We start from the raw sequence: 69,771 nt of genomic DNA, 5'->3' as shown, positions 1-69,771 counted from the left end.
CCAGACAACAGGATTACCTCACAGGTTACAAACCCACTAGAAGCAGGAGCTTCTACCTACTTCCGAAAATCCATAAGGACCCCTTCTCTTGGCCTCTCCCCTTCGAAGTCCCACCAGGGAGACGGATCATCTCGGATTGTGCTATCGAAACATATGGAATATCACAATGGATCGATATACACCTACGCCCATTGGCATCAAAACATAATAGTTATATCAAAGACACCTCCGACATTCTCGGCAAAGTTGCCAACACACCTGTAACCACGGAAGACTTCCTCTTTACCATGGACATCCAGAGCCTCTACAACAACATTGAAGTGGAACAAGGCCTCGCAGCAGTAAGAACCTATCTACTACGATACCCACAACCAGGAAGACCAGATCATCACCTCCTACGTCTTCTTGAAATAGCACAACAACTTTGAATTCAACGGCAGCACCTATCTACAGGTAAAAGGAGTGGCAATGGATAAAAGATTTGCACCGGCCTACGCAGACATCTACCTAGCAGAATGGGAAAACACTGTCTACCCCCTATGCCAACTCAAACCATTCCGCTTCTACCGATACCTGGATGACATATGGGGCATATGGAAACAGAGCGTAGAAGAATTCTTATAATTCACTGCCATCCTAAATAACCACCATCCCTCCATCCACCTGACGCACAAAATAAATCGCTCTGAAGTACACTTCCTGGATACCATAACCTACAAAGGACCCAACCTTCTCAAGAAAGGCAGATTGGATACAAAAATGTACTTCAAGAAAACAGACACACATGCCCTCCTGCATGCTACCAGCTTCCACCCTCCACACACCAGTGGAGGCATACTGAAATCTCAATTCCTGAGATACAAAAGGATATGCACTCAACCAAAAGACCTTAAAACTGCAACTCACACCCTCTCCAAGGCTTTAAGAAGAAAAAGAGGATATACCCGCACAGCCCTTAACAAAGCAAAACATAACCTCAGGACACACTCATGGAGAGGCAAACCCAAAGAAAACAACAAAATCATACCAATCATCATTACCTACAACTCACCAAGCTGTCAGGTGGCGACTAAACTTAAGAAGAGGCTACTCTCAAAGCAACTACTCCCTCTCCACACACCCATTCTGGCATTCAAAAGAAATACCAACCTGAGGGATATCTTGGTACGCAGCCGTCTCTAAAGCTCCCGCAAAGAACCAAAGAATCTCACCGGGACCTACAGCCTTAGGATGGATCTCGAACCTCCCTTTGGATATTAATACCACTACCACAAGCTGGATCATCACCCAAACTTTAACAACAAGGCACTCCCGGACATATACTACACATACACAACCCAAACCCCACATCCCACAAAAAAAGGGGGTCATTAGGACCATAAAAATAGATCTTTAATAACATTTCAGAGTTACCGTGACCACGGACCCACCAAAAATATCCTCTCACCAACCTACCATCTTCCTTTTGTGTATATATATATATTTTTTTTTATATATATACCCACCTACACCCCCAATGGACGAGAAATATTTTTTCTCCAACTACTCTGGGGACCCTGACCCAGGGGACTCCCCCGCAGCGATTGCTTCCTAAGCAACATAGGCCCTTCCACGCCCTGAATGAGACTGCCGGTTAAGGTGGAAAGACCGGTCTCCTTCGGGACCTCTCCAGGTCCTGTTGTGCAGACCAATAGGCCAACATCTCCGCCCCGTCCAATGAAGACTCACGTACCGCGCTGGACGACTACCTACCCCAATTTAGAATTGGATTGGTAGTATGTCCAGTAGCGCGTGTTTTCTCTGAGTGTGGTGGGAGTTTTTTTTAAATAAAGTAAAAAGGTGCTTTGGGAGGTGGGCGGTGCCGCTGGAATTATCCCCGGGCCGGGAGATCCCTGGGGTGCTCAGATGATGTCTGGCGGAGCATTGGATCCCACAAAGCAACTTTTCACTGGGGGACCCCTCCTTCTGCCGTACTCAGCCTGGACAGCCAAACCACTTTTTGACCTTTTGACTATGAAATAAATTCACTGTCTAGGGATGACATACAACTGGAACGCTACGATCCTGGAAGGGAGTAGCCCCATGGGTCACTGCCACCCGAACCACTGGATTGACCAAGGACTACACTTGGGGCGGATGCATGACAGCCGTATAGGCGGTTTCCTCCTTGGGGTTTTTGTCTGCCAAAACTCGCAAGCGTGACAGACTGACATGGCTGGTATGGACACATGGCAACCAACCGAGAAACCGGACCCTCATACGGTACGCAACTCGAGGAGTTTGCCTGATCCTGAACCCACCATGTATCTACAAGGATGCGGGACGGAACTCCAAGGGCGGATGCATGACAACCGTAGAGAGGGTTGTGAGTTCGATTCCCACGGGGGGCCAGTACAACAACAAAAAAATGCATGAAATGAAATGTATGCGTTCACTACTGTAAATCGCTCTGGATAAAGGCGTCTGCTAAATGACTAAAATGTAAAAATGTAATAAAATGATCCTACGTCGAGTTTACCCAAAACAGACCAGCTGGATTTGACTAGACATGGGATAATTCCTGGATCCTGGACGGGAATAACTCTCAAATTTTACTTATGAATGAAAACATCCAGGACTAGAGACAGATGGACATGGAGTAAATACATAGACAACGTGGAGATAAAAAGAAGGATCCGATGGGGAGTAACTCCTAGATTGAACTATGCTTTCCACTTCCGTTGACAAACAGACCCTTGAAAAGACTCACCTAAACCTAACTCTAACCCCAACCTTAACCCTAACCTTAACCTCTCTAACCCTAACCCTAACCTATGCTTTCCACTTCCGTTGACAAACAGACCTTGAAAGACCTACCTAAACCTAACTCTAACCCTAACCCCAACCTTAACCCTAACCTTAACCACTCCAACCCTAACCTTAACCATCTCTAACCCTAACCCTAACCTTAACCATTCTAACCCTAACCCCAACCCTAACCTTAACCATCCCTTAACCATACGGACGGACGGTTTTAAGCCCAACCAACAAACCCTAGGGCATTTCTACAAGTGGGCAACAATGGGGTCTACAACTTTGGCCGGGTGCTCCCGGACCCCCCCTGGCCCGCGCGTCAATGCTATGTTGTGCACCCATTCCCCTTCCCCCTTCGGCTTCCATGTGTCAGAGATGGAAGTGGATCAACCGACTCAAAACTAGAAACCTAACCCTACCCTAACCCTGACCCTAACCCTAACCCTCTAACCCTACCCTTGACCCTAACCCCTGACCCTAACCCCTGACCCTAACCCCTAACCCTAACCCCTAACTGGACTTAAAATGGATGAAAGCCCAAGGATGAAGACACCTAAAACCAACGCACCCCAAAACCAGCTCTACTAAAGTCGGAAACTATAGGGTTCTACAACCTGGGCGGATCTGTGCCCGGACCCCTCGACTCCTCGGCAAGCAGAGTGCAACCCTCCCCCTGGTCTCTGCTTGAAGGAATCAGATCGACCTTGTGGATTCCTTACAAACACAACCCTAACCCCTAACCCTAACCCCAACCCCTAACCCCTAACCCCAACCCTCCCCCTGGTCTCGAAATTAGCTTGAAGGAATCAGATCGACCTTGTGGATTCCTTAACAAACCTAACCCTAAAACCCTAACCCCCTAACCCTAAACACTAACCCTACCACCTAACCCCTAAACCCTAAACCTAACCCTAAACCCTAGTAGGATTAACCCTAACCCTACCCTAACCCTGACCCTAACCCTACCACCTAACCCCTAAACCCTAAACCTAACCCTAAACCCTAGTAGGATTGAGGTTAAGGTTAGGAGAGGTGGATGATTGTATGTGGTCTGTGAGTGTTGGGTGAATGGGAGGGAGGGCAACCAATGTGTTTTTAACCTGTTAGGGCTAGGGGGCAGTATTTGCACGGCTGGATAAAAAAAATGTACCCGATTTAATCTGGTTACTAATCCTACCCAGTAACTAGAATATGCATATACTTATTACATATGGATAGAAAACACTCTAAATTTTCTAAAACTGTTTGAATGGTGTCTGTGAGTATAACAGAACTCATTTGGCAGGCAAAACCCTGAGACATTTGACAGGAAGTGGATACCTGATGTGTTGTATTACCTTTAAACCTATCCCATTGAAAAACACAGGGGCTGAGGAATATTTTGGCACTTCCTATTGCTTCCACTAGATGTCACCAGCCTTTACAAAGTGTTTTGAGTCTTCTGGAGGGAGATCTGACCGAACAAGAGCCATGGAACGATGATGGCCCATTAGACACCTGGCGCGCGAGTTCATGTTGGGTACCCTCGTTCCAATACGTTATAAAAGAGTATGCATTCGTCCACCTTGAATATTATTCATGTTCTGGTTAAAAAAGGCCCTAATGATTTATGCTACACAACGTTTGACATGTTTGAACGAACGTAAATATATTTTTTCCCCTCGTTCATGACGAGAAGTCCGGCTGGCTTAGATCATGTGCTAACAAGACGGAGATTTTTGGACATAAATGATGAGCTTTTTTGAACAAAACTACATTCGTTATGGACCTGTGATACCTGGAAGTGACATCTGATGAAGAGAATCAAAGGTAATGGATTATTTACATAGTATTTTCGATTTTAGATCTCCCCAACATGACGTCTAGTCTGTATCGCAACGCGTATTTTTCTGGGCGCAGTGCTCAGATTATTGCAAAGTGTGATTTCCCAGTAAGGTTATTTTTAAATCTGGCAAGTTGATTGCGTTCAAGAGATGTAAATATATAATTCTTTAAATGACAATATAATATTTTACCAATGTTTTCTAATTTTAATTATTTAATTTGTGGTGTTGACTTGACTGCCGGTTATTGGAGGGAAACGATTTCCTCAACATCAATGCCATAGTAAAACGCTGTTTTTGGATATAAATATGAACTTGATAGAACTAAAAATGCATGCATTGTCTAACATAATGTCCTAGGAGTGTCATCTGATGGAGATTGTAAAAGGTTAGTGCATCATTTTAGCTGGTTTTATGGTTTTGGTGACCCTGTCTTTGAATTGACAAAACATTACACACAACTCTTGTAAATGTACTGTCCTAACATACTCTAAATTTATGCTTTCGCCGTAAAACCTTTTTGAAATCGTAAAACGTGGTTAGATTAAGGAGATGTTTATCTTTCAAAGGGTGTAAAATAGTTGTATGTTTGAAAAATTTGAATTTTGACATTTATTTGGATTCAAATTTGCCGCTCTTGAAATGCACCTGCTGTTGATGGAGTGCACCACGGGTGGGACGCTAGCGTCCCACCTAGCCCATAGAGGTTAACCTCTTGGGGCTAGGTGGGACGCTAGCGTGCCACCTGTGGTGCACTCCATCAACAGCAGGTGCATTTCAAGAGCGGCAAATTTGAATCCAAATAAATGTCAAAATTCAAATTTTTCAAAAATACAACTATGTTACACCATTTGAAAGATAAACATCTCCTTAATCTAACCACGTTTTACGATTTCAAAAAGGTTTTACGGCGAAAGCATAAATTTAGAGTATGTTAGGACAGTACATTTACAAGAGTTGTGTGTAATGTTTTGTCAAGTCAAAGACAGGGTCACCAAAACCATAAAACCAGCTAAAATGATACACTAACCTTTTACAATCTCCATCAGATGACACTCCTAGGACATTATGTTAGACAATGCATGCATTTTTAGTTCTATCAAGTTCATATTTATATACAAAAACAGCGTTTTACTATGGCATTGATGTTGAGGAAATCGTTTCCCTCCAATAACCGGCAGTCAAGTCAGCGTCACAAATTAAATAATTAAAATTAGAAAACATTGGTAAAATATTATATTGTCATTTAAAGAATTATAGATTTACATCTTTTGAACGCAATCAACTTGCCAGATTTAAAAATAACCTTACTGGGAAATCACACTTTGCAATAATCTGAGCACTGTGCCCAGAAAAATACGCGTTGCGATACAGACTAGACGTCATGTTGGGGAGATCTAAAATCGAAAATACTATGTAAATAATCCATTACCTTTGATTCTCTTCATCAGATGTCACTTCCAGGTATCACAGGTGCATAACGAATGTAGTTTTGTTCAAAAAAGCTCATCATTTATGTCCAAAAATCTCCGTCTCGTTAGCACATGATGTAAGCCAGCCGGACTTCTCGTCATGAACGAGGGGAAAAAATATATTTCCGTTCGTTCAAACATGTCAAACGTTGTATAGCATAAATCATTAGGGCCTTTTTTAACCAGAACATGAATAATATTCAAGGTGGACGAATGCATAGCCTTTTATAACGTATTGGAACGAGGGTACCCAACATGAAGTAGCGCGCCAGGTGTCTAATGGGACATCACCGTTCCATGGCTCTTGTTCGGTCAGATCTCCCTCCAGAAGACTCAAAACACTTTGTAAAGGCTGGTGACATCTAGTGGAAGCAATAGGAAGTGCCAAAATATTCCTAAACCCCTGTGTTTTTCAATGGGAGAGGTTTAAAGTCAATACAACACATCAGGTATCCACTTCCTGTCAGAAAATGTCTCAGGGTTTTGCCTGCCAAATGAGTTCTGTTATACTCACAGACACCATTCAAACAGTTTTGGAAACTTTAGAGTGTTTTCTATCCATATATAATAAGTATATGCATATTCTAGTTACTGGGTAGGATTAGTAACCAGATTAAATCGGGTACATTTTTTTTATCCAGACGTGCAAATGCTGCCCCCTAGACCCAACAGGTTAAGAGAAGTGGTTCTTTGCTGCCCTTCTTGACACCAGGCCATCCTCCAAAAGTCTTCACCTCACTGTGCATGCAGATGCACTCACACCTGCCTGCTGCCATTCCTGAGCAAGCTCTGTATTGGTGGTGCCCTGATCCCGCAGCTGAATCAACTTTAGGTGATGGTCCTGGCACTTGCTGGACTTTCTTGGGCACCTTGAAGCCTTCTTCACAACAATTGAACCGCTCTCCTTGAAAGTCTTGATGATCCAATAAATGGTTGATTTAGGTGCAATCTTACTGGCAGCAATATCCTTGCCTGTGAAGCCCTTTTTGTGCAAAGCAATGATGACGGCACATGTTTCCTTGCAGTTAACCATAGTTGACAGAGGAAGAACAATGATTCCAAGCACCACCCTCCTTTTGAAGCTTCCAGTCTGTTATTCGAACTCAATCAGCATGAGAGAGTGATCTCCAGCCTTGTCCTCGTCAACACTCACACCTGTGTTAACGAGAGAATCACTGACATGATGTCAGCTGGTCCTTTTGTGGCAGGGCTGAAATGCAGTGGAATTTTGGGGGGGGAATTCAGTTCATTTGCATGGCAAAGAGGGACTTTGCAATTAATTGCAATTCATCTGATCACTCTTCATAACATTCTGGAGTATATGCAAATTGCCATCATACAAACTGAGGCAGCAGACTTTATGAAAATTAATATTTGTGTCATTCTCAAAAGTTTTGGCCACAACTTTATATAGACCAACGAGTGGCCATTGCTGTGGTGAGAGAACTAGGAGATTCAGTTTCTATAATCTCCCTCACTCTCTGTGTTCTGACACAAACGAGCCTGCAACTCTTCTCTCCAGCAGTTGCACTTAATCATTTATTTCCTTATAGAATCATAGCCCCGCAGGAAGGGTTAGGGTTAGGGGTTAGGGGTTATGGTTAGGGGCTAGGGTTAGGGGTTAGGGGTTATGGTTAGGGGTTATGGTTAGGGGTTGGGGTTAGGGTTATGGTCTAACCCTAATCATTTATTTCCTTATAGAATCATAGCCCCGCAGGAAGGGTTAGGGTTATGGTTAGGGTTATGGTTAGGGTTATGGTCTAACCCTAACCCTAATCATTTATTTCCTTATAGAATCATCGGCCCGCAGGAAGGGTGCTTGAGTTGGTGCAGCACCCGATACATTAAAATACATTTGCCAAAGTGATAGAATTACTTCTGTCTGTTCAGAAAGAAATGAAATCATTCAGATTACTACACCAGGAGTAGGCCTGTAATTTAGCCACAGAGGAGCAATAGCTTATTTAAAAAAATAGCTGTGGATTGTGTGTAGCCCAATCACAAGGCATGCCTACAAGTTGGGAACATGCGGCAAATCTGTCAGTGATGCAGCTACAACAGGGCTTTCGCAATATTTCAAATACAATCGCAGGTTGTTAAGCAAATGGATCCTGCTGAAAAGAGAAGATTATTCTGTCTGTAGGCTACCAAGTTATGAACTTCCAAATAGGCCTATTGAGCGAGCAGCATTGTTAAGGTAAGGGTTAAGGTTTAGGGTAGGAATGTGACTTCCGGGTTTGGAGCGAGTAGTCGTGCTGCACTTCGCTCCGCAGGTAATATTACATTTCATTACATTACATTGATCTGAGCAATTGTTTTTTAGCTAGCTACATAGGCGTCTTTGTATCAAAGATAATTGTGTAGTTTAGAGTAATTATCGAGGTTAGCTAGCCAGCTATTTTCGTAAGGTAAGGGTTAAGGTTAGGGGTTAAGGTTAGGGGTTAAGGTTAGGGGTTAAGGTTTAGGGTAGGGATGTCCCAAGGAACCCAGACAGCACTGACCCTCTCACAACGGGATGGAATGCATAGTATAACCTAAGATGAACGACTCAAGCAATTTACCATAGACCATGGGTTAACCGAGATTTGTTTTGTTTTCACCCCTATAATTAAATTGAGGATTCAGGATGCTAGAGCTGTCTTCTACACAAAGTTCTAAGGAAACAGAACTCAGATAGCTAGGCAGAGAAGAGGGTCGTATTTCGCAGATGATGTGGCCGGTTACATTCTGTATTACAAAACCCTTCAAATGGTGAGACTCTCCACCCCATTAGTCTTTCATTCAAAATTATATTATTTATTTAAAACAAAGTGCATAACTTAAATCAACAAACATATCTGATCAACAGCTGTGGGCTCATCGAGGCAGACTTTAGGGTAAACATTGTGTTCATGTTGTTTAAATGAAGATAACATAACGAGACTCCCAAATGATACCAAACACTAGACAGATAGCTGCTTGCCTCAGTAGGGTACATGGATGAAGATAATATGATAACTTAACATTGTTTGTCAGTTAAAGTGGTGGCTTTTCTGAAGATAATTAAGCTACATTGTACCCTGATCTTTGATCTGTATGTGCTTAGCCAACTCCTACTTTAGCCTACATACTGTAGATATGCATGACCAGGCTAACTATGGTAGCTGGGTATATAACAACTAAAACAGCGTAGAAACCATGCATAAAAGAAAGACAATGCCCTGAAACACAAACAACGGTTACCTGTTTGTTTGCATGTTGATCAAATATAACACTAAGGATAAGTTCACATTCAGCTTTGGGAGTATTACGAGGTAAAGCATGATTGTCCAAAGAGTAACTTCCACCAGGATGGATAAATATGTAAAAGTCGTTGCTTGGCTATCTGAAAGAGCCATGTGTGAGAGTGGCACGTCAACATGCATAGCCTGGGAGAACAGGTATGTATACTCACATACTCCTACACTTATCTTATCATGAAATAGCATAACGTTAAGATAACCAAACCTAAAATGTACGCTTGAAATAAAACATCAAAAGTAAATAAAAGAAAGACTACATGATCTAATCCCTGGAAAACTGAATCAGAGTGAACAGAACCCTGAGTAAAGTGACTTCTTTCGAAAGCCTGACTCACATTTTCTTGAGGTGGTGGTCACCAACCCCTGGTCCTAGGGAGCAACAGGGTGTGCAGGCTTTTGTTCCAACCCATCGTGAACACACCTGATTCAGCTAGTCAGTTCATCTTAATGACCTAGATTAGCTGAACCAAGTGTGTTAGTGCTGGGTTGGAACAAAACCTTGCATACCCTGTGGCCCTCAAAGACCATGATTGGTAACCACTGCCGTAAACAGAAGGATTCTCTGTTGTTTCTCATCTTCCTCTTAAAAGAGTCTGGTCATCATTGATTGCAGCCCAGCCTCTTCCTCCCCTCATTATCCTCAGTGGCCCAGCCTCTTCCTCCCCTCATTATCCTCAGTGGCCCAGCCTCTTCCTCCCCTCATTATCCTCAGTGGCCCAGCCTCTTCCTCCCCTCATTATCCTCAGTGTCATTGTTGTGTGCCCAGCTTGCCTTAAGAGGGGTGAGCTCTGGTGCAATCACATCTCCATCCTAAACAAATGTGAACACAAACACACAGGGATACCAGTGTAAATTTTAAACATTGGGAAAATACTCTGTGTGGTGCAGGTAAGATGGTGATAGCTAGCTGGCTTGGCCTTGCACTGTCATCTTCCCCACACAATGTAAAAACGCTAAAAGCTTGAGGTAAAATGATATATAAAGGAAAGAGCGAGGCCTCCTGACCTGAGGTTTGGAGAAGTTCATATCCATACACCACTGGACAAAGTTCTTCTTAGCTGCCTCCATGGTCCTCTCATCAGTCTTCTTACAGTAGACCCTGATAAGCTGCTCAGCAAACCTTTCTGGCAGCAGCTTGGACACCTACAGGAACAACAATTGCCTTATATCATGTTTCCAAGCTCCAAAAATGATTGGATAATTCTAAAATAGGTATACGTAAGTGCATTGAAGTAGTGACCTGGTCCTTGCTGATCTGGTAAGCTTTGGTTGGGTCGTTCTTACAGTAGAAACGCATGTTGTTGATGGGGTTCTTCTCCTTCATACCCCAGTCCATGTTGATGATCTGATGGAGAGAAAGATAGGGAGGAGAGATGGACATGCAAAGAGATACCCATTTTCAACAGAGCAACTGGTAACAAAGGGTTACCTATAGAGAAGGCGGGGGGGGGATGGTATGGTAAAATGTATTCAATCAGTTCCCTGATTGAGGTGAAAAGACTGGACACTCACATGGACAACAAAGTCCTCTGGCTGCAGAGTAACATGTTTAAGGTCATTCCGAGGCCTGGACCTCGCCACACAGCCTGCCCACTCCAGGAGCTTTTTCTGGGGGAAGAGAAGACGAGGATGAGAGGCACATAATATGAATCTCGTAGAAAGCTCTGCTAGTAAGCCCTGGAAGGATATCCTCTCTCCAAACACACGCACACACACGCACACGCACACACACACCTGTGAAACCTCCACGCGCACCTCAGTCTGGGTCTGTCCCACACACTTGTAGAGGCGTCTGCAGGTGATGTTTTGAAGGATCTCTCTGGCCTCAGCCAGCTTAGAGGACGACGAGTACAGAATCTGCTCAAACATATTGTCTACAGGGGAAGGGAGGAGAAAGGGAGAGAGACAGGTGAGAGGGAGAGACAAGGTGATAAGGAGCGTGGGAAGATGAGAGGTAATCATGCAAACCAAACCCAGCAGTAATTGTATGGACAGGAATGTACCACACAAAAAAAACAGGTATGGCAAACCCAGCCTGTTTGGACAGCCTTGACACCTGGCATAAAACTCTCAAAGCTCTGGTTGTCTGGGTAAGTAGAACAGACCAGAGCCATTGTACACTTTATATTTCTATGGGGTTGAACGGACCAGTGAGTTTAGTGTAGGCCTCCATGTCGTCTATTGCTGCGGAGATGGTGAACATCTTTCCCCCTGAACCTTGAATCTGGATGTGGGGGTTCGCCTTGATAAAGGCCTCTGTGATCCTGAAAAAAGACAATATAACATCTCATTTTCAACATATAACATACAGCAGAAAAAAAACTCAATTTCTGAGAACCTGTATGAATGAATAAAAGATAGGAAATAAAACAGATACACAGTACCAGTCAAAAGTTTGGACAAACCTACTCATTCCAGGGTTTTTCCCTTTGTTTTCTACTTTGTAGAATGATAATGAAGACATCAAAATTAAGAAATGTTAAACAAATCAAAATATATTTTATATTTGAGATTCTTCAAAGTAGCCGCCCTTTGCCTTGATGACAGCTTTGCACACTCTTGGATCCTGGGGTAAACGTTGAACATTGTTATACTCAGAGTATAGGAACATTAGTTACAAAGGAGACATGAGGGATGCCATAATGAAGCTTGGGAGGGACTGAGTGCAGGGAAACCAACCGTGACAGTACTGACAAGGGAAGAAACCGCTGAAGGTTCATATGACTTAGTTCCCTGCTTAGCGAGAATGACGCAATGTTTAGAGATGAGGAGGAGACTCCACCCAAAGTGGGGTCTGAATACCACCACGGGGGAAGCCATGTCTGTGTCTGAATTACAGCTGTAACGACCCTTTGGGGAGAATTCAACTTGGTTAAGCTTCTCTAGTGTCCGTGAGTTACTTACTCTGAAAAATTAGAACCTAACAGTAGTCACCTGGACTGCATTTCAAATAAAAAAGGTGTGCCTTGTTAAAAGTTCATTTGTGGAATTTCTTTCCTTAATGCGTTTGAGCCAATCAGTTGTGTTGTGACAAGGTAGGGGTGGTATACAGAAGATAGCCCTTTTTGGTAAAATACCAAGTCCATATTATGGCAAGAACAGCTCAAATAAGCAAAGAGAAACGACAGTCCATCATTACTTTAAGACATGAAGGTCAGTCCATCATTACTTTAAGACATGAAGGTCAGTCCATCATTACTTTAAGACATGAAGGTCAGTCCATCATTACTTTAAGACATGAAGGTCAGTTCATCATTACTTTAAGACATGAAAGTCAGTCAATATGGAAAATGTCAACAACTTCAAAAGTTTAACCGTCAAGCGCTATGATGAAACTGGCTCTCATGAGGACCGCCACAGGAAAGGAAGACCCAGAGTTACCTCTTCTGCAGAGGATAAGTTCATTAGAGTTAACTGCACCTCAGATTGCAGCCCAAATAAATGCTTCACAGAGTTCAACATCAACAGTTCAGAGGAGACAGCGTGAATCAGGTCTTCATGGTCTAAGCGCTGCAAAGAAACCCCTACTAAAGGACACCAATAAGAAGAAGAGACTTGCTTGGGCCAAGAAACACGAGCAATGGACATTAGACCGGTGGAAATCTGTCCTTTGGTCTGATGAGTCCAAATTTAAGATTTTTGGTTCCAACTGCCATGTCTTTGTGAGACGCAGAGTAGGTGAATGGATGATCTCCTCATGTGTATTTCCCACCATGAAGCATGGAGGAGGAGGTGTGATGGTGCTTTGCTGGTGACACTGTCTGTGATTTATTTAGAATTCAAGGCACACTTAACCAGCATGGCTACCACAGCGATATGCCATCCCATCTGGTTTACGCTTAGTGGGATTATCATTTGATCTTCAGCAGGACAATGATCCAACACACCTCCAGGCTGTGTATGGGCTATTTGACCAAGAAGGAGAGTGATGGAGTGCTGTATCAGATGACCTGGCCTCCACAATCACCCGACCTCAACCCAATTGAGATGGTTTGGGATGAGTTGGACCACAGAGTGATGGAAAAGCAGCTAACAAGTGCTCAGCATATGTGGGAACTTCTTCAAGATAGTTGGAAATGCATTCCAGGTGAAGCTGGTTGAGAGAATGCCAAACGTGTGCAACGCTATTATCAAGGCAAATGGTGACTACTTTGAAGAATCTAAAATATATTTTGATTTGTTTTACCATTGTTTGGTTACTACATGATTCCATATGTGTTATTTCATAGTTTTGATGTCTTCACTATTATTCTACAATGTAGAAATAGTAAAAAACCCTTGAATGAGTTGGTGTGTCCAAACTTTTGACTGGTACTGTAGGGCTCCCGAGTGGCGCAGCAGTCTAATGCACTACATCTCAGTGCTAGAGGCGTCACTACAGACCCTGGTTCGATTCCAGGCTGTATCACAACCGGACGTGATTGGGAGTCCCATAGGGCGTCGGGCAATTGGCCCAGAGTCGTCTGGGTTTGGCCGGGGGTAGGCAGTCATTGTAAATAAGAATTTGTTCTTAACTTAAAAAAACGTACAAAGTTATGGAAACTCGAGTAAAGTGTATTTAACCTGTTGGGTCTAGGGGGCAGCATTTGCACGTCTGGATAAAAAAAATGTACCCGATTTAATCTGGTTACTAATCCTACCCAGTAACTAGAATATGCATATACTTATTATATATGGATAGAAAACACTCTAAAGTTTCCAAAACTGTTTGAATGGTGTCTGTGAGTATAACAGAACTCATTTGGCAGGCAAAACCCTGAGACATTTTCTGACAGGAAGTGGATACCTGATGTGTTGTATTGATTTTAAACCTATCCCATTGAAAAACACAGGGGTTTAGGAATATTTTGGCACTTCCTATTGCTTCCACTAGATGTCACCAGCCTTTACAAAGTGTTTTGAGTCTTCTGGAGGGAGATCTGACCGAACAAGAGCCATGGAACGGTGATGTCCCATTAGACACCTGGCGCGCTACTTCATGTTGGGTACCCTCGTTCCAATACGTTATAAAAGGCTATGCATTCGTCCACCTTGAATATTATTCATGTTCTGGTTAAAAAAGGCCCTAATGATTTATGCTATACAACGTTTGACATGTTTGAATGAACGGAAATATATTTTTTCCCCTCGTTCATGACGAGAAGTCCGGCTGGCTTACATCATGTGCTAACGAGACGGAGATTTTTGGACATAAATGATGAGCTTTTTTGAACAAAACTACATTCGTTATGGACCTGTGATACCTGGAAGTGACATCTGATGAAGAGAATCAAAGGTAATGGATTATTTACATAGTATTTTCGATTTTAGATCTCCCCAACATGACGTCTAGTCTGTATCGCAACGCGTATTTTTCTGGGCACAGTGCTCAGATTATTGCAAAGTGTGATTTCCCAGTAAGGTTATTTTTAAATCTGGCAAGTTGATTGCGTTCAAAAGATGTAAATCTATAATTCTTTAAATGACAATATAATATTTTACCAATGTTTTCTAATTTTAATTATTTAATTTGTGACGCTGACTTGACTGCCGGTTATTGGAGGGAAACGATTTCCTCAACATCAATGCCATAGTAAAACGCTGTTTTTGTATATAAATATGAACTTGATAGAACTAAAAATGCATGCATTGTCTAACATAATGTCCTAGGAGTGTCATCTGATGGAGATTGTAAAAGGTTAGTGTATCATTTTAGCTGGTTTTATGGTTTTGGTGACCCTGTCTTTGACTTGACAAAACATTACACACAACTCTTGTAAATGTACTGTCCTAACATACTCTAAATTTATGCTTTCGCCGTAAAACCTTTTTGAAATCGTAAAACGTGGTTAGATTAAGGAGATGTTTATCTTTCAAATGGTGTAACATAGTTGTATTTTTGAAAAATTTGAATTTTGACATTTATTTGGATTCAAATTTGCCGCTCTTGAAATGCACCTGCTGTTGATGGAGTGCACCACAGGTGGCACGCTAGCGTCCCACCTACCCTAGAGAGGTTAAAGCAGGTGCTTCCACACAGGTGTGGTTTCTGAGTTAATTAAGCAACAAACATGCTGGGCAGGCCATTATTTTGGCTACCATGACTATGTCCCTTTAGGATAACAATGCCTACTCGGCTCCATCATTCATTGAATCAGATGACTAATTTATCACAAAACCCACTGATATTGACAACTACTTTCATTTATTTTTCATTGGCAAGATGAACAAACTTAGGGGTGACATGCCAGCAACAAACGCTGACACTACACATCCAAGTATATGTGACAAATTATGAAAGACAAGAATTATACTTTTGAATTCCTTAAAGTGAGTGTGGAAGAGGTGAACAAATTATTGTTGTCTATCAACAATGACAAGCCACTGAGGTCTGACAACTTGGATGGAAGATTACTGTGGATAACAGCGGATGATGTTGCCACATCTTCAATTTAAGCCTACTAGAAAGTGTGTGCCCTTAGGCCTGGAGGGAAGTTAAAGTCCTTCCGCTTCCTAAGAATAGTAAAGCCCCCTTTACTGGCTAAAATAGCCGACCAATCAGCCTGTTACCAACCCTTAGTAAACTTCTGTAAAAATAGTGTTTGACCTGATACGTCCCACCTAGCCCATAGAGGTTAACGTCTCTATCTTAGTACATACATTTCACACTTACTTCAGTAACCAGTTAGGGTATAAAGAAATAAAGACAGGTGTTCATATTTAATATAAGCAATATTTAGTATACTTATCGATGTTATGGATGAGCGCGGTTGTTTGTTCTGTTCCTCTCTCTCTCCATCTCTGTAGCTTCCAGGTATGCTGGATAAGGACCCGAGCTAAGGGAATTGGGCTTACTTTGTAGTGCCTGTCCGGAATGGCTCATTAATGTAAACGGGCATATTGGAAGACACTGTCAGTAGTGATGTAATTTTGTAAATGTTATATTGTGATGTTGTTTCATAAACGTGTTGCAATGTATATATTTTGGTATGTTTAGATAAATGGAAACTGTATGTTGAATAGGTAATTGCTTAATTAATTAGTGTTAATTGTTCTGAGGGGAGGGGCTACCCCTACAAAAGGAGCCTCTCTTTCAGTTCATGGGGAGGCATTTTGGATTGAGCTGTGGGTGGGGCAGCTTTGTTTTTAAGCTGTCCCATAAGGTATATGTTTGATGGCAGTACTGTTGTTTTGTTCCGGAATCACTATGTAAATAAACACCTTTGCACAGAAGAACTTTTGCGGCTCCGCCATCTTTTTATTTTTTATAGAGGTTAGGTTTTCCAGTTTAGCCTTCTGGCCTACTCTACGTGACATATGGTGGCAGCAGTGGGATGGCGCACCGCAAATCAGTGAATTCCAACAAGAGAGGTAAAGGAATGCGTACAGGATTGCGTTCACAGCAGCAGCATCAACTGTCATAAAAGGTCATTGAAGTTGAAACTGGGTGGAATACCATGGAATCTTCTGGTGAAGAGGTTAATTATGAGAAACTAGGAGCCCGACCAAGGGGCCAAACACAACCAGAACTGTTTGAACTACCGGTTGAGAAGAGGGACGAAGACCTCAAGCAGGAGTTTCGGGGCCTACGCCAATCTATCCTCACAGCTCCTCACCAAGCGGAACTCGTCAGTGAGAGCCCAAGATTGGGTCTGCCAACACCAGGACGACAAAGGCTCGACGCAGCAGGGACTTCAACTCCACAGCAGGATCCCCAAGCAGTAATGAGGCCAGCCCCAGCACCAGGAGACCAGTCCAGCAGTGTTAACGTTCATCTTCCAGCATTCCTGAGGAAGGAGCCAAAGATGCCCTCATACCAGCAGGGGGAGGACATTGAAAACTACTTGCTGAGGTTTGAGCGAATGGCCAAGACGTGGCAGTGGCCGGAGGTAGAGTGGGCCTGCAGGCTTGTCCCATTGCTCACGGGCAAGGCCTTAGAGGCTTACACAGCAATGGATGAGGGGCTGTCCAACGTCTACAAGGGCTTGAAGGAAGCGCTGCTGGTGAAGTTCGACATCTCCTCGGAGACCTACCGTCAACGCTTTAGAGCTGCATCGACGCCATCGGGTGAGTCACCGACAGAGACGTACCACCGCCTCAAGGGTCTCTACCGATGATGGGTTCAACCAGAGGAGAAGACACAGGACGAGATCGGTGAGGTCATCATCCTCGAGCAACTTCTACAAGTTCTACCACACGACATTCGAACCTGGGTTCGAGAGCACGAGCCCAAGGACGGGCTTATGGCGGCCAAGCTTGCGCTGCAGTACCATAATGCACGTAAAGGGGGCCCACCACGACCTGCAGCACCCGCTCCAAGGAGTCTCCGAGACACAAGGGACATCAGAGATACCCGAGATGGTGGAGGTAACTCTGGGGGTTATGTGTCTGGGAGGAGGGAGGTAAGGGATTATGCAGTTCGCTCTGATGGGAGGGGTCTGACCTGTTTTTACTGCCGACAGCAGGGGCACAAGGCTTCAATGTGTCCGCTACGTAAATCCAAGCTCTCAGGTTACTGTTATGTGCCCAGAGAGGGGGATGGTGTTCAGAATAGACAGACTGGGGAAGGGTCAGTCTTGGTACCTGTAAAAGTGAATGGTAAAAGTCTTACTGCAATGATTGACACCGGCAGTTCCCTGTCGTTGATCAGAAAATGTAATGTACCTGTTAATGACATTGATTACGGTCACCAGACACTGATCCAATGTGTCCATGGTGACCAGTCACAGCAGCCCACAGCTGAACTCACAGTGGAGATTCAGGGTCAGAAATACCTCCTCAAAGTTGGGGTAATGGAGAAGCTACCTTTTGAGATGATTTTGGGGAGGGATGTGCCTGTACTCTCTGATCTGTTGGGAAGTGTGGGGGGTCAGCTATATGAGCAGTCAGTTTGCCAGTCTGATGTTCAGGTGTCATGTTCAGTTGTCACTCGTGCACAGGCCAAAGCTGGTTTACAACCTCTGCCTGACTTGTGTGATAGTCTGTGTGAGGGGGGAACCAAAGGGCCCAGAAAGTCACGCCGCCAGCGGCGTCTTGAGAAGTATGTGGGAACCCCTGTACCTGTTGCTGATGTGTCTGGGTTAGAAGTGCAATGGGAAGTTCCACAAAATTTTGCTACACTGCAGAAGTCTGATGCAACCTTGAAAGGTTTATTTGATAAGGCCTTAGCTGGGGACAGCCAATCTTCATGTGGGGGAATATACACAGTAGACAACCACATACTCTACCTTGGGTCAGAAGCAGATAGCAGGAAGTTAGTGGTGCCATCTACATGTAGACCACTTGTTCTCAACCTTGCACATACAGTTCCATGGGCAGGCCATCTAGGGCAACATAAGACCTATCTTAGGCTAGGCTCCCGTTTCTTTTGGCCCTCCATGTATACTGATGTACAAACATACTGCAAAACATGCCCCACGTGACAGAAAACCAGTGCTGTCCGTAGGTCTGACCGGGCTCCTCTATGTTCACTGCCAGTTATCTCTACCCCATTCAAGAGAATTGCAATGGACATTGTTGGACCCTTGGAGAAGAGTAGTGCAGGTTACCAGTATATATTGGTGATCTGTGACTATGCCACCCGGTTCCCAGAAGCCTTCCCACTCCGTTCCATAACCACTCCAAAAATAATCAGTGCTCTTGTTCAGCTCTTTTCTCGTGTAGGAATCCCAGATGAAATCCTGACGGACCAAGGCACAAACTTCACTTCACGACTGATGGTTCAACTCCACCGACAGCTGGGCATTAAAGGCTTGAGGACCACTCCCTACCATCCCCAAACGGATGGGCTTGTAGAGAGATTCAATCAAACGCTCAAGAATATGCTGAGGAAGTTTGTGGCTGACACTGGTAAAGACTGGGATAAGTGGTTACCCTTTCTGCTTTTTGCTTACAGGGAGGTGCCTCAGGCATCGACAGGTTTCTCACCATTCGAACTCCTCTATGGATGGCCAGTGCAGGGACCACTGGACCTGCTGAAGAAGTGCTGGGAAGGTTCCCCAGTAGCTACCTCAGGACAGGGGATTGTCCAGTACGTTCTCCAGATGCGAGACAGGCTGGAGCGGTACCGAGAGGAGGCTAGGGCAAACCACCAGAGGGGGACCGCAATGATGATACACAACCAGGACATCCCGTGGTCATTTTTATGGTGGGTTGCAACTTGCAGAATCCTTCCAAGGTTGAACCCACCAGATGGGGACTGTCATGACTCTCCTGACAGTGGAACATTATGACTGCTGAATATTTTTTGAAGGTAAGATGGACCCCTAAGCTCCACTCTACGTTTAATTCAAAATGCCTATTTCTTTCTAAATCAATTTTTTCAAGTATACATTCTTTCCATTGCAGGACAAGGATTGTCCTCACTTTCAAAAATTCCCAAATTGCTTCAACTTGCATTTCTGATTGACTGGCAAGTTTCACCATCCAATTATTTTAGATCTATAGGAGTGCAAGTTTCACCATCCAATTATTTCAGATCTACAGGAGTGCAAGTTTCACCATCCAATTATTTCAGATCTATAGGAGTGCTAGTTTCACCATGGGGTGAACTAGCCTAGGCAGCCGATAGCAGTGCTTCATTTTTGCTAGCAGCACAGGATCCAGCAGCACAGGATCTTGTCAGCACAGGATCTTGTCAGCACAGGATCCAGCAGCACAGGATCCAGCAGCACAGGATCCAGCAGCACAGGATCCAGCAGCACAGGATCCAGCAGCACAGGATCCTGCCAGCACAGGATCCAGCACCTCTCAGTTTTGGACTGATTCGTTCCGGAAACCATTTGCCAGGATTTGCCTCTTGAGCATTGACCACAAGTTCTCAATGGGATTAAGGTCTGGGGAGTTTCCGTGCCATGGACCCAAAATATCGATGTTTTGTTCTCCGAGACACTTAGTTATCACTTATGCCTTATGGCAAGGTGCTCCATCATGCTGGAAAAGGCATTGTTCGTCACCAAACTGTTCCTGGATGGTTGGGAGAAGTTGCTCTCGGAGGATGTGTTGGTATCATTCTTTATTCATGGCTGTGTTCTTAGGAAAAATTGTGAGTGAGCCCACTCCCTTGGCTGAGAAACAACCCCACACATGAATGGTCTCAGGATGCTTTACTGTTGGCATGACACAGGACTGATGGTAGCGCTCACCTTGTCTTCTCCAGACAAGCTTTTTTCCGGATGCCCCAAACAATCGGAAAGGAGATTCATCAGAGAAAATGACTTTACCTCAGTTCTCAGCAGTCCAATCCCTGTACCTTTTGCAGAATATCAGTCTGTCCCTGATGTTTTTCCATGAGAGAAGTGGTTCTTTGCTGCCCTTCGCCTTCTTCACAACAATTGAACCGCTCTCCTTGAAGTTCTTGATGATCCGATAAATGGTTGATTTAGGTGCAATCTTACTGGCAACAATATCCTTGCCTGTGAAGCCCTTTTTGTGCAAAGCAATGATGACGGCACGTGTTTCCTTGCAGTTAACCCTAGTTGACAAAGGAAGAACAATGATTCCAAGCACCAGCCTCCTTTTGAAGCTTCCAGTCTGTTATTCAAACTCAATCAGCATGAGAGAGTGATCTCCAGCCTTGTCCTCGTCAACACTCACACCTGTGTTAACGAGAGCATCACTGACATGATGTCAGCTGGTCCTTTTGTGGCAGGGCTGAAATGCAGTGGAATTTTGGGGGGGGAATTCAGTTCATTTGCATGGCAAAGAGGGACTTTGCAATTAATTGCAATTCATCTGATCACTCTTCATAACATTCTAGAGTACATGCAAATTGCCATCATACAAACTGAGGCAGCAGACTTTATGAAAATTTATATTTATGTCATTCTCAAAAGTTTTGGCCACAACTTTATATAGACCAAGGAGTGGCCATTGCTGTGGTGGGAGAACTAGGAGATTCAGTTTCTATAATCTCCCTCTCTCTCTCTGCTCTGATAGAAACGAGCCTGCAACTCTTATCTCTCCAGCAGTTGCACTTAATCATTTATTTCCTTATAGAATCATAGCCCCGCAGGAAGGGTGCTTGAGTTGGTGCAGCACCCGATACATTAAAATACATTTGCCTAAGTGATAGATTACTTCTGTCTGTTCAGAAAGAAATGAAATCATTCAGATTACTACACCAGGAGTAGGCCTGTAATTTAGCCAGAGAGGATCAATAGCTTATTTAAAAAAATAGCTGTGGATTGTGTGTAGCCCAATCACAAGGCATGCCTACAAGTTGGGAACATGTGGCAAATCTGTCAGTGATGCAGCTACAACAGGGCTTTCGCAATATTTCAAATACAATTGCAGGTTGGAAAGCAAATGGATCCTGCTGAAAAGAGAAGATTATTCTGTCTGTAGGCTACCAAGTTATCAACTTCCAAATAGGCCTATTGAGCGAGCAGCATTGTTAACCTGTTGGGTCTAGGGGGCAGCATTTGCACGTCTGGATAAAAAAAATGTACCCGATTTAATCTGGTTACTAATCCTACCCAGTAACTAGAATATGCATATACTTATTATATATGGATAGAAAACACTCTAAAGTTTCCAAAACTGTTTGAATGGTGTCTGTGAGTATAACAGAACTCATTTGGCAGGCAAAACCCTGAGACATTTTCTGACAGGAAGTGGATACCTGATGTGTTGTATTGACTTTAAACCTCTCCCATTGAAAAACACAGGGGTTTAGGAATATTTTGGCACTTCCTATTGCTTCCACTAGATGTCACCAGCCTTTACAAAGTGTTTTGAGTCTTCTGGAGGGAGATCTGACCGAACAAGAGCCATGGAACGGTGATGTCCCATTAGACACCTGGCGCGCTACTTCATGTTGGGTACCCTCGTTCCAATACGTTATAAAAGGCTATGCATTCGTCCACCTTGAATATTATTCATGTTCTGGTTAAAAAAGGCCCTAATGATTTATGCTATACAACGTTTGACATGTTTGAACGAACGGAAATATATTTTTTCCCCTCGTTCATGACGAGAAGTCCGGCTGGCTTACATCATGTGCTAACGAGACGGAGATTTTTGGACATAAATGATGAGCTTTTTTGAACAAAACTACATTCGTTATGGACCTGTGATACCTGGAAGTGACATCTGATGAAGAGAATCAAAGGTAATGGATTATTTACATAGTATTTTCGATTTTAGATCTCCCCAACATGACGTCTAGTCTGTATCGCAACGCGTATTTTTCTGGGCACAGTGCTCAGATTATTGCAAAGTGTGATTTCCCAGTAAGGTTATTTTTAAATCTGGCAAGTTGATTGCGTTCAAAAGATGTAAATCTATAATTCTTTAAATGACAATATAATATTTTACCAATGTTTTCTAATTTTAATTATTTAATTTCTGACGCTGACTTGACTGCCGGTTATTGGAGGGAAACGATTTCCTCAACATCAATGCCATAGTAAAACGCTGTTTTTGTATATAAATATGAACTTGATAGAACTAAAAATGCATGCATTGTCTAACATAATGTCCTAGGAGTGTCATCTGATGGAGATTGTAAAAGGTTAGTGTATCATTTTAGCTGGTTTTATGGTTTTGGTGACCCTGTCTTTGACTTGACAAAACATTACACACAACTCTTGTAAATGTACTGTCCTAACATACTCTAAATTTATGCTTTCGCCGTAAAACCTTTTTGAAATCGTAAAACGTGGTTAGATTAAGGAGATGTTTATCTTTCAAATGGTGTAACATAGTTGTATTTTTGAAAAATTTGAATTTTGACATTTATTTGGATTCAAATTTGCCGCTCTTGAAATGCACCTGCTGTTGATGGAGTGCACCACAGGTGGCACGCTAGCGTCCCACCTAGCCCCAAGAGGTTAAGGTAAGGGTTAAGGTTAGGGGTTAAGGTTTAGGGTAGGAATGTCCCAAGGAACCCAGACAGCACTGACCCTCTCACAACGGGATGGAATGCATAGTATAACCTAAGATGAACAACTCAAGCCGTTTACCATAGACCCCCCCCCAAGGTCTCGGTCTGTGTAAGTGTTAGCACACAGGGATACCTCTGCGGGTCAGCGGCAATAAGCAGACCAGAGTGGCCCCGCCCCGATCAGAAAACATTGAGTCGGATGTCTCAGCTTCCTCTTCCGTCTCTGGTATAAGGAGCAGCAGTAATTCCACTGAGGAATAATAACTGGAAACTGCGTCCAAGATGCCTGACCATTGTTTTCAAGGTAATCTACTCACTTTCGCATGCCGATTTATGGAACGTCTATATCCAGGTTACATCTGGTTTACGGCTGAGAGTTTCCTTTTGTGAGGTGGAGACTTCGCAAACCGGAACTCCCAATTTCTAATAGGTATGGACCCAGAACTAAATCACGCAGCTGATCAAATAACGCAAGATTTTTGTTCTGGGTTAACCGAGATTTGTTTTCTGTTCACCCCTATAATGGTTAAATTGAGGATTCAGGATGCTAGAGCTGTCTTCTACACAAAGTTCTAAGGAAACAGAACTCAGATAGCCAGGCAGAGAAGAGGGTTGTATTTCGCAGATGTGGCCGGTTACATTCTGTATTACAAAACCCTTCAAAAAGTGAGACTCTCCACCTCATTAGTCTTTCATTCAAAATTATATTATTTATTTAAAACAAAGTGCATAACTTAAATCAACAAACATGTCTGTCTGATCAACAGCTGTGGGCTCATCGAGGCAGACTTTAGGGTAAACATTGTGTTCATGTTGTTTAAATGAAGATAACGAGACTCCCAAATGATACCAAACACTAGACAGATAGCTGCTTGCCTCAGTAGGGTACATGGATGAAAACAAAGATAATATGATAACTTAACATTGTTTGTCAGTTAAAGTGGTGTCTTTTCGGAAGATAATTAAGCTACATTGTACCCTGATCTTTGATCTGTATGTGCTTAGCCAACTCCTACTTTAGTCTAGATACTGTAGATATGCATGACCAGGCTAACTATGGTAGCTGGGTATATAACAACTAAAACAGCGTAGAAACCATGCATAAAAGAAAGACAATGCCCTGAAACACAAACAACGGTTACCTGTTTGTTTGCATGTTGATCAATATAACACCAAGGATAAGTTCCCATTCAGCTTTGGGAGTATTACAAGGTAAAGCATGATTGTCCAAAGAGTAACTTCCACCAGGATGGATAAATATGTAAAAGTCGTTGCTTGGCTATCTGAAAGAGCCATGTGTGATAGTGGCACGTCAACATGCATAGCCTGGGAGAACAGGTATGTATACTCACATACTCCTACACTTCTCTTACCATGAAATAGCATAACGTTAAGATAACCAAACCTAAAATGTACGCTTGAAATAAAACATCAAAAGTAAATAAAAGAAAGACTACATGATCTAATCCCTGGAAAACTGAATCAGAGTGAACAGAACCCTGAGTAAAGAGACTTCTTCTGAAAGCCTGACTCATTTTCTTGAGGTGGTGGTCACCAACCCCTGGTCCTAGGTGACCTCTGGTGTAATCACATCTCCATCCTAAACAAATGTGAACACAAACACACAGGGATACCAGTGTCAATTTTAAACATAGGAAAAATACTCTGTGTGGTGCAGGTAAGATAGTGATAGCTAGCTGGCTTGGCCTTGCACTGTCATCTTCCCCACACAATGTAAAAACGCTAAAAGCTTGAGATAAAATGATATATAAAGGAAAGAGCGAGGCCTCCTGACCTGAGGTTTGGAGAAGTTCATATCCATACACCACTGGGCAAAGTTCTTCTTAGCTGCCTCCATGGTCCTCTCATCAGTCTTCTTACAGTAGACCCTGATAAGCTGCTCAGCAAACCTTTCTGGCAGCAGCTTGGACACCTACCGGAACAACAATTGCCTTATATCATGTTTCCAAGCTCCAAAAATGATTGGATAATTCTAAAATAGGTATACGTAAGTGCATTGAAGTAGTGACCTGGTCCTTGCTGATCTGGTAAGCTTTGGTTGGGTCGTTCTTACAGTAGAAACGCATGTTGTTGATGGGGTTCTTCTCCTTCATACCCCAGTCCATGTTGATGATCTGATGGAGAGAAAGATAGGGGGGAGAGATGGACATGCAAAGAGATACCTATTTTCAACAGAGCAACTGGTAACAAAGGGTTACCTATAGAGAAGGCGGGGGGGCTATGGTAAAATGTATTCAATCAGTTCCCTGATTGAGGTGAAAAGACTGGACACTCACATGGACAACAAAGTCCTCTGGCTGCAGAGTAACATGTTTAAGGTCATTCCGAGGCCTGGACCTCGCCACACAGCCTGCCCACTCCAGGAGCTTTTTCTGGGGGAAGAGAAGACGAGGATGAGAGGCACATAATATGAATCTCGTAGAAAGCTCTGCTAGTAAGCCCTGGAAGGATATCCTCTCTCCAAACACACGCACACACACGCACACACACACCTGTGAAACCTCCACGCGCACCTCAGTCTGGGTCTGTCCCACACACTTGTAGAGGCGTCTGCAGGTGATGTTTTGAAGGATCTCTCTGGCCTCAGCCAGCTTAGAGGACGACGAGTACAGAATCTGCTCAAACATATTGTCTACAGGGGAAGGGAGGAGAAAGGGAGAGAGACAGGTGAGAGGGAGAGACAAGGTGATAAGGAGCGTGGGAAGATGAGAGGTAATCATGCAAACCAAACCCAGCAGTAATTGTATGGACAGGAATGTACCACACAAAGAAAACAGGTATGGCAAACCCAGCCTGTTTGGACAGCCTTGACGCCTGGCATAAAACTCTCAAAGCTCTGGTTGTCTGGGTAAGTAGAACAGACCAGAGCCATTGTACACTTTATATTTCTATGGGGTTGAACGGACCAGTGAGTTTAGTGTAGGCCTCCATGTCGTCTATTGCTGCGGAGATGGTGAACATCTTTCCCCCTGAACCTTGAATCTGGATGTGGGGGTTCGCCTTGATAAAGGCCTCTGTGATCCTGAAAAAAGACAATATAACATCTCATTTTCAACATATAACATACAGCAGAAAAAAAACTCAATTTCTGAGAACCTGTATGAATGTATAAAAGATAGGAAATAAAACAGATATACAGTACCAGTCCAAAGTTTGGACACACCTACTCATTCCAGGGTTTTTCCCTTTGTTTTCTACTTTGTAGAATGATAATGAAGACATCAAAATTAAGAAATGTTAAACAAATCAAAATATATTTTATATTTGAGATTCTTCAAAGTAGCCGCCCTTTGCCTTGATGACAGCTTTGCACACTCTTGGATCCTGGGGTAAACGTTGAACATTGTTATACTCAGAGTATAGGAACATTAGTTACAAAGGAGACATGAGGGGTCCATAATGAAGCTTGGGAGGGATATCATGTCTCTCAGGATTGGGTTAGAGGTTAGTTTAACATGGATCCAGATATCATGTCTCTCAGGGTTGGGTTAGAGGTTAGTTTAACATGGATCCAGATATCATGTCTCTCAGGATTGGGTTAGAGGTTAGTTTAACATGGATCCAGATATCATGTCTCTCAGGATTGGGTTAGAGGTTAGTTTAACATGGATCCAGATATCATGTCTCTCAGGGTTGAGTTAGAGGTTAGTTTAACATGGATCCAGATATCATGTCTCTCAGGATTGGGTTAGAGGTTAGTTTAACATGGATCCAGATATCATGTCTCTCAGGGTTGGGTTAGAGGTTAGTTTAACATGGATCCAGATATCATGTCTCTCAGGATTGGGTTAGAGGTTAGTTTAACATGGATCCAGATATCATGTCTCTCAGGATTGGGTTAGAGGTTAGTTTAACATGGATCCAGATATCATGTCTCTCAGGATTGGGTTAGAGGTTAGTTTAACATGGATCCAGATATCATGTCTCTCAGGATTGGGTTAGAGGTTAGTTTAACATGGATCCAGATATCATGTCTCTCAGGATTGAGTTAGAGGTTAGTTTAACATGGATCCAGATATCATGTCTCTCAGGGTTGGGTTAGAGGTTAGTTTAACATGGATCCAGATATCATGTCTCTCAGGATTGGGTTAGAGGTTAGTTTAACCTGTTGGGTCTAGGGGGCAGCATTTGCACGTCTGGATAAAAAAAATGTACCCGATTTAATCTGGTTACTAATCCTACCCAGTAACTAGAATATGCATATACTTATTATATATGGATAGAAAACACTCTAAAGTTTCCAAAACTGTTTGAATGGTGTCTGTGAGTATAACAGAACTCATTTGGCAGGCAAAACCCTGAGACATTTTCTGACAGGAAGTGGATACCTGATGTGTTGTATTGAGTTTAAACCTATCCCATTGAAAAACACAGGGGTTTAGGAATATTTTGGCACTTCCTATTGCTTCCACTAGATGTCACCAGCCTTTACAAAGTGTTTTGAGTCTTCTGGAGGGAGATCTGACCGAACAAGAGCCATGGAACGGTGATGTCCCATTAGACACCTGGCGCGCTACTTCATGTTGGGTACCCTCGTTCCAATACGTTATAAAAGGCTATGCATTCGTCCACCTTGAATATTATTCATGTTCTGGTTAAAAAAGGCCCTAATGATTTATGCTATACAACGTTTGACATGTTTGAACGAACGGAAATATATTTTTTCCCCTCGTTCATGACGAGAAGTCCGGCTGGCTTACATCATGTGCTAACGAGACGGAGATTTTTGGACATAAATGATGAGCTTTTTTGAACAAAACTACATTCGTTATGGACCTGTGATACCTGGAAGTGACATCTGATGAAGAGAATCAAAGGTAATGGATTATTTACATAGTATTTTCGATTTTAGATCTCCCCAACATGACGTCTAGTCTGTATCGCAACGCGTATTTTTCTGGGCACAGTGCTCAGATTATTGCAAAGTGTGATTTCCCAGTAAGGTTATTTTTAAATCTGGCAAGTTGATTGCGTTCAAAAGATGTAAATCTATAATTCTTTAAATGACAATATAATATTTTACCAATGTTTTCTAATTTTAATTATTTAATTTGTGACGCTGACTTGACTGCCGGTTATTGGAGGGAAACGATTTCCTCAACATCAATGCCATAGTAAAACGCTGTTTTTGTATATAAATATGAACTTGATAGAACTAAAAATGCATGCATTGTCTAACATAATGTCCTAGGAGTGTCATCTGATGGAGATTGTAAAAGGTTAGTGTATCATTTTAGCTGGTTTTATGGTTTTGGTGACCCTGTCTTTGACTTGACAAAACATTACACACAACTCTTGTAAATGTACTGTCCTAACATACTCTAAATTTATGCTTTCGCCGTAAAACCTTTTTGAAATCGTAAAACGTGGTTAGATTAAGGAGATGTTTATCTTTCAAATGGTGTAACATAGTTGTATTTTTGAAAAATTTGAATTTTGACATTTATTTGGATTCAAATTTGCCGCTCTTGAAATGCACCTGCTGTTGATGGAGTGCACCACGGGTGGCACGCTAGCGTCCCACCTAGCCCCAAGAGGTTAACATGGATCCAGATATCATGTCTCTCAGGATTGGGTTAGAGGTTAGTTTAACATGGATCCAGATATCATGTCTCTCAGGATTGGGTTAGAGGTTAGTTTAACATGGATCCAGATATCATGTCTCTCAGGATTGAGTTATAGGTTAGTTTAACATGGATCCAGATATCATGTCTCTCAGGTTAGACGTTAGTTTAACATGGATCCAAATATCATGTCTCTCAGGATTGGGTTAGAGGTTAGTTTAACATGGATCCAGATATCATGTCTCTCAGGTTAGACGTTAGTTTAACATGGATCCAGATATCATGTCTCTCAGGATTGGGTTAGAGGTTAGTTTAACATGGATCCAGATATCATGTCTCTCAGGGTTTGGTTAGAAGAAACCACACTTTGAAACCAAGATAAATAAAATAAAAGAATGATAGTAAAAAGCTTTGGAGCACATTGAATTAAATTCTGGGAAAAAGGCAAACTCAGCACCATAATTCATTGAAACAGATGGCTCATTCATCACACAACCAACTGATATTGCCAACTACATTAATGATTTTTTTCCATTGGCAAGATTAGCAAATTTAGGCATAACATGCCAGCAACAAACGCTGACACTACACATCCAAGTATATCTGACAAATTATGAAACAACAATAATTATTCTTTTGAATTCCTTAAAGTGAGTGTGGAAGAGGTGAACAAATTATTGTTGTCTATCAACAATGACAAGCCACTGAGGTCTGACAACTTGGATGGAAGTACTGTGGATAACAGGGGATGATGTTGACACATCTTCAATTTGACCCTACTAGAAAGTGTGTGCCCTTAGGCCTGGAGGGAAGTTAAAGTCATTCCGCTACCTAAGAATAGTAAAGCCCCCTTTACTGGCTAAAATAGCCGACCAATCAGCCTGTTACCAACCCTTAGTAAACTTCTGTAAAAATAGTGTTTGACCAGATACAATGCTATTTCACAGTAAACAAATTGACAGACTTTCAGCACGCTCATAGGGACACTCAACAAGCACAGCACTTACACAAATGACTGATGATTGGCTGAGAGAAATTGATGAGGAAATGATTGTGTTGTGAGACTTCAGTGCAGATTTTGACATTATCGATCATAGTCTGCTGATGGAAAAACGTATGTGTTATGGCTTTACACCCCCTGCTATAATGGCTTTACACCCCCTGCTATAATGTGGATAAAGAGTTACCTGTCTAACAGAACACAGAGGGGGTTCTTTAATGGAAGCCTCTCCAACATAATCCAGGTAGAAGCAGGAATTCCCCAGGGCAGCTGTTTTTTCGATCTTTACTAATGACATGTCACTGGCTTTGAGTAAAGGGTTAGGGTTAGGCTTTGAGTAAAGGCAGTGGCATGCTGTTAACCTGTTGGGGCTAGGGGGCAGTATTTTCACGGCTGGATAAAAAAACGTACCCGATTTAATCTGGTTACTAATCCTACCCAGTAACTAGAATATGCATATACTTATTATATATGGATAGAAAACACCCTAAAGTTTCTAAAAGTGTTTGAATGGTGTCTGTGAGTATAACAGAACTCATTTGGCAGGCAAAAACCTGAGACATTTTCTTCCCCTGGTTTTGTCGCACCTGGACTACTGTTCAGTCGTGTGGTCAGGTGCCACAAAGAGGGACTTGGGAAAATTGCAGTTGGCTCAGAACAGGGCAGCACGGCTGGCCCTTGGATGTACACAGAGAGCTAAAATTAATAATATGCATGTCAATCTCATGGAAGAGAGATTGACTTCCTCATTACTTGTTTTTGTAAGAGGTGTTGACAAGCTGAAGGTACCGAGAAGTATTGACATGTTGAATGCACCGAGCTGTCTGTCTAAACTGCTGGCACACAGCTCAGACACCCATACATACCCCACAAGACATGCCACCAGAGGTCTGTCTAAACTACTGGCACACAGCTCAGACACCCATACATACCCCACCAGAGGTCTGTTTAAACTACTGGCACACAGCTCAGACACCCATACATACCCCACAAGACATGCCACCAGAGGTCTGTTTAAACTACTGGCACACAGCTCAGACACCCATACATACCCCACAAGACATGCCACCAGAGGTCTCTTCACAGTCCCCAAGTCCAGAACAGACTATGGGAGGAGCACAGTACTACATAGAGCCATGACTACATGGAACTCTATTCCACATCAGGTAACTGATGCAGCAGTAGAATCAGATTTAAACAGCTGATAAAAACACACCTTATGGAACAGCGGGGAGTGTGAAATAGGCACATACACAAGATAACAGATTTTTCGTTGTAGATGTGTAGTAGTGGAGTAAAGGCCTGAACACTCAGTGTGTTGTAGATGTGTAGTAGTGGAGTAAAGGCCTGAACACTCAGTGTGTTGTAGATGTGTAGTAGTGGAGTAAAGGCCTGAACACTCGGTGTGAATTCTGTAACGAATGTATTGTAATGTTTTTAAAATTGTATAACTGCCTTCATTTTGCCAGACCCCAGGAAGAGTAGCCGCCGCCTTGGATCCATAATAAATACAAGATACAAATACCCCCACACACAGGGCATGAGTGGTCACTGAATGGTTTGATGAGCATGAACATGATGTAAACCATATGCCATGGCTGTCTCAGTCACCAGATCTCAACCCAATTGAACACTTATGGGATATTCCACCACAATCAACAAAACAACAAATGATAGAATTTATTGTGGAAGAATGGTGTCGCATCCCTCCAATTGACTTCCAGACACTTAGAAACTATGCCGAGGTGCATTGAAGCTGTTCTGGCTCGTAGTGGCCCAACAGCCTATTAAGATACTGTGTTGGTGTTTACTCTATTTTGGCAGTTACCTATATTAAAACACCTGCTGAGGTGAGAGTACTTACATTGTCTCTATGATGTTGCCCACCTTGTGCTGGTAGGCTCTTCTATGCAGGCAGTTGCGTGTGTGGAACATGTCATACAGATTACCCACTTCCTGTATGTGGACAACACACATGGATATCACCACTAAACTAGGTTAATCCCTAACTACTTTACCAATAATGAAAAGTTGAAGGAAAACATAAATGAAGGGAATGAATGGGAGGTGTAATCGAGGGCCAAGCTGAAGCATTTACCTTGTCTCGGGTGCAGATGTGCTTCTTCCCGTCCACCTCACACACACGGGCAAACTTGAGAAAGCGACGGTAGTCAAAGTTATTTTGGATACCCAGGTGGAAGCAGTCCCTGTGGGGTGAGAAAGTGAGGGAGTCTCTGTTGGTTTTGTCTGGGTTTTCCTTTACCTGTCAAACTGTTTTTGATGTATCCATTATGTTAAAATGTTGTTTAAAAATAAAAATAAATAATAATTTCAATGTTCTTGTTGTCATTTATGTAAAAAAAAGATCTCACTAAACAAAATGTAAATGTTTATGCATTTCCTCGAGACTAGGGTTGCAAAGGGTCGGAAACTTTCCCGGAATTTTTCCATGGGAAGTTAAGCCCGGGAATTTTGCTTAAATTCATTAAAAAAAAGTTATTTTATAACAGTGAACCTTTTTTATGGGATACACATTAGGCAATTCTAGGTCTTGTGGCATATTTTGGTTAAACTATCCCCAATTCAATGGAATTGCAACCCTCTGCATGCACAGTGCATTCTTCCATCACATGTACAGCTGATTCTCAAGATCTGGTACTCTAATGAGATGCTATTGAGCCCACACTACTACACTGTCTGAGCCAAGGACTACATGCTTTCTGGTAAGTTTTGATTACAATACTGGGTGGGGTGAATATATTTTATGACAGATTATTTTTGGTTAACTAGTAAATAGTAGCCTACATCAAAGTGTGTTTAAATCATTTCTAACTTGTTAACAATTTCTGCTAGTTATTGCTACTATGTGGGTTTTAGCTTGAGCCTGTTAATTCAGCTGTTTTCATACATGTTTCATTTTAAAACATTTATCTGACAAATGAGTTGTTTAATCTAACTACTTAATTATTTATCTGTATATGGAATTGTATTTGTTGTTCTTTTACTCATGTTTTTCTAATCTTCACAGGAAAAGGCCACAGGCACTATCTGATGTGTGGAGACATTTCACTGCAGCTAATGTAGAAGGACAAGCTGTGTACATTTGCAAATACTGTTCCAAATCATATGTGAGACAGAATAGCAACAACAAAAAAAACAGAAAAACACATGTCAAAAATGTTATAAATTGATTAGCATTTTAATGAGGGAAATAAGTATTTGACCCCCTCTGCAAAACATGACTTAGTACTTGGTGGCAAAACCCTTGTTGGCAATCACGGAGGTCAGATGTTTCTTGTAGTTGGCCACCAGGTTTGCACACATCTCAGGAGGGATTTTGTCCCACTCCTCTTTGCAGATCTTCTCCAAGTCATTAAGGTTTCGAGGCTGACGTTTGGCAACTCGAACCTTCAGCTCCCTCCACAGATTTTCTATTGGATTAAGGTCTGGAGACTGGCTAGGCCACTCCAGGACCTTAATGTGCTTCTTCTTGAGCCACTCCTTTGTTGCCTTGGCCGTGTGTTTTGGGTCATTGTCATGCTGGAATACCCATCCACGACCCATTTTCAATGCCCTGGCTGAGGGAAGGAGGTTCTCACCCAAGATTTGACGGTACATGGCCCCGTCCATCGTCCCTTTGATGCGGTGAAGTTGTCCTGTCCCTTAGCAGAAAAACGCCCCCAAAGCATAATGTTTCCACCTCCATGTTTGACGGTGGGGATGGTGTTCTTGGGGTCATAGGCAGCATTCCTCCTCCTCCAAACACGGCGAGTTGAGTTGATGCCAAAGAGCTCCATTTTGGTCTCATCTGACCACAACACTTTCACCCAGTTGTCCTTTGAATCATTCAGATGTTCATTGGCAAACTTCAGACGGGCATGTATATGTGCTTTCTTGAGCAGGGGGACCGTGCGGGCGCTGCAGGATTTCAGTCCTTCACGGCGTAGTGTGTTACCAATTGTTTTCTTGGTGACTATAGTCCCAGCTGCCTTGAAATCATTGAAAAGATCCTCCCGTGTAGTTCTGAGCTGATTCCTCACCGTTCTCATGATCATTGCAACTCCACGAGGTGAGATCTTGCATGGAGCCCCAGGCCGAGGGAGATTGACAGTTCTTTTGTGTTTCTTCCATTTGCGAATAATCACACCAACTGTTGTCACCTTCTCACCAAGCTGCTTGGCGATGGTCATGTAGCCCATTCCAGCCTTGTGTAGGTCTACAATCTTGTCCCTGACATCCTTGGAGAGCTCTTTGGTCTTGGCCATGGTGGAGAGTTTGGAATCTGATTGATTGATTGCTTCTGTGGACAGGTGTCTTTTATACAGGTAACAAGCTGAGGAGCACTCCCTTTAAGAGTGTGCTCCTAATCTCAGCTTGTTACCTGTATAAAAGACACCTGGGAGACAGAAATCTTTCTGATTGAGAGGGGGTCAAATACTTATTTCCCTCATTAAAATGCCAATCAATTTATAACATTTTGACATGCGTTTTTCTGGATTTTTTTGTTGTTATTCTGTCTCTCACTGTTCAAATAAACCTACCATTAAAATTATAGATTGATCCTTTCTTTATCAGTGGGCAAACGTACAAATTCAGCAGGGGATCAAATACTTTTTCCCCTCACTGTAAATGTGATCATACTTTTTATTCACAAATGCGAGTGAAATGCTCGCACTGTGGAGCCCTGACCACCCACCAACATGGCTGGTGAAATAGACATCTTACCTGCCAATGCCAAAATCTACCCGCATTTGGCAGGTGTTCATTTTAGGCCCTGAAGATAATTTAAGAAAAGTTGCCCATAGTGCACTATTTTCCTAATATACTCCAATGGTCCTATGTATTGTTACATCTCTAATATAGCTTACTCCAGAAATGATCATAGTTTCTAAAAGGGATAAACTCCAACTGGGGGACTCACCTGGCGAAGTAGTCCCACTTGTCCACGTCGATGCCGTTCCTTTTGTTGGCCACAATCTCATAGAGGAAGGACTTCTTCTCTGGTCGGCCCTTATATGGCCACTGTGAAGAGAAAAAGAACAGACTCAGAATCCTGTGAGAACCGAGCATGAAACTCCAAATTAAATTCAACCCGTAGACAATTAACTGCTAGAAAGCATAAATAAATCATATTCATGAAGTAATATTGATTGATGTTTGTTGACTGATTGATGCTGATAGATGATTGTAACGTTTACCGCCCCAGCGGTGAAGGTTTCAGTGAGGAGGCAACAAGGGTCAGAATGGCATGCTGCCGGATTTCAGGCGTTGATTGAGGTCTGGTTTCATTTGAGAGCTCTACTATGATTTGATTTATTCAGTTTACCCCCAATTTATATTTTCTGTTTTGTTATCGTCATCTTTGGGCCTCTTCACCGAAACTTCTACCGCTCGGGCGGTCTCTGTTACCATCGGTGTCAGAAGTGGGGAAACGAACCCACGCCTACATGATTCTTAAATTGATTGATTGACTAACCGGCTCACTGGCTGGCTGATTTACTCCCTGGCTGAGAAGGACAGTGTTCTGTGGTCCAGCAATCTGCTCCTTGATGAAGACCAGGTCATCAGGAAGGACCAGGCCATGCTCCTTCATCACCGGCTCTAAGGCGTTCTCACGCACCAGGTGGTCAAACATTGCCAGGGACGCCTCCTCGTGCTGCAACACACACAAGGTGAGCGTACACACAAATACAGGTGACCTGCACATTTTTGAGCAAACACAGGAAGATATAGACACAAACATCAGACATGGAGAGCGAAAAAGAAACAGAATGAGGAAAGAAAGGTCTTACCTTCCACTTAGATTCTGGACGCACTTTAGGGATGAACATCCCATCAAACATATGGGAGAAAGGACCATGACCTGGAGAGTGAGAGATATCACATTTATGAGACAGTAAGATTGAAAAAAGTGTGTATATATATATATATATATATATGTGTGTGTGTGTGTGTGTGTGTGTGTGTGTGTGTGAGACTCACCCAGGTCGTGACAGAGACTGGCGATCTGGACACACAATATGTCTCTATGGGAGATGAAGAGCTCTGGTTGTCTCTCATTCAACTCCTGGACCAGCAGACCTGCCAGGTAACCCACCCTGAAACACACAACCACAACAACCATAACAACCATTTTCCAACTCATGAAACCTGCTAGGTAACCACTGGGAACTGAGAGCTTAAGGAAGAGGCTGAAAAGGATTTTTCTGTTGTGCCTGTTCAAATCAATGACAAGACAAATTTCTTCAGCCTCCTGAGGTTGAATATTGCGCCTTCTTCACCACGCTGTCTGTGTGGGTGGACCATTTCAGTTTGTCCGTGATGTGTACGCCGAGGAACTTAAAACTTTACACCTTCTCCACTACTGTCCCGTCGATGTGGATAGGGGGGTGCTCCCTCAAGTCCACGATCATCTCCTTTGTTTTGCTGACGTTGAGTGTGAGGTTATTTTCCTGACACCACACAAACACTTTGAATGCAGGGTAGCGCCTCTAAAACCACATAGACTAAATCCCAATTTGCGCATTACACTCTGCATCATGGATTTAAAAAGGTGTACACACCCTCTATAGGTCAAGCCCACACACCTTTAAACTATGAAGTGCTCAGGCACCCACACTTGTACTCTATGCTAGTGCAAACTTACACACACTCCTACATACCCTATGGAGTGTTCAGGCACCCACACTTGTACTCTACGCTAGTGCATACTCACACACTCCTACATACCCTATGGAGTGTTCGAAGCGGTTGTGGGAGGCTCCAGGGAAGACGAAGTATGTTCCTCCCAGCTGCTTAATGTGGCGGAGCCTCTGGAACTGAGGGGTGTCGATGATACAGACCAACAGAGGATGCATCTCTATATGTCCATGGATGGGGTCAATAAACACCTACAGGAGACAATAATACATCTTAGTGCTGATACTACTATTCCTCTATTGTTCCCTCTCTGGAATAGAAAAGGGTGCATCTCTAGTTATGTGGCCGTGGGTAGAGTAGGGTCATTACACTTGCAATAGAATTGAAAAACATTATAAAACAGGGAATAGAGAACATGATGGAATAGAAAAACAGCTATTACTCAGGGTGTTTTACTTCTTTCACCATAATAAATAAATAAATTAAATGAAGTACAATGTGGTTGAGGTGATTTTCTCTCCCATGGATTATTCTCTCTCTCTCCCTGTCCGTCAGTCTCTCTATGTGGGCTCAAAGTCAATGTTTCCCCTTTTGCTAATCATTTTCAGGATGGTCAAACGTTTTCAGTGTAAACTTAAATGACTAAAACCAGATATAAAGTATGTAGAAAAGACAGTGGAGCAATATTGTTTTTTAATAAGATCATATTTAAGAACTAACAATCACCAAAATAAAAAATAGACAAATCAGGGAGAATCTGAAATGTTGGGGCCTCCATGTATTTTGTTATAATGTTTGAGTCACTCAGATAGCATAAGAACAAGGCATAATGTTAACTCAGCCCCATGGCAAAGTGTGTAGAATTGCAGGATATTAACTTTGAAACTGCAACTTTTCTCTCAGCACAATGACAAATATGTAGAACAGCAGGAAACTAGCTTTAAACTTTAAAATGGTATTTCTGACCCATAGTAAAATGTGTAGAATTTCAGAAAATTCAGATTAAAAGAGCAACACTTGGGCTCTGCAGCCAAAAGGGCCTCTAAAACCTCTATTGTGTCCCCTGGTCTCTGCAGCCAAGAGGGCCTCTAAAACCTCTATTGTGTTACCTTGGGCTCTGCAGCCAAGAGGGCCTCTAAAACCTCTATTGTGTTACCTTGGCCTCTGCAGCCAAGAGGGCCTCTAAAACCTCTATTGTGTTACCTTGGTTTCTGCAGCCAAGAGGGCCTCTAAAACCTCTATTGTGTTACCTTGGTCTCTGCAGCCAAGAGGGCCTCTAAAACCTCTATTGTGTCCCCTGGGCTCTGCAGCCAAGAGGGCCTCTAAAACCTCTATTGTGTTACCTTGGGCTCTGCAGCCAAGAGGGCCTCTAAAACCTCTATTGTGTTACCTTGGGCTCTGCAGCCAAGAGGGCCTCTAAAACCTCTATTGTGTTACCTTGGGCTCGGCAGCCAAGAGGGTCTCTAAAACCTCTATTGTGTTACCTTGGTCTCTGCAGCCAAGAGGTCCTCTAAAACCTATATTGTGTTACCTTGGGCTCTGCAGCCAAGAGGGCCTCTAAAACCTCTATTGTGTTACCTTGGGCTCTGCAGCCAAGTGGGCCTCTAAAACCTCTATTGTGTTACCTTGGCCTCTGCAGCCAAGAGGGCCTCTAAAACCTCTATTGTGTTACCTTGGTCTCTGCAGCCAAGAGGGCCTCTAAAACCTCTATTGTGTAACCTGGGTCTCTGCAGCCAAGAGGGCCTCTAAAACCTCTATTGTGTTACCTTGGTCTCTGCTGCAATCTGCCACAGCTTCTTCAGGCAGTGCAGAATCTGCAGCCGTGTGCCAAGAGGCCTGAGGAGAGAGAGAGAGAGTCAGTTCATAATCATGACACCAAAATCAGAACATCACAATCCTCAAGAAATTGACTAAGAGAAATATGTCACAACAAATCAACCAAAATTAGAAGGTGCACATTAGATTGGAACACGGAAATGACCCCACCCCATACTGAAACCACACCACACATACCTTATGCCCATATTCTCCAGATGTGTCTCTGTGAGGTATCGTAACCCCACTCCTGTTATCTGTTGCTCTGTGTGGGGGAAAACCAAACAAAAAGGACAGATCATCTTTCCTGTGTGCAAGTCTACCAACCTTCTTCTTCATCAGATGAATTCAGTTATTTGGCTGGAACAACCTTGATGCTGGGCACTAACAGATACCATAGAGAAAGTAAGGAGGGTAGATTGTGATGGGGGATGGATGGGTGGTTACTTAGCCCAATAATGGATTAAAGAAGCCTTATGGTCGGGGTGGGAAATGTACTTTTTGGTCTACCAACAGTAGTGGCTGGTGGATGCCCAAATTTTACCAGACACATTTTGGGGGGCAAAATTCATAAAGAAATCACAGAAAATGCATGCACATGTTTTGTAATGTTAAAACACTTACTGAATGGTTGTGAAATTGATTGAAAGTGATTTCAAAGAAAAGAGCGCAACAGATCGAGACAGACAGTAGTGGATATCAGTGTGTGTTCCAGCCGGCAAGGTCTCCATATTTCACTCTCTTGTTTGAACCTATGCTGCACCCCACCCCATTTTCACCACCGTAATGTTGAAAATATTCTCTTACAGAGCTGACACACACACACACACACACACACACACACACACACACACAATGGGCTTTGGATCCCAAAAATATTCTCAGAAATGCGCTGTGTGACCACCTGCCAATGTGGATGGAAATATTAGACCTTCTACCTGCCAATGCCAAAATGTACTAACATTTAGCTGGTGGCTGGTGTTAATTTCCCACCCTGCTTATAGTCCAAGGACCTTATATGTTCAGTTTAAAAGGTTGAATTGGCTCTGGAACCCAAAACAGCCAAATACTCCATCTAAACGTAAATCGATTCTCGATTGCGATACGGTTCTAGAAACATAAATCACATCAAAATAATTTCACAACTGAAAAATACAGACTTACTGTACACTGTTTTAACAGAGTTGCAGCAGGCAGTACTTTCATATCACATCAAAATACAGAGTTACTGGACACTGTTTAATACAGACTTACTGGACACTGTTTAATACAGACCTACTGGACACTGTTTAATACAGACCTACTGGACACTGTTTAATACAGACTTACTGGACACTGTTTAATACAGACTTACTGGACACTGTTTAATACAGACCTACTGGACACTGTTTAATACAGACTTACTGGACACTGTTTAACACAGACTTACTGGACACTGTTTAACACAGACTTACTGTACACTGTTTAATACAGACTTACTGGACACTGTTTAATACAGACTTACTGGACACTGTTTAACAGAGTTGCAGCAGTATTTTTCAGTAACAAGATGTTTGTGGTGTCCGTCTTCCGGTTACACACAGGTGTTTCGAGACACAGCTAGCTAATTAGCACAGGTAGACTATTCTGTTGTAGTCTGATGGCTGATGGGGAAAATGGTGGAAGTGAATGCTGAGTTTGAATCAAGCAGCACGTCGAGCAAAGGTTGATGAAGATTAATGTTCTGAATGGACAACAGTAGTGTCAAACTGGAACAAAAAAAGAAATTGTCAAAAATTGGAGTGAAGGATACGTCTATGAATGGTAACGAATCGCTTCCTGTTGGGATGCGTTTGTTGAGTAAGGATGCATACAGTATTTGGGAAACCCACTTGAGGTGTTGAAAATAGTGAAGTGTGTGCTGGGAAAAGTCAAGACTGTCAGAGTGACCAAGAGTGGTCTTATTTTGATTCATTGCAGTGGGCCTTAATAAAATAATCCGGACAACAAAAGTTTTGTACTTTGAACTTCGGAGTAGAGAGCCCGTCAAAGGAGTCATCTCAGGGGTGACGACAGATGTTCAGATTTAATACCTGAAGAGAATTCCTGGTGTGGTTGGTGCCTGGAGTCTGACTAACTGGGTGAATGGAGAAAGAGGAAAGACACAGGAGCTCCCCAGAGCTGAGTACCGGCACCTCAAATGTTCTATTGCTTGAGCTCCTCTTCCTCTTATAGAATATCAGCTCAAAAGTATAGTGGAGCTCCTGCACCTCAATATAAACAGTCCCAGCACCCAAAATGAGTACCAGAACCTATTTCAGTCCAAGTCAAGCACTGATAAGAAGTAATCTGGTAGGCATATTTTATAATGAAAGGAAGAGAGCTGGAAAGATTTTTAAAATACATTGAGGAACTATTGTAATTCTCAATGGATGTAAAAACAGACGTTTGTTTGCTTGCTATTTGAGGTGAAGAAAACATTACTTTGAGAAGCTCCACAGGTGGTGGTGCGATAAGCAAATCAGAAATACTATCAGTTCCCCAAATGTGCACATGTATATGGGTTAGGGTTAACCCACATGTATATGGGTTAGGGTTAACCCACATGTATATGGGTTAACCCACATGTATATGGGTTAGGGTTATCCCACATGTATATGGGTTAGGGTTATCCCACATGTATATGGGTTAGGGTTATCCCACATGTATATGGGTTAGGGTTATCCCACATGTATATGGGTTAGGGTTATCCCACATGTATATGGGTTAGGGTTAACCCACATGTATATGGGTTAGGGTTAACCCACATGTATATGGGTTAGGGTTATCCCACATGTATATGGGTTAGGGTTAACCCACATGTATACGGGTTATCCCACATGTATACGGGTTAGGGTTATCCCACATGTATACGGGTTAGGGTTATCCCACATGTATACGGGTTAGAGTTATCCCACATGTATACGGGTTAGGGTTATCCCACATGTATACGGGTTAGGGTTAACCCACATGTATACGGGTTAGGGTTAACCCACATGTATACGGGTTAGGGTTAACCCACATGTATACGGGTTAGGGTTAACCCACATGTATACGGGTTAGGGTTAACCCACATGTATACGGGTTAGGGTTAACCCACATGTATACGAAATATGGCCGTGTGGGAACCCTATCCACAACCCTTTTTTTTTTAAACAATTATTTCTCCCTGCTATGCTTCCAAAACCGTACCGCAAGCGATGCATGTTAATGTTCAGACCAGTAGTATACTGGAGGTGATGGATTTGTTACTGTGTAGTTAAATGTTTTTGCACCAAAGAAAACAACAATACAGATAAAAATGAATAAATAAACGGTGTGCAGGTGTAGTTAGAAGCTCAGGGGCTTGTATAAAAACCACACCACCAAAAACTATATACAATACGTACAGTTGAAGTCGGAAGTTTACATACACCTTAGCCAAATACATTTAAACTCAGTTTTTCACCATTCCTGCCATTTAATCCTAGTAAAAATTCAGTTAGGATCACCACTTTATTTAAAGAATGTAAAATGTCAGAATAATAGTAGAGAGAATGATTTATTTCAGCTTTTTTTCTTTCATCACATTCCCAGAAGGTCAGAAGTTTACATAAACTCAATTAGTATTTGGTAGCATTGCCTGTAAATTGTTTAACTTGGGTCAAACGTTTCAGGTAGCCTTCCACAAGCTTCCCACAATACGTTGGGTGAATTTTGGCCCATTCCTGACAGAGCTGGTGTAACTGAGTCAGGTTTGTAGGCCTCCTTGCTTGCACACGCCTTTTCAGTTCTGCCAACAAATGTTAATTAGGAATGAGGTCAGGGCTTTGTGATGGCCACTCCAATATCTTGAATTTGTTGTCCTTAAGCCTTTCTGCCACAACTTTGGAAGTATTCTTTGGATCATTGTCCATTTGGAAGACCAATTTGCGACCAAGCTTTAACTTCCTGACTGATGTCTTGAGATGTTGCTTCAATACATCCACATTTTCCTACCTCATGACGCCATCTATTTTGTGAAGTGCACCAGTCCCTCCTGCAGCAAAGCACCCCCCACAAAATGATGCTGCCACCCCCGTGCTTCACGGTTGGGATGGTGTTCTTCGGCTTGCAAGCCTCCCCCTTTTTCCTCCAAACATAACGATGCTCATTATGACCAAACAGTTCTATTTTTGTTTCATCAGACCAGAGGACATTTCTCCAAAAAGTATGATCTTTGTCCCCATGTGCAGTTGCAAACTGTAGTCTGGCTTTTTTTATGGCGATTTTGGAGCAGTGGCTTCTTCCTTGCTAAGCGGCCTTTCAGGTTATGTCGTTTCCCCCAGCATCTTCACAAGGTCCTTTGCTGTTGTTCTGGGATTGATTTGCACTTTTTTCGCACCAGAGTACATTCATCTCTAGGAGACAGAATGCGTCTCCTTCCTGAGCGGTATGATGGCTGCGTGGTCCCATGGTGTTTATACTTGCGTACTATTGTTTGCACAGGTGGTACCTTCAGGCGTTTGGAAATTGCTCCCAAGGATGAACCAGACTTGTGGAGGTCTACAATTTTTTTCTGAGGTCTTGGCTGATTTCTTTTGATTTTTCCCATGATGTCAAGCAAAGAGGCGCTGAGTTTGAAGGTAGGCATTGAAATACATCCACAAGTACACCTCCAATTGAGTCAAATGATGTCAATTAGCCTATCAGAAGCTTCTAAAGCCATGACATCATTTTCTGGAATTTTCCAAGCTGTTTAAAAGGCACAGTCAACTTAGTGTATGTAAACTTCTGACCCACTGGAATTGTGATACAGTGAAATATAAGTGAAATAATCTGTCTGTTAACAATTGTTGGGAAAATTACTTGTGTCATGCACAAGGTAGATGTCCTAACCCACTTGCCAAAACTATAGATTGTTAACAAGAAATTTGTGGAGTGGTTGAAAAACGAGTTTTAATGACTCCAATCTAAGTGTATGTCAACTTCCGACTTCAACTGTAGTTGGCCTAGCTAGGGTACTATAGTTCAAAGGACAATGTAAATTAGTCTTTAGGGTAGTGCGAACGGCCCAGTACATCACTGGGGCCAAGCTTCCTGCCATCTAGGACCTCTATACCAGGCGGTGTCAGAGGAAGGCCCTAAAAATGGTCAAAGACTCCAGCCACTCAAGTCATAGACTGTTCTCTCTGCAACCACATGGTACCGGAGCGCCAAGTCTAGGTCCAAGAGGCTTCTAAACTGCTTCTACCCCCAAGACATAAGACTCCTGAACATCTAATCAAATGGCTACCCAGACTATTTGCATTGCCCCCCCCTCCCCTCTCCACACCACTGCTACTCTCTGTTGTCATCTATGCATAGTCATTTTAATTAACTCTACCTACATGTACATACTACCTCAACTAACCGGTACTGTTATTTTTTTACTGCTCCTCTTTATTACTTTTATCTCTTATTCTTATCCGTATTTTTTTAAACCGCATTGTCGGTTAGGGGCTCGTATGTAAGCATTTCACTGTGAGGTCTACTACACCTGTTGTATTCAGCATTTCACTGTGAGGTCTACTACACCTGTTGTATTCAGCATTTCACTGTGAGGTCTACTACACCTGTTGTATTCAGCATTTCACTGTGAGGTCTACTACACCTGTTGTATTCAGCATTTCACTGTGAGGTCTACTACACCTGTTGTATTCAGCATTTCACTGTGAGGTCTACTACACCTGTTGTATTCAGCATTTCACTGTAAGGTCTACTACACCTGTTGTATTCAGCATTTCACTGTGAGGTATACTACACCTGTTGTATTCAGCATTTCACTGTGAGGTCTACTACACCTGTTGTATTCAGCATTTCACTGTGAGGTCTACTACACCTGTTGTATTCAGCATTTCACTGTAAGGTCTACTACACCTGTTGTATTCAGCATTTCACTGTAAGGTCTACTACACCTGTTGTATTCAGCATTTCACAGTTTTTTTTTCAATTTGATTTGATTTTAGCAATTACTCTGCTGCTGGGTCAGCAGCATCATGTGTATGTAGCTAGTTAGAGAAGACATGCAAAACAGTGATCAGTCAAATATCATGTGTATGTAGCTAGTTAGAGAAGACATGCAAAACAGTGATCTGTCAAATATCATGTGTATGTAGCTAGTTAGAGAAGACATGCAAAACAGTGATCTGTCAAATATCATGTGTATGTAGCTAGTTAGAGAAGACATGCAAAACAGTGATCAGTCAAATATCATGTGTATGTAGCTAGTTAGAGAAGACATGCAAAACAGTGTTCTGTCAAATATCATGTGTATGTAGCTAGTTAGAGAAGACATGCAAAACAGTGATCTGTCAAATATCATGTGTATGTAGCTAGTTAGAGAAGACATGCAAAACAGTGATCTGTCAAATATCATGTGTATGTAGCTAGTTAGAGAAGACATGCAAAACAGTGTTCTGTCAAATATCATGTGTATGTAGCTAGTTAGAGAAGACATGCAAAACAGTGATCTGTCAAATATCATGTGTATGTAGCTAGTTAGAGAAGACATGCAAAACAGTGATCACAACAATCGAACCTGTGAATTTCTCCTCCCATGCCCCGAGACCTTCCTGACGCAGGTATCTGCAAGTGTCCTCGACATCCCACTGCCTTAAGTCCCCGTCCCGCGACAACCCGGTATAAACGCTCTGCTCCGGGGTTTTGAAATGGTCACTGTCAGCGGTCGGTAAATCTTCTCTGGAACGCTTTCGCCTATCCATATTGATCGGTAATAGAAAAGCGCCGGTAACACAATAAAGCAGTACTCTCGATCACTACTGTAAGTCGCTCTGTCTGCTAAATGACTAAAATGTAAATGTCAAAAATGGTAAACCACACCTTCTTCTTTGGGATTGGGTTGGCGGATCGTAGCCAACTTTTAGGCGCATACACTGCCACCTAATGTATTGGAGTGTGGAGCCAGTCACAGCCTACCGACATGAACGTCCGGTAATACAAAATTGGGAAAAAGGAAAATGACCCTGCCAACTATTAGCCCTCATGAAACTCTCCACATTTCACTATTTAAAATATTCTGCAGTAAAACCTTGCAATACCAAGTATTTCTCTACAGCTGCCACCACAACCTCTATTTCTGTGACCTACATTCTATTTCAGCAGTTAACAACTATGAATACTAAGAAACCCACTTTACTGAAGCACATATTATTCCTATCCCACTCTATTGGTCTCTGCCTACTCATCCTATCAGGATCCCTCACCCTGTACCCATCTTCCTCTACCACTCTCTTCACATTGTTACTCAATTTGAGTCATTTGTGACTCACCACCTGGATTCGGTCTTATGTAGCAAATTTAGAAATTGTGTTTTTTATATTGGATCATTTATATTGGATCATTTATATTGGATCATTTATATTGGATCATTTTATATTGGATCATTTATATTGGATCATTTATATTGGATCATTTATATTGGATCATTTATATTGGATCATTTTATATTGGATAATTCCGACGATACCCCCGGACAGGGCCGGGGGTATCGTCGGATGGGGCCACAGTGTCTCCTGATCCCTCCTGTATGCCTCCAGTATTTAGGCTGCAGTAGTTTATGTGTCGGGGGGCTAGGGTCAGTCTGTTATATCTGGAGTATTTCTCCTGTCTTATCCGGTGTCCTGTGTGAATTTAAGTATGCTCTTTCTAATTCTCTCTTTCTCTCTTTCTTTCTCTCTCTCGGAGGACCTGAGCCCTAGGACCATGCCTCAGGACTACCTGATAAGATGACTCCTTTCTGTCCCCAGTCCACCTGGCCGTGCTGCTGCTCCAGTTTCAACTGTTCTGCCCGCAGCTATGGAACCCTGACCTGTTCACCGGACGTGCTACCTGTCCCAGACCTGCTGGAACCCTGACCTATTCACCTGACGTGCTACCTGTCCCAGACCTGCTGTTTTCAACTCTCTAGAGACAGCAGGAGCGATAGAGATACTCTCAATGATCGGCTATGAAAAGCCAACTGACATTTACTCCTGAGGTGCTGACTTGTTGCACCCTCTATAACCACTGCGATTATTATTATTTGACCCTGCTGGTCATTTATGAACATTTGAACATCTAGGCCATGTTCTGTTATAATCTCCACCCGGCACAGCCAGAAGAGGACTGGCCACCCCTCATAGCCTGGTTCCTCTCTAGGTTTCTTCCTAGGTTCCTGCCTTTCTAGGGAGTTTTTCCTAGCCACCGTGCTTCTACACCTGCATTGCTTGTTGTTTGGGGTTTTAGGCTGGGTTTTTGTACAGCACTTTGAGATATCAGCTGATGTAAGAAGGGCTATATAAATACATTTGATTTGATTTGCTTTGAAAGTTGATAAACTTGTTTTGCTCTCTGAGCGCACACTTGATGCTCTGACTGATGATTTATTTACCTCTGGATAACATGAAAACAGCCTAACCAGCTCTGCTGGCAACAACTTCATTACGCTTTTTTGCAGATGTTTACTGACACCGGCCATATTCAATGGGTAAACAATGAACCTAGCTAGGTAAACAACGTGTAAGATCACACACGTCACATAACGAGCCAGCCAGCTAGTTAAGGGAAACTGACCTGACCTCAACCCCCTTGAGGCCTAATCCGAAGATCTCCACCCGCCTCCCCTAACACATTCCACAGCCATCTGTCTCCTACAGATACCATTAACTTCTGATGTAAAAACCAGTCTCTTTCACTCTTTTATATCAAATCAAATCAAATGTATTTGTCCCATACACATGTCCCATACACATTAGCAGGTGTTAATGCAAGTGTAGCGAAATGCTTGTGCTTCTAGTTTTCGACCGTGCAGTAATATCTAACAAGTAATATAACCTAACAATTCCACAACAACTACCTTATTATACACACAAGTGTAAAGGAATGAATAAGAATATGTACATAAAAATATATAAATGAGTGATGGCCGAACGGCATAGGCAAGATGTAATAGATGGTATGGAGTACAGTATATACATATGAGATGAGTATTGTAGTGTATGAAAACATATAAAGTAGCACTGTTTAAAGTGGCTAGTGATACATCTAATTACATCAAGATGGCAAGATGCAGTAGATGGTATAGCATACAGTATATACATATGAGATGAATAATGTAGGTTATGTAAACATTATCTAATATAAATAATATAAAGTGGCAAGTGATAAATTGATTACATCAATTGTCCCATTATTAAAGTGGCTTGAGTTGAGTCAGTATGTTGGCAGCAGCCACTCAATGTTAGTGATGGCTAACACACCTCTCTATCGCTCCTGCTGTCTCTAGAGAGTTGAAAACAGCAGTCTGATGGCCTTGAGATAGAAGCTGTTTTTCAGTCTCTCGGTCCCAGCTTTGATGCACCTGTACTGACCTGGCTCGGGAGGTTGCTGTCCTTGATGATCTTTTTGGCCTTCCTGTGACATCGGGTGGTGTAGGTGTCCTGGAGGGCAGGTAGTTTGCACCCGGTGATGCGTTGTGCAGACCTCACTACCCTCTGGAGAGCCTTCCGGTTATGGGAGGAGCAGCTGCCGTACCAGGCGGTGATACAACTTGACAGGATGCTCTAGATTGTGCATCTGTAAAAGTTTGTGAGTGCTTTTGGTGACAAGCCGAATTTCTTCAGCCTCCTGAGGTTGAAGAGGCGTGTTAGGTGTTTGGTTTCTCTCTGTGGGATTATCCAACAGGCTTTTATATCATTCTAAATTAATAATAATAATCGCTTTGTTTTAAATAATAACAATACTTTGGAGATTTCGTTTTTCAAATAATGTAAAATGAGCGAGGAAAAAAGCCAGTCTTGAACATGGGGTGAGACATTGTTACTAATTTGTAAATAAAGCCAGTTTGTTATTTAGAATGATTTATTTCTGTTTTTAGAAGGAGAGAAACCAAACACCAACATTCATCTCATGGGTCTCCCAGTCGAGGCCGGCACAGGTATTGAACCAGCATCTGTAGCAATACTGCAGTGTCTTAGACAGTTGAGCCACTCAGGCGCTGTACAACGCGACCGGTCGGGAGTGGTACTACAGGAAGAGCAAAACTATCCTAACAAAATAAAATAATAAAAACCTTAGTGTAACAACAGGTTTAGTAAGTAATACTGAAGTGCTGCACATTTATCAGTTTCTATTTAGGGTTATGTTGCCCATTCATTGTCAGTTAGAGACACAGTAGGACCCAAAAGCATAATCAGGTCTCTAACTCCCCCTTGTGGTGGTCTGGAGCAATGAAGTGGTGAAGCAGGGTATCGTACTCAACCACAAATTAACTCCAAGTCCGGCAGCATAATTGCAACATTTTTAGTGGAGCAACCACTGTATGCTCACTTACACCAACAGATGTACACACAGACATGTTGTTGAGCTGTGTATTTACTGTCACTTTGTGCATCTCTCTTTCAGATCTGCCATGTACTCCACCACTACCTGACAGCCTTACCCAGAAGACACTGGGCCTATCAAGACTGACACAGCAGAGATGGATGGCTGACAAGGAGAAATAAAACATGCACACACACACATTATCCACAATGTAAATACATTGAAATGACTTGTTTATTTAATGTTTGCTCTGTTTTATTTTAGGATTGTAGATATCTACTCCTTCATATCCATTCTCAATATCAACATAATTACCCTAAATATCTATCAAATCAAAGTGTGATTGATAATATTGTAGAAGAATATTGCTTAATGTGTACAGTTTGAGGAAATTCTGTGCTTTTTTCTGAGTTGAAAAACATGCCTCCCTCACACACACACACACACACACACACACACATTAGACACAATGTAAATACATTGTTTATTTTATGTATGCTCCATTTTATTTGAGGATTGTGCGCATTAAAGTACCTTCACAGTTAAAGCAACAGTTTGGTTTATTGGATATTTCTCTGATTAAAATGAATGGTTAGCAGTTGGCAGACCTGCAAACCTCTGGGAGTGTGTGCTGGTTTTGTCATCTGGAGCTGAAAGAGGGCCCGATCAGCCCTCACATATGTACAGGGTTCCCAGGAGTTGCAGGAAAAGATGTTTGTCTTGCAAAAGTATTTTTTATGTGCCAAGGCCATTCCCTGGCTACCCATCCACATCACTCAGGCCAAACTGATGTTTGTTCACCACAATAAATGAACACTACCGTTCAAAAGTTTGGAGTCACTTAGAAATGTCCTTGTTTTGAAAGAAAAGCAATTTTTTTTGTCCATTGAAATAACATCAAATTGATCAGAAATACAGCGTAGACATTGTTAATGTCGTAAATGACTATTGTAGCTGGAAACAGCTGATTTTTAATGGAATATCTACATAGGCGTACAGAGGCCCATTATCAGCAACCATCACTCCTGTGTTCCAACGGCACGTTGTGTTAGCTAATCCAAGTTTATCATTTTAAAAGGCTAATTGATCATTAGAAAACCCTTTTGCAATTATGTTAGCACAGCTGAAAACTGTTGTCCTGATTAAAGAAGCAATAAAACTGGCCTTCTTTAGACTAGTTTAATACATACAGTTGAAGTCGGAAGTTTACATAAACTAGTTTTAATGACTCCAACCTAAGTGTTTCAACCACTCCACAAATTTCTTGTTAACAAACTATAGTTTTGGCAAGTCGGTTAGGACATCTACTTTGTGCATGACACAAGTAATTTTTCCAACAATTGTTTACAGACATATTATTTCACTTATAATTCACTTTATCACAATTCCAGTGGGTCAGAAGTTTACATACAATAAATTGACTGTGCCTTTAAACAGCTTGGAAATTCCAGAAAATTATGTCATGGCTTTAGAAGCTTCTGATAGGCTAATTGACATCATTTGAGTCAATTGGAGGTGTAGCTGTATTTCAAGGCCTACCTTCAAACTCAATGCCTCTTTGCTTGACATTATGGAAAAAAATCTAAAGAAATCAGCCAAGACCTCAGAAAAAAATGTGTAGACCTCCACAAGTCTGGTTCATCCTTGGGTCAATTTCCAAACACCTGAAGGTACCACGTTCATCTGTACAAACAATAGTACGCAAGTATAAACACCATGGGACCATGCAGCCATCATACCGCTCAGGAAGGAGACGTGTTCTGTCTCCTAGAGATGAACGTTCTTTGGTGCGAAAAGTGCAAGTCAATCCCAGAACAGCAGCAAAGGACCTTGTGAAGATGCTGGAGGAAACAGGTACAAAATTATCTATATCCACAGTAAAACTAGTCCTATATCGACATAACCTGAAAGGCCGCTCAGCAAGGAAGAAGCCAACACTGCCATAAAAAAAGCCAGACTACAGTTTGCAACTGCACATGGGGACAAAGACTGTACTTTTTCGAGAAATGTCCTCTGGTCTGATGAAACAAAAATAGAACTGTTTGGCCATAATGACCATCGTTATGTTTGGAGGGAAAAGGGGAGGCTTGCAAGCCGAAGAACACCATCCCAACCGTGAAGCACGGGGGTGGCAGCATCATGTTGTGGGGGTGCTTTGCTGCAGGAGGGACTGGTACACTTCTCAAAAAATATGGCATCATGAGAGAGGAAAATTACGTGGATATATTGAAGCAACATCTCAAGACATCTGTCAGGAAGTTAAAGCTTGGTTGCAAGTATGTCTTCCAAATGGACAATGATCCCAAGCATACTTCCAAAGTTGTGGCAAAATGGCTTCAGGACAACAAAGTCAAGGTATTGGAGTGGCCATCACAAAGCCCTGACCTCAATCTTATAGAACATTTGTGGGCGGAACTGAAAAAGCGTGTGCGAGCAAGGAGGCCTACAAACCTGACTCAGTTACACCAGCTCTGTCTAAGGAATGGGCCAGAATTCACCCAACTTATTGTGGGAAGCTAGTGGAAGGCTACCCGAAACGTTTGACCCAAGTTAAAAAATTTAAAGGCAATGCTACCATATAGTAATTGAGTGTTTGTAAACTTCTGACCCACTGGGAATGTGATGAAATAAATCATTCTCTCTACTATTATTCTGGCATTTCACATTCTTAAAATAAAGTGGTGATCCTAACTGACCTAAGACAGGGAATTTTTACTAGGATTACATGTCAGGAATTGTGAAAAACTGAGTTTAAATGTATTTGGCTAAGGAGTACGTAAACTTCCAACTTCAACTGTATGTGTGGGTGCCTCTCTCTCCCCCCCTCTCTCTTTCTCCCTCTTCCCCCTCTCTTTCCCTCTCTTACTCTCTCTCTCTCCCTGTGTGTATGTGTCTCTGTATATATGTGTGTGACCTTATATTCCCAAGTCTTGTCTTCTTTTCACAATGTATTGTGATTTCAACTCTCTTACCCTTTGTATGTTTATCTGTGTCCAATAATGTTTCTAGTCCTTGTGCTATTACAGTGTTGGGCTTTTGTCTTGTTGTGTCACTATTATGTTATTGTCATGTGTACCTACCCCTAACTCTAACCCTTCATCACTTTAAGTCCATCCCACTCAACCCCTCACCTTTACCTGAACCCCTCACCCCAAAACCAGTTTCCTGCCACACGGCATAGCAACACAACGGACCAATCAGAATGGCCCGCACCACCTGGGCTACGCCCACCTAGCACTAGGGGAGCAGTACACCTCTCCACTCTTCTCATAACTTCACAGAGGCACAACAGACAACACATCTCTCCACAAATTCAACGAGGACTGTGACGGGGGCAAAGAGCACCACACTACACCTTCTCACATACAGACACACATTTTTACAGTCAGGAACGGTTAAACCCCCAGTAACGACTTTTTGCACTTTTTTGCATTTTTCTTTTCTATCTCCCTGCTACCTGATGAAACCGAGTTAAGGCAGAAATGCGTCGTGGACCCTCTTAGTTCCGTTGTGCAGCTGTAAGGAAGGCAGGATCCGCAATGGACTTCAGGAGGGCCTCTTTTTGGCTACTTTTTTCTTAATTAGAAATGTATTATCTCCTTAATTTGAGTTTTACATAGCTCCACACACAACGGCGAAGGACGAGACGCGGCGGAGCTGGGCCCCCAGCACCTCAACACTCCACGCTGAACAGGTTCCACGAGGGATAACACACATGACCAACAGCACTACCACTCCATCACATCAATTCAACCGACTCTACACTTCACTCAACAAGCTGTACGACAAGGGGCGGACGTAACGGCAGGACCCCATCGTCATTAGCCACCGTGGGAGCAACAAACGCGCATGCTGAGGCGACAACCCTCCTGTGTCTCAACACCATATCGACCAACACCCTCCCACCTACCCACTCACCAATCTACCAATGAACCCCACCACGTGGACACCCCCAACACCTCAAGAAATCCACTCTACAACCCACCAACAAACCCTACGACCGTTAGGACCTAAACACTCCTCCAACCTTCGGTCCCTTGACACCTGCCAACGGGCTGAGCCTCCCTAGCAAATCAGGCCCATCCAAATCTTAGCACTAAAGGTTGCAAACTATGTTAAAGAGGTGGCCTTCCAAATATGCCTATGGGACTGGATGGAGGGTCTTCCCCTCTCCAAATCTACCCTTCAACCACATCTTTAAGGCCTTCACGCGACCCTCACCCCCGCTGCTCCGAGGGGCCCAGAGTTGAAGTGCACCTTGGATTCATGCATGGGATAAGACGCTCTATCAAAGAGATGCTGCCCTACGCAAATCCGTACCACCAGACACTCTCACCGAAGAGTATGCAGGGCTTGACTAGCGGCCAATGACACGCATTCGCTCCCGGCAGAGCTACCCTGTAAGCCACTGGCCTGCTGATTCAGTACCTTGACAGAGTGAGTCGGGAAGTTCAGCCAGGCGAACCGCCAGCACCGGCTGGTGCTGCTTGATGTCTCCGATGGAGTGTTGGTGAAATGGACTCAGCGCCTCGAAACCTGGTTGGGGCCTCGGAACCTGGAAGGGAGACCAGGTGCAGTGTGACGGGGAAGAGGATCCGTCAGATATTAAAAAAAAAACTGCTTCGTCGGACACTCTGCGGACACCCGGCCCCGTCTCACTCATACTGATCCTACAAGACTTGAACAACATAGCGACAATAACTCACTGGCTAAGAATGACACCCTATGGGGACCCACAATCCTGGAAGGGAGTGGCCTCACTAGTTCTTGCCATCTGAACCACTGAGTACGAAGGACTGACACTTGGGGTGGATGCATGACAACCGTAGAGGAGGTTATACTTCCTGGGTTTTTGTCTGCTCAAACTCTCAAGGCCAACTGACTGACATGCTTGGGATGGACACATGGCAACCGACTGGGAAGCTGGGTTCCTGGAAGGGAGCAGCCCTCTATGGATTTTGCCTGGCCCTAAACCAAGTATGTATCTACGAGGACGATGGACAGAGCTCAAAGAGTGAATGTATGACAACCGTAGAAAAGGTTCACCTTCTGGGTTTTTGTCTGCTCAAACCACCTGAACTCAATGACGGATCATATCGGTATGGACACATGGCAAGCAACTGAGACACTAGACCCGCACACGGTACGCAACTCAACCATGTTGCCTGATCCTACACCAAGCACGCCGCGACAGCACCAGCTAGATGTGAATACATGGCAATCGCTTTATAGTAAGGATCCTGGAAGGGAATTACTCTTAAACGAATTGACGAACGAAAACATCCAGGACCTAACGACAGACGAACACGGGGTGGACACTTGGCTAATCAGCAGGAGAAGATGGTTCCGAGGGCGAATTTCTCTCTGATGGCCTTTTTTTCACCACCGTCGACACTTAGACACATAGGAGGACTTCCCTAACCTATCCTAACCCTAACCCCACCCTTATCCTAACCTCAACTTTACCCCAACCCTAACCTTATCCCTAACCCCAACCTTAACCCCAACCTTAACCCTAACCTTAACCCCAACCTTAACCCCAATCCTAACCTTAACTCCAACCTTAACCTTAACCCCAACCTTAACCTTAACCCTAACCTTAACCTTAACCCCAACCTTAACCTTAACCTTAACCCCAACCTTAACCCCAACCTTAACCTTAACCCCAACCTTAACCTTAACCCCGACCTTAACCTTAACCCCAACCTTAACCCCAACCTTAACCTTAACCCCAACCTTAACCTTAACCCCAACCTTAACCTTAACCCCAACCTTATCCCTAACCCCAACCTTATCCCTAACCTTAACACTCTCTGCAGAACTCTGGACCAGGCACTGACTCCTGACCTGGGCGAACAGCCCACACCTATTCTTAACCCTTTCCTGATTCTGGGTCCGTGTCCCTATACCCCCCATCCTATCCCTGTCCTCCACCCTCAGACCTTTCCCAGACCCCCTGTTCCTATTCCCCCAACAGACACAGAACCCCAGATTATACCGATCATCAGCACCTTCTCTGACGTAAACAGACTCCTTCAATCCAGACTCAAAGCCGCTTTCACCCAAACACAACGTACATTGCCCCCACTCCAGGAATTTAGACCCATATCAGCTTTCCGCAGAAACCCCAACCTAAGGGATCTCTTCATTTTTGCACAATTTTCCAATAAACCCACTCCTAATCTACCCATTGAACAACAGTATTATAGACAACTTTCACACATTCAAAATCCACATGCACAAACCTCCAGTCCTATCTCACAACTCATGACCATTCAAAGCACCAATATTGTCTACGCCATAACATGCACACTATGCCATAACATTTATATAGGAGAAACCGGTCACACAGTTTTGACAACCCTCAAACAGCACCTCTACACAATTGGAAAAAACATATTACAAACACACCTGGTCCAACATTTTCAAACCCACCCGGTCCAACCTTTTCAAACCCACCCAACCACCTCCCTCCGTATTACCGGTCTGGAGATGAAATCCACCTGGACCACAGGCCAGAGGAAAGCGGCCGAATCCAGGTGGATTTCCAAACTTAATACTTTGGCTCCACTTGGAATGAATATCAAGGAATCAAGGAATGTATTCAAGCTACATTGAATGACATGTTGATGCATGTAATATCCATCATAAAACAATATATAGACATATACTATATAGGCAATGTATCTATAGACCCATTTTTTGTTTACAAACAGACGTCATGTTCAAGTGATGTGTGGCATCCCTGTACCAAAAAGCTCTGTAGCAGGACAGATGACGCTAGACGGGACCTTGACAATATTAACAGTGAGTGAGAGATGACCATGAAATCATGCAAAACTGACTGCTATAGCTATGTTGAACACAGCTATTATTCTTCTGGCTTTATCAAGCTCTAATTGGGATGTTTTTACCTTGCCTCGCTGGCTTACTAGCTAGGTAGGCTAATGAATCCTCTGATGACATCTGCGATGTTGTAGATGATTACCATCTGATTACTTGTTTGTTAACTTGACGAGATGCATTTGAAATTGCATGTGATTGTATCCACTGCTAGGTTAACAAAGATTCTTCTGAGTCCAACTGTGCACACAACTTTTCATGACTGTAATAGAGTACATGTCAACAAAACTAAAACAAGTCATAATGGATCCAGTAGTCAACACTATGAACCAAGTGAGAACATTACACAGTAGTTAAATCTATGAACCAAGTGAGAACATGACGCAGTAGTCAAAGCTATGAATCATGTCAGAACATTACACAGTAGTCAAAGCTCTAGAACTGATCCAGTAGTCAAAGCTCTAAAACTGATCCAGTAGTCAAAGCTCTAGAACTGATCCAGTAGTCAAAGCTTGAGAATTGATCCAGTAGTCAAAGCTAGAACTGATCCAGTAGTCAAAGCTCTAGAACTGATCCAGTAGTCAAAGCTCTAGAACTGATCCAGTAGTCAAAGTTCTAGAACTGATCCAGTAGTCAAAGCTCTAGAACTGATCCAGTAGTCAAAGTTCTAGAACTGATCCAGTAGTCAAAGCTCTAGAACTGATCCAGTAGTCAAAAGCTAATTACCAAGTCAGAATGCTACAACTCTTCATAATAAAAGTATGAAGTTGAGGAAGACTATATTTTAAATATTTTAATGTTATGTTCTGTGCCTTTTCAGAATGGAGGGCGTATAAAATAGCATTGTCCCTTTATAGTTAAAGAGATAATCATATCAATTAAATTGTGAACAAGATCAGTTCTAAATGAACAGTTTCAGTAGGGTTAAGGTTTAGGGCTGGGGCGGGCAAACTATGGCCCTCGCTCCGGCAGAAAATTATTATTTTGGATTAGAAAACCCCTCCAGGGCCTCCCGAGTGGTGCAGAGATCTAAGGCACTGCATCACAGTGTTGCAGTGTCACTACAGCCTGGGGTTTATCGCGCTCTAGCATCTCTCTGTGGCGGGCCGGGCACCTGCAGGCTGACTTCGGTCATCAGTTGAACAGTGTTTCCTCCGACACATTGGTGCAGCTGGCTTCCAGGTTAAGCAAGCAGGTGTTAAGAAGCGAGGTTTGGAGGACGCATGACTCGGACTTCACCTCTCCCGAGCACGTTGGGGAGTTGCAGCGATGAGACTAGATCGTAATCACGAAAAAGGGAGCTATAAATTACGAACATATATAAAAACAATCCAGAACACTTGAATGTCGAAAACTAGATTGAAACTATGTAGAAATTATAATGGACCTATATATTTTCAAATAACTGCACTTTTTCTGGCCCACAAATTGATTTTGATGAACAAATTGGTAAAAAGAAATCTGTGCTGCCCTCCGTTGAATTTCTAAATCCTGATGTGGCCCTCGAGCCAAAAGGTTTGCCCACCCCTGGTTTAGGGTTCGGCAGATGATTAGGTTTTCGGTAATACCAGAGTGATATTGTGTACTGAGAGGTTTCTGTCTTGCTGTTAGTGCATAGCAACAGGAGCAGCATAGTCATTTTGGGGTTGGTGTGGTGATGGTGTTGTGGTTTGGGTGGTGGTTTGGGTGGGTGGGGGGGGTTGGTGTGGTGATGGTGGTGTGGTTTGGGTGGGGGGGGTTGGTGTGGTGATGGTGGTGTGGTTTGGGTGGGGGGGGTTGGTGTGGTGATGGTGGTGTGGTTTGGGTGGGGGGGGTTGGTGTGGTGATGGTGGTGTGGTTTGGGTGGGGGGGGTTGGTGTGGTGATGGTGGTGTGGTTTGGGTGGGGGGGTTGGTGTGGTGATGGTGGTGTGGTTTGGGTGGGGGGGGTTGGTGTGGTGATGGTGGTGTGGTTTGGGTGGGGGGGGTTGGTGTGGTGATGGTGGTGTGGTTTGGGTGGGGGGGGTTGGTGTGGTGATGGTGGTGTGGTTTGGGTGGGGGGGGTTGGTGTGGTGATGGTGGTGTGGTTTGGGTGGGGGGGGTTGGTGTGGTGATGGTGTTGTGGTTTGGGTGGGGGTGGTTGGTGTGGTGATGGTGTTGTGGTTTGGGTGGGGGTGGTGATGGTGGTGTGGTCTCTGTGAGACATTGTCTTGGTCTGTAGTGCTCCTCCTCCCGCTCCTCTTCAACTGGCAGTGATCTTTGTCCAGGATGGGGATATTCTCTTTCCACTGGGGCTGGGTGTGGGGCTCTGTCCTGCAGTTGTGGTGGTGGTTAGGGTGTTTAGGAGGGGGGTTTGTAGGGTGGTGGTGGGTATGTGATGGTCTGAGAGGTGTTTCTTTCTCCTCTCTGCTCTGCGGGCTGGGGGTGCTCGTCAGCCTGGTTGTCATGGGAACCCTTCCTCTTCATCGCAGATGGTTTATTAATTCTCTCTCCATCCTCCGATTAAAAAACATAATAACAATCATACTCATCGTCATCATTATCATCATCATACACGGACAAATGAAAATCATTGTAATGGGCAGTAATTTTTGATATGTGTATATTATAAATGCATTACATACGACTTGTAAGAAGACTATGCACTTAGCCTGTTAAAATGTTTATCTAACTCAATTAAGATAATTAGCAATATGCATGGTTGAGTTACAGTAACAGAACACTATAGTTACAGTAATAGAACACTATAGTTACAGCAATATAACACTATAGTTACAGCAATATAACACTATAGTTACAGCAATATAACACTATAGTTACAGTAATATAACACTATAGTTACAGTAATATAACACTATAGTTACAGTAATAGAACACTATAGTTACAGTAATAGAACACTATAGTTGAGTTACAGTAATAGAACACTAAGGTTGGAGTCATTAAAACTTGTTTTTCAACCACTCCACAAATTCATTGTGAACAAACTATAATTTTGGCAAGTCGGTTAGAACATCTACTTTGTGCATGACACAAGTAATTTTTCCAACAACTGTTTACAGATTATTTCACTTATAATTCACTGTATCACAATTCCAGTGGGTCAGAAGTTTACATACACTAAGTTGACTGTGCCTTTAAACAGCTTGGAAAATTCCAGAAAATTATATCACAGCTTTAGAAGCTTATAATTGGCTAATTGAAATCATTTGAGTCAATTGGAGGTGTACCTGTGGATGAATTTCAAGGCCTACCTTCAAACTCAATGCCTCTTTGCTTGACGACATAGGAAAATCAAAAGAAATCATCCAAGACCTCAGAAAAAAAATTGTAGACCTCCAAAAGTCTAGTTCATCCTTGGGAGCAATTTCCAAAATGCCTGAAGGTACCACGTTAATCTGTAAAAACAATAGTACGCAAGTATTAACATCATGGGACCACGCAGCCGTCATACCGCTCAGGAAGGAGACGCGTTCTGTTTCCTAGAGATTAATGTACTTTGGTGCAAAAAGTGCAAATCAATCCCAGAACAACTGCAAAGGACCTTGTGAAGATGCTGGAGGAACAGGTACAAAAGTATCTATATCCACTGTAAAATGAGTCTTATATCGACAATCTGAAAGGCCGCACAGCAAGGAAGAAGCCACTTCTCCAAAACGCCATAAAAAAGCCAGACTACGGTTTGAAACTGCACATGGGGACAAAGATCGTACCTTTGGAGAAATGTCCTCTGGTCTGATGAAACAAAAATAGAACTGTTTGGCCATAATGACCATCGTTATATTTGGAGAAAAAAGGGGGAGGCTTGCAAGCCGAAGACACCATCCCAACCGGGAGGCACGGGTGTGGCAGCATCATGTTGTGGGGGTGCTTTTCTGCAGTAGGGACTGGTGCACTTCACAAAATAGATGGTATCATGACGATGGAAAATTGTGGATATATTGAAGCAGCATCTCAAGACATCAGTCAGCAAGTTTAACCTCTATGGGCTATGTGGGACGCAAGCGTCAACAAAACAAACCCAATCAACAAAAGGTGAAATATCAAGAGCGCCAAATTTGAAAACAATTAAATGTCATAATTCAAAATTCTCAAACATACAACTATCTTACACCCTTTGAAAGATAAACATCTCCTTAATCTAACCACGTTGTCCGATTTCAAAAAGTCTTTACGGCAAAAGCATAAAGTTAGATTATGTTAGGAGAGTACATTGACAATAGCTGTGTGTAATGTTTTATCAATTCAAAGACAGGCGTCACCAAAAGCAGAAAACCAGCTAAAATGATGCACTAACCTTTGACAATCTCCATCAGATGACACTCCTAGGACATTATGTTAGACAATGCATGCATTTTTTGTTCTATCAAGTTCATATTTATATCCAAAAACAGCATTTTACTATGGCGTTGATGTTGAGGAAATCGTTTCCCTCCAATAACCGCCAGTCAAGCAGCACAACAAATTAAATAATTACTATTCGAAAACATTGGTAAAATATTATATTGTCATTCAAAGAATTATAGATTTACATCTCTTGAACGCAACCGGATTGCCAGATTTAAAAATAACCTTACTGGGAAATCACACTTTGCAATAATCTGAGCACTGCGCCCAGAAAAATACGCTTTGCGATACAGACTAACCGCCATGTTGGAGAGATCTAAAATCGAAAATACTATGTAAATAATCCATTACCTTTGATTCTCTTCATCAGATGTCACTTCCAGGAATCCCAGGTCCATAACAAATGTAGTTTTGTTTGAAAAATCTCATAATTTATGTCCAAAAAGCTCTGTGTTGTTAGCACATGATCTATGCCAGCCGGACTTCTCGTCATGAATGAGGGGAAAAAAAATATTTACGTTCGTTCAAACGTTGTGTAGCATAAATCATTAGTGCCTTTTTTAACCAGAACATGAATAATATTCAAGGCGGACGTTTGCATTCTCTTTTAAAACGTTTTGGAACGAGAGTACCCAACATGAACTCGCGCGCCAGAGTCTAATCGGCCACCACTGTTCCAAGGCTCTTGTTCGTTCAGTTCTCACAGTATGAGACTCAAAACACTTTCTAAAGACTGGTGACATCTAGTGGAAGCCATAGGAAGTGATCAAACATTAATAAGCCCCTGTGTGTTTCAATGGCATATGCTTAAAGGTAATTCAACAAATCAGGTATCCACTTCCTGTCAGAATTTGTCTCAGGGTTTTGACTGCCATATGAGTTCTGTTATACTTACAGACACCATTCAAACAGTTTTAGAAAATTCAGAGTGTTTTCTATCCAAAACTGAACAATAATATGCTTATTCTAGCTTCTGAGTTGGTGTAGGAGGCAGTTAAAAATGGGCACATATTTTTTTCAAAATTCTCAATACTGCCCCCTAGCCCCAAGAGGTTTTAAGCTTGGTCGCAAATGGGTCTTCCAAATGGACAATGACCCCAAGCATACTTCCAAAGTTGTGGCAAAATGGCTTAAGGTGTCACGTCCTGACCAGCAGAGGGAGCAATTGTATTTGTTTTGGTCAGGACGTGGTAGGGTTTTTGTGTGTTAAGTGTTGTGTTGGTGATTGGACTCCCAATTGAAGGCAGGTGTGTTGAGTTGCCTTTGATTGGGAGTCCTATATAGTAGTGTGTGTTTTTCTTTGGGGTTGTGGGTAGTTGTTCTTGCATTGCGTTTTGTGTGCCTGCAAGGCTGTTCCTGTCGTGTGTATTGTTTTTTGTCCGGTGGATGCTTTACTCTTTTTTTGAATTAAAACTATGAGTATCCACATTCCCGCTGCGCCTTGGTCTTCTCTCCATGACGACAGTTGTGACATAAGGACAACAAAGTTAAGGTATTGGAGTGGCTGTCACAAAGCCCTGACCTCAATCCCATAGAACATTTGTTGGCAGAACTGAAAAAGTGTGTGCAAGCAAGGAGGCCTAAAAACCTGACTCAGTTACACCAGCTCTGTCAGGAGGAATGGGACAAAATTCACCCAACTTATTGTAGGAAGCTTGTGGAAGGCTCCCCGAAATGTTTGATTCAAGTTAAACATTTTAAAGGCAATGCTACCAAATACTAATTGAGTGTATGTAAACTAATGACCCACTGGGAATGTGATGAAAGAAATAAAAGCTGAAATTAAATTATTCTCTCTACTATTATTCTGACATTTCACATTCTTAAAACAACTGACCTAAGACAGAGAATTTTTACTAGGATTAAATGTCAGGAATTGTGAAAAACTGAGTTTAAATGTATTTGGCTAAGGTGTATGTAAACTTCCAACTTCAAACTGCATCTCTGAAACTCACTTAGATAATACCTTTGACGATTCAGTGGTAGCAATACAAGATTAGAACATTTATAGAAAAGATACAAATGCCAATGGTGGAGGTGTTGCTGTTTATATTCAGAACCACATTCCTGTAAAGATTAGAGAGGATCTCATGTCAAATTCTGTTGAAGAAATATGGCTACAGGTTCATTATGTGGAAATTGAGCAAGTTGAGGTGACTAAAATGCTTGGAGTTACCCTGGATTGTAAACTGTCATGGTCAAAACATATTGACAGTAGCTAAGATGGGGAGAAGTACAGTATGTCTATGATAAGGCACTGCTCTACCTTCTTGACAGCACTGTCAACAAGGCAGGTCCTACAGGCGTTAGTTTTGTCGCACCTGGACTACTGTTCAGTCGTGTGGTCAGGTGCCACAAAAAAGGACTTAGGAAAGTTGCAATTGTCTCAGAACAGGGCAGCATGGCTGGCCCTTGGATGTACACAGAGAACTAATATTAATAATATGCATGTCAATCTCTCTTGGCTCAAAGTGGAGGAGAGATTGACTTCATCACTGCTTGTATTTATGAGAGGTATGGACATTTTGAATGCACTGAGCTGTTAGTTTGAACAACTGTGGTAGTGGTGGAGTAGGGGCCTGAGGGCACTCAGTCTGAATGTATTGTAATGTTGTAAAATTGTATAAACTGCCTTAATTTTGCTGGACCCCAGGAAGTGTGGGGATCCATAATGAATAGAAATACAAATACAGCTGGGTTAGTAAAGGTTCTATACAGCTGGCTTAATAAAGTTTATAAACATTAAAGATAGGTTGTATATGTTATTTTCACCCTCCGTCTTTTCTGCTCTTCCTCTCTACCTCTTGTCTTCTGTTGTCCAGGTGTTATCAAGGCTGATCAAGACCAGGGGCAAGTCTCAGACCAAGCATCTCAACGTACAGATGGTGGCTGCAGACAAGCTGGCCCAGTGCCCAACGGTGAGAGTAACCTAATCATAACAACCATAACCCTACCATAATAACCCTAACCCAAAGCTTATCCTCCCCTAACTGTCCCAGTATCCCATGTTGAGAGTAACCTTAACCCTAACCATAATACCCATAGGCATAACCTAACCGTAATAACAATAACCCTATCCCAAACCTTACCCTCACCCTAATCAGCCCAGTGCCCCACAGTGAATCACCTTAACCCTATCCCAAACCTTACCCTCACCCTAATCAGCCCAGTGCCCCACAGTGAGTCACCTTAACCCTATCCCAAACCTTACCCTCACCCTAATCAGCCCAGTGCCCCACAGTGAATCACCTTAACCCTATCCCAAACCTTACCCTCACCCTAATCAGCCCAGTGCCCCACAGTGAGTCACCTTAACCCTATCCCAAAACTTACCCTCACCTTAACCAGCCCAGTGCCCCACAGTGAGTCACCTTAACCCTATCCCAAACCTTACCCTCACCCTAACCAGCCCAGTGCCCCACAGCGAGTCACCTTAACCCTAACCCAAACCTTACCCTAACCAGCCCAGTGTCCTTTTTGTGAATTTTCTATATGACCATGACAGTCTGATAACCAGCCTGAGTGTATGTTGATTCTACCGGGATAACAGATGGTATCTGCTATTTGGTTTTTGATCCTGTATGTATCATGGCCAACTCTCAGCTAAGAACTTTTTAACTTCTCATTCCATTTTAAATGTGCACCAATTGTCAAAATGTAATCAAATCAAATGTATTTATAAAGCCCTTTTTAAATCAGCAGATGTCACAAAGTGCTATACAGAAACCCAGCCAGTATGAAAAAAAAAAAAGTATGAAATGTATGCATTCACTACTGTAAGTCGCTCTGGATAAGAGCGTCTGCTAAATGACTAAAATGTAAAATGTAAATGTAAAACCCCAAACAGCAAGCAATGCAGTCTGGTTTTTAACCTGGACACACTTTTAACCATTACTTTGTCATTCAAAGGTTGACTGAAATAGACCTGGATCAGGCTTCTTGCAAGTGGTTTGAGAAGGATCTGTCAGACAGGATGTGATTTCTAAAGGTGTTAAATGTAATGTCCTGGATATTACACAATGTGGACTACAGGGGTCAGTGTTGGGACCAATTTCTTTTTACTCTTTATATATACTGAACAAAAATATAAATGCAACATGCAACAATTTCTAAGATTTTACTGAGTTACAGTTCATATAATGAAATCAGTCAATTGAAATAAATTAATTAGGCCCTAATCTATGGATTTCACATGACTGGGAATACAAATAGAAATTTGTGGGTCACAGATACTGTACCTTAAAAAAAGGTAGGGGCGTGGATCAGAAAACCAGTCAGTTTCTGGTGTGACCACTATTTGCCTCATGCAGCACAACACATCTCCTTTGCATAGAGTTTATCAGGCTGTATGCAGGCCATGGAAGAACTGGGATATTTTCAGCTTCCAGGAATTGTGTACAGATCCTTGCGACATGGCGCCGTTCATGCTGAAACATGAGGTGATGGCGGGGGATGATGAATGGCAGGACAATGGGCCTCAGGATCTCATCACGGCATCTCTGTGCATTCAAATTGACATCAATAAAAATGCAATTGTGTTCATTATTCGTAGCTTATACCTGCCCATACCATAACCCCACTGCCACCATGGGGCACTCTGTTCACAACGTTGACATCAGCAAACCGCTCGCCCACACAATGCCATACACATTGTTGCTTTATTCCGGGATAATGTAGACCGCCCAGACTTTCAATGTAGCAACTGTTTGCTTGCAGAGGACTACAGGGGCAAAGTGGCTACTCTTAGCAAACATGTAGCAATCCTACACAAGCTACTGGGGAATCCTACACAAGCTACTGGGGAATCCTACACAAGCTACTGGGGAATCCTACACAAACTACTGGGGAATCCTACACAACCCACTGGGGAATCCTACACAAGCTACTGGGGAATCCTACACAAGCTACTGGGGAATCCCACGCAAGCTACTGGGGAATCCTCCACAAGCTACTGGGGAATCCTACACAAGCTACTGGGGAATCCTACACAATCCACTGGGGAATCCTACACAACCCACTGGGGAATCCTACACAACCCACTGGGGAACCCTACACAACCTACTGGGGAACCCTACGCAAGCTACTGGGGAATCCCACCCAACCTACTGGGGAATCCCACCCAAGCTACTGGGGAATCCTACACAACCTACTGGGGAATCCTACACAACCTACTGGGGAATCGTACACAACCTACTGGGGAATCCTACACAACCTACTGGGGAATCCTACACAAGCTACTGGGGAATCCTACAAAAGCTATTGGGGAATCCTTGCCCACCTACTTTTTCTTTCTCTTCCAACCCAGTAGCCAGACGCCGCTCTGGCCTGGTAGAAGTGTCACCGCCATGTCGGCTTTCCACAGCTGACTGGCCAGTACTCTGCAGGGATCCCTGCCAGAAGGGGTCTCCCCCTTGCCTGGAGAATGGAGTTGGTGGGATGCTGGTGGCATCCTTGTCCCGTGGGGCTCAGTTGGTAGAGCATGGTGCTTGCAATACCAGAGTTGTGGGTTTGATTCCCACAGGGGACCAGTATGATAAAGAAACGTATGAAAATGTATTCACTTGCTATTGTAAGTTTCTCTGGATAAGTAAAAAAAATTCAAATAAAATGTAAAGGCTCCTGGATGACTTGGTGGAAGTTCCTGCTCTTAATCCTATAAACCAGCCATGGAGCTGTGTCACTTGCCATGGAAATCCTCTGGCAAAAGTGATCTCCTTGGAGATGTTAAGCCTGGATTGGACAGAGACTAGAAACAACTTTGCTGCACTGGATCCACAGGCTCTGGAGGCTTTTGATTCAAGATTGGATCTGGAAGTTCCTCTGTTCTGTCTTCCTCTCTGGTGGCTTCTAATTCGGGTTCCTATCCTCAGGGCTCAAACCCTCATCAGACCGTGAGGCTGTCTGAGACTCCCGCCTGTTCATCATCCACAATGGATACTGCAGCTGGCTCTGGTCCATCGGGCCCCACCACCCTTTGGTCCTTGAGGGGATTGCAAAAGAACAGCCAAACCTCCTCAGCAGTTGCACCGGCTGTCGTCATCGGCAGTTTTATGATAAGAAACATCCTGGTTCTTGGTGGAAAAACTCAGTGCTATCCTGGAGCACGAGTGCAGGACATTACAAGGCTGCTCCCAACCATTCTGTGATGCTGTTGTAGTCCACGTGGGTTCAAACAACATTAGGAGGGATAGCTCATAACTTCTGAAATTGGATATTAACCTCTTGGGGCTAGGTGGGACGCTAGCGTGCCACCCGTGGTGCACTCCATCAACAGCAGGTGCATTTCAAGAGCGGCAAATTTGAATCCAAATAAATGTCAAAATTCAAATTTTTCAAAAATACAACTATGTTACACCATTTGAAAGATAAACATCTCCTTAATCTAACCACGTTTTACGATTTCAAAAAGGTTTTACGGCGAAAGCATAAATTTAGAGTATGTTAGGACAGTACATTTACAAGAGTTGTGTGTAATGTTTTGTCAAGTCAAAGACAGGGTCACCAAAACCATAAAACCAGCTAAAATGATGCACTAACCTTTTACAATCTCCATCAGATGACACTCCTAGGACATTATGTTAGACAATGCATGCATTTTTAGTTCTATCAAGTTCATATTTATATCCAAAAACAGCGTTTTACTATGGCATTGATGTTGAGGAAATCGTTTCCCTCCAATAACCGGCAGTCAAGTCAGCGTCAGAAATTAAATAATTAAAATTAGAAAACATTGGTAAAATATTATATTGTCATTTAAAGAATTATAGATTTACATCTCTTGAACGCAATCAACTTGCCAGATTTAAAAATAACCTTACTGGGAAATCACACTTTGCAATAATCTGAGCACTGCGCCCAGAAAAATACGCGTTGCGATACAGACTAGACGTCATGTTGGGGAGATCTAAAATCGAAAATACTATGTAAATAATCCATTACCTTTGATTCTCTTCATCAGATGTCACTTCCAGGTATCACAGGTCCATAACGAATGTAGTTTTGTTCAAAAAAGCTCATCATTTATGTCCAAAAATCTCCGTCTCGTTAGCACATGATGTAAGCCAGCCGGACTTCTCGTCATGAACGAGGGGAAAAAATATATTTCCGTTCGTTCAAACATGTCAAACGTTGTATAGCATAAATCATTAGGGCCTTTTTTAACCAGAACATGAATAATATTCAAGGTGGACGAATGCATACTCTTTTATAACGTATTGGAACGAGGGTACCCAACATGAACTAGCGCGCCAGGTGTCTAATGGGACATCACCGTTCCATGGCTCTTGTTCGGTCAGATCTCCCTCCAGAAGACTCAAAACACTTTGTAAAGGCTGGTGACATCTAGTGGAAGCAATAGGAAGTGCCAAAATATTCCTAAACCCCTGTGTTTTTCAATGGGATAGGTTTAAAGTCAATACAACACATCAGGTATCCACTTCCTGTCAGAAAATGTCTCAGGGTTTTGCCTGCCAAATGAGTTCTGTTATACTCACAGACACCATTCAAACAGTTTTGGAAACTTTAGAGTGTTTTCTATCCATATATAATAAGTATATGCATATTCTAGTTACTGGGTAGGATTAGTAACCAGATTAAATCGGGTACATTTTTTTTATCCAGACGTGCAAATGCTGCCCCCTAGACCCAACAGGTTAAAGAACTGATTCTAGAACTGAAAGATTCCAAAAAGGGGGAAATTATTTCAGGTCCGGGACCATCATTTGGCTGCGGGTTTGAAAGATCCAGCAGGCTGCTGGCATTACACACCTGGCTAAAAGATTACTGTAGCTTTGTTGGAAATACTTTTATAGATAACTTTGAAGTCTTTTGTAAACAGAAGATGATCTACAGGAATTGATGGAGTCCATCCGAGTAATATTAGCTCCTGGACTCTGTCCATGCACTTCAAGGCTGTGTTGAGACAATGACTTATCAATGATCCAAGCCCAGCTCAGATAAACCCTACCATTGTGTCGCTGAGTTGTCATAATGAAAGCTGAATTACTTGATCTAAAGTGCAGAAGTATGAAGAATAATATTTTTAGAATGGGAATAAAGGAAAACTATCATTCAACGGAGGAAAAAGTAAGTGTTCATGAAACGTAATCTCAAGATGACGGATGAACAGTTTTTCAAAGGGCTCACCATTTTTTCGGTGGCAGAGGGGAGGGAAGGCCCCGTCCGATCGGAGCAGTGCTAACTCATTACAAAATGAAGATTACGTTGTTACAACAGGGTAAGGAACTGAAGAACACACCGTTCTCTATTAACCTCCCTGGGCAAGGGCCAGTGGAATGCTATAACTTCAATTTCTCAAACATATGACTATTTTACACCATTTTAAAGACAAGACTCTCATTAATCTAACCACATTGTCCGATTTCAAAAAGGTTTTACAGCGAAAGCAAAACATTGGATTATGTCAGGAGAGTACCCTGCCAAAAATAATCACACAGCCATTTTCAAAGCAAGCATATATGTCACAAAAACCAAAACCACAGCTAAATGCAGCACTAACCTTTGATGATCTTCATCAGATGACACTCCTAGGACATTATGTTATCCTCTTACATCTAGGCGTTCTGCTAGCAGAACACCTGCTCCAATATCCAATGATAGGCGTGGCGCAAATTACAAATTCCTCAAAAATACAAAAACATAAATTTTTCAAACATATGACTATTTCACAGCATTTTAAAGACAAGACTCTCCTTTATCTAACCACACTGTCCGATTTCAAAAAGGCTTTACAGCGAAAGCAAAACATTAGATTATGTCAGCAGAGTACCAAGCCAGAAATAATCAGACACCCATTTTTCAAGCTAGCATATAATGTCACAAAAACCCAGAAGACAGCTAAATGCAGCACTAACCTTTGATGATCTTCATCAGATGACACAGCTAGGACATTGTTATACAATACATGCATGTTTTGTTCAATCAAGTTCATATTTATATCAAAAAACAGCTTTTTACATTAGCATGTGACGTTCAGAACTAGCATACTTCCAGGGAATTTGCTAACAATTTACTAAATTACTCACAATAAACGTTTACAAAAAGCATAACAATTATTTTAAGAATTATAGATACAGAACTCCTCTATGCACTCGATATGTCCGATTTTAAAATAGCTTTTTGGTGAAAGCACATTTTGCAATATTCTAAGTACATAGCCCAGCCATCACGGGCTAGCTATTTAGACACCCGGCAAGTTTAGCACTCACCAATATCAGATTTACTATTATAAAAGTTTGATTACCTTTTGTTGTCTTCGTCAGAATGCACTCCAAGGACTGCTACTTCAATAACAAATGTTGGTTTGGTCCAAAATAATCCATCGTTATATCCGAATAGTGCCGTTTTGTTCGTGCGTCCCAGACACTATCCGAATGGTAAAGAAGGGTCGAGCGCATGGCGCAATTCGTGACAAAAAAATTCTAAATATTCCATTACCGTACTTCGAAGCATGTCAACCGCTGTTTAAAATCAATTTTTATGCAATTTATCTCGTAAAAAAAGCGATAATATTCCGACCGGGAATCTCCTTTTCGGCAAACAGAGGAAAAATCACAAAGACGGGGGCAGCCAGGGCACGCGCCTAAGCCCACAGTCCCTTGATCGGCCACTTGAGAAAGGCGATAATGTGTTTCAGCCTGGGGCTGGGATGACGAAATTCAGGTTTTTCCCGGGCTCTGAGCGCCCATGGAAGACGTAGGAAGTGTCACGTTAGAGCAGAGATCTTTTGTAAAAGATAGAGATGGCAAAGAAGTTCAAGAAATGGTCAGACAGGCCACTTCCTGTAAAGGAATCTCTCAGGTTTTGACCTGCCATTTGAGTTCTGTTATACTCACAGACACCATTCAAACAGTTTAAGAAACTTTGGAGTGTTTTCTATCCAAAGCCAATAATTATATGCATATTCTAGTTACTGGGCAGGAGTAGTAACCAGATTAAATCGGGTACGTTTTTTATCCAGCCGTGAAAATACTGCCC

The 69,771-nt window shown here is 42.6% G+C and overlaps 2 protein-coding genes across 2 annotated transcripts; both read right to left on the bottom strand.

Moving 5' to 3' along the window:
• Positions 1 to 9,600: 9,600 nt before the first annotated feature.
• LOC145850503 (deoxynucleoside triphosphate triphosphohydrolase SAMHD1-like) lies at positions 9,601 to 11,739 on the bottom strand. Its single transcript, XM_082972199.1, has 6 exons — positions 11,518 to 11,739; positions 11,104 to 11,243; positions 10,882 to 10,977; positions 10,610 to 10,714; positions 10,375 to 10,512; positions 9,601 to 10,179 (listed from the first exon to the last, which is right to left on the bottom strand). The coding sequence occupies exons 1-6, from the start codon at positions 11,570 to 11,572 to the stop codon at positions 10,078 to 10,080; spliced, it is 636 nt and encodes a 211-aa protein (XP_082828325.1). The 5' UTR covers positions 11,573 to 11,739; the 3' UTR covers positions 9,601 to 10,077.
• A 12,178-nt stretch (positions 11,740 to 23,917) lies between these two features.
• On the bottom strand, positions 23,918 to 45,138 carry LOC123725220 (deoxynucleoside triphosphate triphosphohydrolase SAMHD1). The gene is made up of 16 exons (XM_082972198.1): positions 44,829 to 45,138; positions 38,471 to 38,537; positions 38,224 to 38,293; positions 36,548 to 36,708; positions 35,801 to 35,916; positions 35,611 to 35,681; positions 35,295 to 35,474; positions 34,740 to 34,840; positions 31,917 to 32,025; positions 31,683 to 31,774; positions 26,161 to 26,276; positions 25,747 to 25,886; positions 25,531 to 25,626; positions 25,264 to 25,368; positions 25,029 to 25,166; positions 23,918 to 24,833 (listed from the first exon to the last, which is right to left on the bottom strand). Exons 1-16 carry the CDS (start codon positions 45,010 to 45,012, stop codon positions 24,801 to 24,803), a joined length of 1,779 nt encoding a protein of 592 aa, XP_082828324.1. The 5' UTR covers positions 45,013 to 45,138; the 3' UTR covers positions 23,918 to 24,800.
• Positions 45,139 to 69,771: the final 24,633 nt, after the last annotated feature.

Source organism: Salmo salar, unplaced genomic scaffold, assembly GCF_965601325.2.
Source record: "Salmo salar unplaced genomic scaffold, fSalSal1 ptg000588l, whole genome shotgun sequence".
NCBI classification, from domain to species: Eukaryota; Metazoa; Chordata; class Actinopteri; order Salmoniformes; family Salmonidae; genus Salmo; species Salmo salar.
This window is presented reverse-complemented; position numbering and strand designations above follow the sequence as displayed.

Coding starts and splice junctions, on each gene's coding strand:
- LOC145850503 (XM_082972199.1), bottom strand. CDS start 11,572: ATGTTCACCATCTCCGCAGCAATAGACGACATGGAGGCCTACACTAAA. Junction 10,715..10,881: donor CAGAGGACTTTGTTGTCCAT/GTGAGTGTCCAG, acceptor TCTCTCCATCAG/ATCATCAACATGGACTGGGG. Junction 10,180..10,374: donor TGAACTTCTCCAAACCTCAG/GTCAGGAGGCCT, acceptor ACATTTGTTTAG/GATGGAGATGTGATTGCACC.
- LOC123725220 (XM_082972198.1), bottom strand. CDS start 45,012: ATGGATAGGCGAAAGCGTTCCAGAGAAGATTTACCGACCGCTGACAGT. Junction 38,294..38,470: donor CTGGAGAATATGGGCATAAG/GTATGTGTGGTG, acceptor CTCTCTCCTCAG/GCCTCTTGGCACACGGCTGC. Junction 34,841..35,294: donor ATCAGCCAGCCAGTGAGCCG/GTTAGTCAATCA, acceptor TTCTCTTCACAG/TGGCCATATAAGGGCCGACC.